The sequence below is a fragment of the Lytechinus pictus genome, chromosome 3, assembly GCF_037042905.1.
Source record: "Lytechinus pictus isolate F3 Inbred chromosome 3, Lp3.0, whole genome shotgun sequence".
In the NCBI taxonomy this organism is placed as follows: domain Eukaryota; kingdom Metazoa; phylum Echinodermata; class Echinoidea; order Temnopleuroida; family Toxopneustidae; genus Lytechinus; species Lytechinus pictus.
The window spans coordinates 50,747,736-50,819,824 of NC_087247.1; the positions used below are offsets into that span (position 1 = coordinate 50,747,736).

Genomic DNA, 72,089 nt, shown 5'->3' on the forward strand with positions numbered 1-72,089 from the left:
TGTTTCAGTGGGCAGTGCTCGCTCAAGCATGTATGATTTTCCAATTGTTTTGTGTCATTTGAAAGTTAACTTTATTGACTTCCATATATGTGTTTTTCCCCAAAGTGATATATTTTATTTATTTGGCAGCCATTTCAAAAGTGTATAGTTTTTTTGGGACGCATTGTATATTATATATATATATATATATTTGACTCAAAAGGAAAATATTTAAAGCTCTATTTGACATGTATCAAAACTGTGAAGAGGAAATGTATCAACTAAACAATCGAGAGCGTGAAACGAGAGATGAAATTATGTATATTCAATTCAATGTCGTTTAACTGTCCACATGAAAATTCGTTTTGCTCACATGAACATTATATTTCACATGCATAGATACAACTATACAAACTTTATTAAAAGCCACAAATACAAGGGAAATTCTTCAGAACAATGTGAATGCTTTTTTCCAATAAAGATTTAAAAGTAAAGAAGATCTTCCGGTAGAAAAGATAAGAAAAAAAATGATATTTGATATTTATTTCTGAAAATCGGGCATTGTAATTAAGCACTTTTTATAAGTCATGAACAGCATCCTTAGGCATATCTATAGCGCCCCCATGTCTCTCTGATATATAGCTAAATTAATCTAAAAATTGAATATTATTTTCAATTAACTTATATATAAAATATAGTAATAATGGTATCGCTTCAGTTGTTTTGAATACGCAGTCTACTATCAGGCATATTTTGGTGTTTTCAGTCCATTCCCAGTTTGCATGCAGCACTGCTGTAAGTTCTGCATTATTGTTATATCAAACAGCTTTGACCCGGGGGCGGGGGCACTTCCATTGACGAGTGGATACCATGCGCGACCATGGGATCTCGAAAAGCACCCTAAAAAAGTATTTTCCATATTCTGAAAACTCACCCATTAACAAGTATTGGCGTGTGAAACCCTACCCTTATACAAGTATTGGAACCAAAACGAAACCCTTGGCAAGTATTCCCTGAATTGGGCCCCTAAACAAGTACAGCGATATTTGATCATCCAGAATCTGACCATCCGGCCGGGGAAATATCCATGATTTAACCAAGCTCACCAAATCACAACATTGAGCATGTTCAGAAAGGCAAAAAGTAGTGTTGTCACACCCTAAACATATTGGGTAAAAATGCTCCATGAGGGTAATTATGTGTCCAACCAACATTGGGCATTTCTTTTGGGCATTTTTATTTATCCAGTTTGATGAAAATTCTAAAGTAATTGCGGCTTATTTTTTTAACATTACTGGACAATATGCTTCCCGCATTGGCTAAACTACTGCCCTAAATTGGTTGGACACATAATTACCCTTGTGCTACTTAAAATTTTACCCAATATTTTTACAGTGCAGTCCTTTCAAGTTTGATAACGCGAAATGTGCATTTTATATTGAAAAAAACAGGTCATGTTTGTATATAATTCCAACAATATTTTATTTTCATTACTGTTTTTATTATCAAGTTACTAATGTCAAAGAAGTGAATGATTTACCCTGATCACTCTTCAGCTTTAGTGTACTCCTCCATCATACACATTTTCTTTCAAGTTGGCGCACTGATTCCCCTATCAATCACTAGATATTTCTTGTCCTTCTGAACATGCATAATATTATTGGATAGATAAGGAAAATTTCCCTGTTTTCTGGATGTTAAAATGGGGATTAATATGCTAATGGGACAATGCAGAAATAAAGCATTGCTGCAAACTTTGAATTGCTGCAAACTTTCAAGTTGGCGCACTGATTCCCCTATCAATCACTAGATATTTCTTGTCCTTCTGAACATGCATAATATTATTGGATAGATAAGGAAAATTTCCCTGTTTTCTGGATGTTAAAATGGGGATTAATATGCTAATGGGACAATGCAGAAATAAAGCATTGCTGCAAACTTTGAATGGGCTGAAATGCAATAGAATGTGTATTCAAAACCGCTGAAGCGAGACCAATGACATTTTAATGGAAGTTAGTGCATGAAATGAGCACAGACATAGAGAGCTCCTATATCTGTTTATGAATTGAGATTACTATAATTTGGAATAAATTCAGCCCTATGTCAGAGGGACATTTTTTTTTGTGGGGGGACGCGCTGAATATAAGCAATTAATGCGAGCGCGAAGTGGTGGCTTATTTTTTTTTAATAGTTATGCTGACAATGTCATGTTTGTCATGGGGGTATAAGGATTCTTGAAAAGGGTAGGTATCTTTGATGAGGTGCAATTAAAGATGCGGAGTCTGAGATGAGACTCGTGTACCGTGTTCTTGCTCGGTCTTTGAGACTTAACCCGAACTTTTCGCATTCACTACGGGGTAACTCTCTACAACACACCCAATTCCTTTGAAAATGCAATTCAAATCACAATGGAGAGCTGAGAGGCCATTTTTTTCGAAAGTTGGTGGACCAGGACATCATCGGAATCTCTTGACTCTGGACAACGAAATAATTTGCAATCGGATGATCTGCTGTCCCAATCCACCAACTTTCGATAAAAGCCTCTTATCTCTCCATTGGGATTTTAATTGTATTTTAAAAGGAATCGATGCGTCGTAGTAAAAGCGAAAACTCCCTATTTTCACCATCTTTATCAGTAGTGCTTTTCAGGCACCAAGAAGAATGATCTATTGAATATTTCATTGGCAATAACGCCTTTGTACTTCCATTCTATCTCCCCTTTCTTTTCTTTTTGTTTTTAATCTTCCTACATGATGCTTTAAACGACCCAGCCGTGCTTTTTATTTCCTCTTCCTTTTTTTCTTTCGTTATATTATTTTCGTCTGCCCGCGGCCGTGTTTTAAGTTGTTCTCTTTTTCTTTTCCCTTTTATTCATTGTCAATTTTAGTATTTCCCTTGGCTGTTTTGCTCATCCATTCTAACGCCCTAACTGTTTCTTCCAACCTCTTTCATTCTGTAATCTACCCTCTTCTGGATGTTTTCTCCTTTCTCATATTTTTTTTTCCTATTTTCACTCCCTTTCCTTTTTCCTCCCGTTTTCTCCCCCGGCTGACTGCTTGCTTTCTCGGAGTTAATAAGTAGAACTCACAACGTTGGTGAGTTGCAGATTCTATTTTCGAGCTTTTTGAGATAGTATTGACGAGAATTTACGAGAATGAGTTCTCTCGCTCTCTCTCTTTTTTTTGGGGGGGTATCAAGCTATAGCTATATATAGCGATAGATCGATCGAATAAAATTATGACTGAATTTTGCTAGCTAAACTATAGCGCGCTGCACAGCAGTTTAATGCCCTGGGGCGGTATTCTGAAAATCGTGTTAACTTTGGTGTTAAATGTTCGTGTTATCTTTGAACAAAACTTTTGCTAACACAATTTTCAGAATACCAAATTTCGTGTTATCTTCCTCTCTTACACAGCGTATGGGGGTTGCGCGTTGCGCACTGCGTATTTCATGACCTGCGCGGTGTTACCACTTGGTCCACGTGTTTTTCATGCTAACACGATTTTCAGAATACCAATCGTGTTAGCTAACACCGTATTTGTGCTAACACGGTTTTCAGAATACCGCCCAGATACCGCCCCAGCTGTCGCGCCAAGACTAGCTGCCGTCCAGCAGTGACGCGCATTGTAATTTATGTCATGCGCATTTTTTTTTGCGCTTGGTTTTAATAACACTGACATAGCACAATAACTCGATGACAGCTGAATCTCAGCTTTAATATATCAGCGGATTGTAGCTAATTGTTAGATAATTTTGGAGTATCTTCACAAAATTTTGGTGACAGATGCTTGTCATCATGGATTCCAAATATCCTTTTATCAGTATCTTATTTTATCTAGTTAGTTAAATTTTCAAACGAGTAAAACCATCAAGATGATGAAAGTTGCAGGAACCGCGGCCAAGAAAACTGGCAAGAAGGCGGCAAAGAAAACTGGGAAAAAGGTGGCAAAGACCCAAGCCAAGAAAGCCGGAAAGAAAGCGGTGAAGAAGCAAGCCAAGAAACAAGTAAAAAAACAGACAAAGAAACAGGCAAAGAAGCACGCAAAAAAGCACGCAAAAAAGCAAGTCAAAAAGCAAGTGAAGAAGAAGGCGAAGAAAAAAGTGAAACAGAAAGCGAAGAAGAAGGTCAAGGACAAAGCAAAAAAGAAAGTCAAGGACAAAGCCAAAAAGAAAGTCAAGGACAAAGCCAAAAAGAAAGTCAAGGACAAGGCAAAAAAGAAGGTCAAGGACAAAGCGAAGAAGAAAGTAAAGAAAAAGGCAAAGAAAAAGGTGAAGGATAAGACCAAGAAGAGCGTCAAGAAAAAAGTGAAGAAGAAAATAAAAGAGAAGGCTAAGGAACAAGTGGAAGATATGATAGAGGATTTGAAGGACGATGCCTTGGATGAAATACAAAATGCTGCGGAAGATTTTATTCGATTTCAGTTGGAGACAAGGCTCGGTGGACAACATCAAGGCGAGGTTAGTAATCATGGTAATCGCGGACAACGGTAGATCTAGATTCTTTCCAAAAACATTATCGACTGTCTATTTCATTTTTCTTTTCAATTGATTTGGCCTAGGTGTATTTATTTAGACATAATTTCGAAGCGGGAAGAGTGTGAGAGAGAGGGAGAGAGAGAGAAAGAAAGAGGGGGAGGGGAGTGGGTAATGTAGACCCAATGTCCGGATGCGATTGCATCCTGATAAAGGTCTCATCAAACATTTCAAATAAAATGAAAAATGTGACGTGTTTGTGCCTGGTGACATCGTCAAATCAAATTCTCGATTCCATTTGTGAAACATTATTGTGTGTAAATATTCTCAGATTGTTTGTTCATCTGTCCTGACATTATAGGCCTACAACGTTTGGGTATTCTAGATCAATATAGTTTTCAATGTTTTGGGGCTGTGGTGTATCAATAATAATGATAATAATAATAATAATGGCGATAATGATAATTTGGTTTACTGTGACAATGATGATAATGATAATAATGATAAGTAAAAAAAAACGTTAATGAGTGTTATGATAATAATTATGAATAATACATCAAGGGCAACAACACCATCTATGGTTCTTGTATCTTTACAGAGAGATAGCTCGAGTGATTGGACTGATTATAGCGATGGGGAAGACCCGGACGGTCAAGGGAAGAAAAGAAAAGGCACGAATAGCAAGAATCAAAGACGAAGGAAATCCGTAAAGATCTTCGAACAGGACATACCAGATACAGGTCGGTTTAAAGAGGAGGGACCAGGGCTCATTAAGGGTATTCTCAAGATTGTCTTCTTCATCATCTGGAAGATATTAACTTGTTTCTGCTGGTGTCTCTGCAAATGCCTCAAAAGGGTCTTTCGAGATCGGACGCCTGCTGAAGCTAAGGTAAGATAGTGTTGTTCCTTGGCTTGATGCTTATAGGCTTATAGTGTTATAGCAATATACTTGTTTAAAGGAAAGTTCAACCTGACAAAAGTTTATTGTAAACAAGTGCGACCCCAAAAACCCAAAATATGAATTTGAGTTATTTCTTAAATTCAAAGTCATGAATGTTGATTGTGCACCAAAAAATGAGTCAAATCTACTGCAATGTAAAACCAGCCAACAGGTTATATTATGAATACCCCCCCCCGAAAACCGTGTTTGGACGGCCATTTATTGCCCCCCTTCCTTTGGAATATTATAGATTTACTTGGTCTAACTGCATCTTCATTTCATAATTTATCTTTCTTGAAGTGTTGCTGGAAGTGGTGCTGTGTTCCCGGTTCATATCCTAATACTCTGGGCAAGAACATTGGCGGATTTCTCTCTGGGTGCATACTTGCTTTCATCTTCTACTTCATCTTTATCTTCATCATTGGTTATGACTGGAAAAGAGCGCTCACAACCACTTCTATTCTTGGGTTCATATTTTGTTTTGGATTGGCCTTTTCTTCGAGGGTGCGGTGTATAGTTATGCTCATGCTGCCGCAGTTCTTTACAGGTGCGTATGACTGTCAGCATCAATACCTTTTTAAAGTCTCCTAGAGCATATGAAATTACCATAATGATAATGTTAATTGATGACGAAAATCCTTTACCAAAACATCATTAATGATAAAGGCACATACCTGGCTTATTCTTAATTACGCGTTTACAAAACCTTTTAGCAAATGCATGTTTCCCTTATCAAATAGGTTTTTTTTTTTTTGGGGGGGGGTGAATTTTTAATTGCTAAAATTCTTGGAGATGTCTCAGACCATCGTAAACGATCACTGTGTATTTTTCTACAATTTTAAATTGATCATGTTGCTAAAGGCAAAGGACGCGTGATTCTGATGGCGTATGGCTACATCCTTCTTCTCGGTGGACCTCTTGCAAACCTTACCTACAACCTAGATGCAGCCAGCAGGGCCCAAGCTTGTGGTAGAGCCCTAGCCATGAACCAATCATCAACCATCTTCCAGATTGTCACATCCCCTCTATCCGGTAAGCAATATGGAAAGACCTATACTGTGTGGTAAATTACTGAAGCGTGGAAATAGGACTCGTCATCATGGTCATAACAAAGAGAAACATGCAGTGAATTCTCAAGAAAACAATTAATGCATGAAATATTTTGAGCAAACATGCATTATAAATGTTGACGTTGCTGGCCGTCCATAGTTGTGATTGATCGGAGCAATCGAAGCTCTTTGAAAGATGGGGCTCATATGCACATTTAAAGCCGTTTGTCAAGTTTAAAGTGGATCATGATGATCCCTCCCCTTCATTTCTCACTCTTTATCTCTGTGACCTTGTCCATCAGTCTAAATATATATGTTTCTTTTTCTCTTTCTTTCATATCTGTCGCCCTCAGACACCATTACAAACACACAACTTACGCTGATACTTTCTGTATTTGTGTCTATCTCTGAATCTAACAGGTATCGTTGATGGTGTAAAGGACATGATAGAGACAGTGAAGACGCTGGTTAAAAAGGCCCATGATGCATTCATGGCGCTCGTTGACGCTGTTAAAGCTATTGGTTAGTCTAGATCAAAATATAGTGGCGGATCTGGGATTTTATATAGGGGGGGGGGGTGTGAAAGAAAAGTTTCTCACTGCAAAATTAGTAACAATCTCCTCACTTCGCGGGGGGGGGGGGGCTACTGATAGCAGGACACCATATTGTGAGCAAATTTGAGGCAAATGGGGAGGACATGACCTCCGCCTTTAATCACATACTACGGTATAAGTTTTCGAAAAGAGACAATTGCGTAATTACAATTACATGTAATTTTTGTCAAATGTAATTTGTTGTTATTATTATTTTTTGATATTCCAATTATCTTAAAAAATAATTCTTCTTAATCTACATGTAGGCCTATGCAGGAAGCTGACATTGTTGCCAGGACTGCAATACCAATACACTAATATAAAGCCACTTTCTTTCTTATATTTCCTACCAAACTCACGTCGGTTTGTTTCTTCGTTTATACCAATATCATCATGATCATTGTGTATCTGTATTACTGTCATTGTAAAATCAATTTTCGTTTGTCTAGGTGATGCGATCCAAGCGTTCTTTGATTGGTTAGATGGCATGGTGGATAGATGTAATGAGAAAATGGGTAGACCGAGGGATATATGCTACGATAAGTTTGAGGAAGGAGAAAAGAAATGCAGGGCCAAGGGACTATCATTTGTCTGCAATATAGTTGATCTGACAAGTAAAATTTGTGAGGTTGCTGCCAGTAAGTATTAAAAAAAACAGTGAATGTTCATTTCATTCATTTGTATTGCTAGATCCTGTGCAGAGGCCGTGGAATGGTTTTGAGGGGGGGGGGGGGGGGGTGGGGGCTTAGCCGAAAGTGGAACAAATCGCATTTTGCTCATTTTATTTTAAAATGTGAATAAAAGTTGTTTTTGTTTGAGGTTCAAAGTAACTGAAAGAATACTAATAAGTCAAGGCCAAATTAATTTTTAATTCGTAGCCAATCATACAATTGCTATGACGTCATTCTAATAAGAATGATAGCATAGTCACGGATTTGAACATAGGTATTCGTATGATGATTCAGAACATTACACAGTACATGCAGTAAGAAAATCCATGTATCAATAATTTTAGCATCAAATTCTGCTATGTTTTATTCCAAAATGAGATCGTGGACCAGTCGTATGGTGGTCTTAAGGTCATATCTTGAAATTTTCTGATGGGAATAAAAATACCGATTGCGAGTCTGATTTGGCGAAAAAGCTCATGTCAACAGTAAAGGAGTGGGTAACGTCGTGGTCGACATACTTTTAGAAGTTTAAAAGAATTTTCAATATTATAGGATGCATAAATAATCACAAGAACAAGAAAAAAAAAGTAATAGGAATAATTTTATGAAATACCACCCTGAAATATTTCTCTCGCCTTGCACTCATATTGCGTGATGAAAATATACACGATTGTTAACTCGAGTAAAGTTTTGTGACGCCCTGCTTTTCCGAAGAACTGTCATACAGAGCTACTTATTTGTCCAATGATAGCAAAATATATGTTTCTATTTTTGTTACCATGAACACCTCTTGATGCATCGCGAGGATAATATTCTTTTTGTTCTTTTCGTCTAGTGGGCCAGCTTCTCTGTTTTTTCCCGATGTTACTCCACTTAGTTGTTACCAAGGCAACAACAGGTAACTTTTCGAAATATCAGCAAATTCTTTTTGTGTTATGTTCTCACTATAAGATAAGTCAATGACGACCATAATGATCTGTTACACACAATTTTCCCCCTTTTTTTTGGGGGGGGGGGGGGTCAGTTATCGCCTACACACATTGGGCACTTCCAATGATCGCCAATTCATTGAAATAATGCAGATATATCAGATGGAGAACTAAAAAGACCCTCTTGTTTTCATCAAACATAACATTTGTTTTCTTAAATTTCAAAGACTGATAATGTGCAACTAATTTGGAACTATACTCGAAAATGCAGTAGTATAAATACTTTCACTAAACATGCTAAAAGGGTCACGAAAACCTTGGTGCAAAGCTTAGCACCTACAACTTATTTCGTGTACTGTCTCTTAGATTAGCTGTCATTTTCACAAGTTCTCGCTCATCAGAAAATATTGTTAAATGTACGTGGTCAACTAGAACATATAAAACCCATTGAAAAATTAGGAAAAAATAAGAAAATGAAAAAAAAAATCCAATAGTCCTACGGATTCGGATGGTAAAAAATGCAGGTACGTTCAACCATAATTATTTGTTTAAATCCAGCCTTCGACGTAGCCGTGGACAAGTTGGAGGAACAGTTTTACGTCGAGTTTGAGTTCACGCACGAGTTCTCTCTCAACCGAAACTTCTCGAAGTCTGCTGATGATATCAAAGAAGCTATAATGGAGGAGATTGGAGGAAGGACCTCGACCATCAGAACAGTCCTTTATTGGGTTAACTACTTTCTATCTTTTACTGTCGCATTCCTCTTTATAAAGTAAGTGTGATCTCATTTTGCAATCGTTCTAAGCAAATAAAAATAAACTCTAACATGAGTAGTGCTACAGGATATTTAGATTGGGGGTGCATGGGGGTCTAAGCAATAATAATGGTAATTTATTTGTTATAAAACATAAATTAGCATACTTATTACTTGTATAGCTCTTTCCTTATAATCTATCAGTTTTTCTTCACTTTCCGTTCTCTTTTTTAACCTATTTTTTTTTTGGAAAATCACATATTCATCAATCCCCTCTTCTTTCTTGTTGCGGAAAATCTCCTCTTCCTTGTAGCGCCAAATTAAAAGAAAAATAGCTGTCATTGTATAGCAAATTCATACTCTTCTTGAAAATTTACATTGACGAGAAGTTGATGAGGGCAATAGTAGTGATAATGAAAATCTTTTATTTCCTCTCTTTGCAGGGCAATGAAGTACAGAGCAAGTTACCTGGCAAAGGATAAATTCGACAACGTATACATCACGGATCAGTTTGTGAGGTTGGAAGAAAAACGTATGGCAAGGAAAAAATTTACTTTGTTCCCACTCACCGACCGAGAAACGCGATATTACGTCAGACCTTGTAAGAACACGTTTATGATTAACAGCAACAGTAAAATGGGCATATGGGCTTATCTAGACCAAACTGAAAAACTGGTTGCATCAATCATCATCATATCATTCATATAAAAAAAATAGAATACAGATGCAGAAGTCTATAACGACAGTGACATATTGACAGAGTACTTAAATAGAATTGAGCCAACACATCAATTGCTTAAAAATATCACACTAATTAATGTAATCAAGACAGTATTTCAGAAAAAATAAATAGTGTCCCTTTTTCTTTCCTTTTCTGTAGTCTCGCTCCGTCTGGCAAAGAGTGAACGTAAGAAGATGGTGAGAGGATTAGTGATGTGGTTCTACCAAGCAGGTTATGCTCTGATGCTCGTATCTGCAGATGTATCGGCATTCTCTTTCCTAACTGTCATTCGTGAGAAGGTCAAGATGAGCGTCAAGCAAGGATGTAAATAAACCTCTTCATTGTTGAATTTCTTCAACTCTTACTTTTTGATATCTTCAATTCCTCATACTTTTTTTGCTCTTTTCCCCTCTCAATATCTTTTTTTCTTTTCTTTAACTTTTTTTTCTCTTTCTATTTTCTCTTTTACTTGAGTTAATAAAAAGGTCCTTGTGACCGGAGAAAAACGGCGAACAAATATCCGGGAACATACGCGATATCTGTGTCCTAACCCTGAAACCACATTCATGTTTTTCACATGATAGAATCTGTTTGAATCGATGGTAAATGGGTGACAAGACTTTTGCTCCGGTCTGAATATTGTTTAGATGATAATAATTTAAACATAAGAATTAGGGATTCTTTAGTTTGGGAGATCAGGTTTTATGTTTAGCTTAAAGTGCAGAGGATTTTCCATAGGAGCAAATGTCATGGAATCGGTAAAAGATATAAAACAGGAAAAAAGTTGTCCGTGATCAGTGGCGGATCTACGGGGGGGGGGGGGGGAGTAGTGGGTTTAAATCTCCCTCCACCCCTTGGCCTGTCAAGTAAAAAAAAGTAATGATCTACATTTTGGAGCCAATCCCATATCACCTTCATTCATATATATATATATTTTCTTGTCTTTTTACTTGTCAAAAAATAATCTCGGTACCAACATTTTGTAGTGAAGCCCCCCTTTTTTGCTTGCTTGCTTGTCAAAATTTTCGGTCAAACCCCTCCTTAAGAAAAATGCTAGATCCGCCACTGCTGATAGAGATTCAGTGTCCAAAAAGTAGTATGCAATCCACTGAAACGCTTGCTTGTGTAGCATTATACCATGTGACATTTGATTTGATCTGATTGACAGTGCCGGGAACTGTGCATCTGATTGTACAAGGTGATGGATTACTCTCGGATGTCTACAGGGTCTTGGTCAAGGCTCTTGATCCTGCGTCTCATGCTAATATCACCATAGATACAACAAAATGTCTACCAGCAGCCAATCCTCCTGATCTATTCTCATACTATCAAATAGGTAATTCACTTATTTTTCAGGGCAGATTCCAGCATTAGTGGAATTGTTTGATAATTGTTTGACCCCAAAGAATACGGTTTAATACTCAGACCCTGATGCAATATGGAACATCATCAGTGATACTTTATTACTCAACGGCACATACAAATCAAGGTTTCCACTAAAGTCACCATCAAATGAAATGTGACTAAGCCTCAATAGTGAACAAAGGTGTCAACACCTGAGACATATTGCCCGTAAGCCTAGTCAAAAATAATTCGAAACTAATACATAGAAGTGATGGAACGTGTTCCAGTCGTTTGATCCTTTTGATCGATGTACTTTCAGTAATTCTTTAGAACTAACCACAAACATCTATTATTGTACTATTTCAGGGGGCATATTTCTTGTGTGCCTTCTGCTGGTACTGACAGAATCTTACGGCCGAAGACTTCGCCGGGTTGCCGCTGCATACTACTACCCTGAGAGGGAGAAACTGCGAGTAGTATGGCTGTACAACCATATCATGAGGAAACGTGGTGGTTTGGTGGAAGCTCTCAAAATGAAGTTTCAGAGACAGGGGCCAGACAAGACACAGGAAGATATTGGATTCAGGAGCAAGTTGGCATCCAGGTATACTCGCCTCAAATTTCATTAAAACATGCATTTTTTTTTCGGGGGGGGGGGGGGGAATATGTTGTATTCATTTTCCTTCGTAGATGCTAGTGATTTTAAAACCCAACTCATATCGAAGCGAAATTTCCATCGTCCGAATCTGAGCCTGGCACCCGACCGGCGATTGATGGTGGCACAACCAGTCGTAGTAAACCCTGTATCTTTTCTTTGAGAGAAAGAGGGGCTGCTGGCAGGACTACACAGTAAGAACGCTGTTTAAATTTGTTATACAACGCTGTATACTATATGACCCTTACGGTAATTGTTTAAACAGTTTAAACAAGTGTTTAAAATCTTAAACAACAAAGTTTAATTTTCAATATCTAATCTTCAATAAATTAAACATGATTGTTTAAACTGTTAAACAACTACTGTAGGGTTCATATAGTAAACAGCGTTGTATAAAATCTTAAACAGCGTTTTTACTGTGTAAAATTGCACATACCTCTCCTGACAGCCATATTAACTCTTACGGGTCCGTGCACATAAATATACGCCTTAAGTTCTTGCAGATGGCCGTGCATGGGGGGCAAATTCTGCTGATAAAGTACCACGGCTTTTAACGTCATATTGTCATCAACCTATCATTATATTACCAAGGAGCTTCAAGCCCCTGATATGATATCACCTCTAAAAAGGTCAAATACCTTCTTGACATTGTAAGTCGTGAGTAGGCGACGCCAAGATGTTTACTCCACTGACGCGTTGCATAATTGTTTTTAATGTGTAATTTTCAATGGCATAATTTGTTTGCCAGAGTTTTTGTTTATTTGTCAGTCTTTTTTGGCAAAAGTTTTATGCAACGGGTCACTGGACGGCAGCCGAGTGAAGCTCCCAAACCATGCAGCAGTATAGGCATATTCTTTATGCAACTACTTTGTGCCAAGGCAAATATGCATAATACACACAAAAAAATGAATAAATCGGGAGCCTGCCCTATTAATCTAACAATGTTAACCAATTATTGTTATTTACCATATACTTTGACAGTTCACGTATTTGTCGATTGTTTCTCGGCCTCTGTGGGTATGATCGAAAGTTTTGTATCGAGTGTGGACTTCCCGGAAAACCAGATGATCAAACAAACTTCAGGGATTGTGGCACTCCAGATTGCGATGGTAGGTATACACTCTAAATTACAGGGATTTAAAATTAGTCCACATGGACTGTAGTTAGGGACCAATCGAATTCCGGATTTAATTGAATCCTTCAGATTCCTTTTTTAAATCTCGAAAGATTTAAATTTAATTTGAATTTAAATCATTTGAGATTTAAATTTAAGTCTTTAGGATTAAAACAAAATCCAGAAATCGATTGGTCCCTAACTACAATCCATCTAGACTTATTTTAAATCCCTGTAATTTAGAGTGTAGGATTGACATTTCAGACACGCATCAGTACTTCGTCTTTTGGCAAGTCTATATTTGCAATTCTCTGTATGGTAAATTGCCAATACGTCCACTGCCAACTCGTCCACTCACCACATGGTAAACCTTTATTTAGTCTAATGCCATTCCGTCCATCAACATTTCGTCTAACAACCATTTAGTCCAATAACCATTTAGTCCAATCATTACATCATCTAATCTCCATTTCGTCTATTACCATTTCGTCTAATAACTAGTTGGTCTAATACCCATTTTCTTTTCATTCATTTTTCACAATTAACAATTTAGTTCAATTAGACCAAATGGTATATGGACTAAATGGCTATTGGACCAACTGGTTATTAGACGGAATGGCATTAGACTAAATGAAAGTAGACCATGTGGTAAGTAGACGAACTGATGATAGACCAAATAGTAGTAGACGAGTTGGCAATTGGATGAATGGACATTAGACGAATTGGAAATAAACCCTCTGTAGATGGTGCCCGGTCGGAAGAAATTAGAAAGGAATTATTTAAATTTATTTTCAATCATTAACATTGACATAATTGAGTTTTATGCTATGTATCCTCAATTTTCTTTCGCGTTGAGGCTGAAAATTCGAAAAGCACTTGTAATATGACTAATTTACATGAAATTTCCAATTCAAATTTCAGCTATCTACTGTTTAGAATGCATTGCTGAGATCAACAACATGTGCACGTTATGCATGGGACCAGTGGAGTATATTGACTATTCAGACTTGAGCGAAGAAAAGTAAGTGATTCCATAGATGCTAGCCATGTCAAAAATGTAATTTTCCAATCGTATCCCGTATTTTGTCCAGTATTCTTCTTAAATCTCATTATGGCTACTGTTGGCATACAGGCAGGCTTGTAATGCTTATTAAATTATGTATCAATATGAGCATATAATTTGCATTTTATGTTCACGATTTGCTATTTTCTATTATTTTATTTTTTACAGAGATTCAAGTGATGATGACTACGCATATAGGAGAAAGCATGTCTCTAATACCGATTACCAAGAAGACAGCCAATACCTTCTTGGAGATCAGTACGAACATGACGATGGCTTTGGTGTACCTGATTACGGAGACTACACGATACACATTGATGATGACGGAGACGAATTCATCGCTGATGGGGACAACGATGACGAATATGAAGATATTGATTACGACGGTGTATACGAAGACTTTAACGTGGAATACTACGACCATGACTATGTGTGAGAAAACTTCGAAAAGATATGAGTTAGGACTAGTTGGACTTGGACAGTAAGCTTAAGGCGACCACACACCTTACGGTTGGTCTGCGACCCGATTTCAGAATAAAATGTAGTAGAATTTGATGCTAATATTGAGACTTGGAATATCTTACTGTGTAATGTTCTAAATCATCGTACGAATACCTGTGTTCAAATCTGTGACTAAGCTATCATCCTTCTTAGAATAAAAGCGAATTTAATATCTAATCATAATGACGTCATATCAGTCGTACGATTGCCTACGATTTGAAACTAATTTGGCCTTTACTCTAAAATAAAGGCTTGCAATCTTTCAAAATGGTTATATTAGTATTCTTTCAATTAATTTTAACCTCAAATAAAATGATATGTTACATTCACTTTTTCAGAAAATGAGCAAAATGCGATTTGTTCCAAAATCGGATCGCGAACAGTCGTAAGGTGTGCGGTGGCCTTTAGAATTGAACCGTCCAAAATGAAATGCAGAGGATCATGTTAGTTTGTACTTGTCTAATTAGTGATGTGGGGAGCGTTTCATCAACATTTTCGTCCGACAAGTTGTCAAGTCTGACAACTTTCCTTGACTATGATTGGCTAAAAAGCACTGTTACCTCAGTAACTGTCCGTTAAAACAGTACTTGTCGGACAAAATTTCTGACAAGTCCTCTCATGAAGCGCTCCCCGGGTGAGCGGGTTTGTGAATTCTGACTAGATTATAATGAGGGTGTACTTATATTGATATAGCAGTGTACGATAAAGGACATATAGACGGACAGTGTTCTATCTTCACAACTCACTTGAGACCTCCAAAAGTATAGAATTCTTGGGAAAAAGAGAGGACCAGTATTGGTGACCTTATGAATGTTATTTTCTGAGTTATACCCCTAGTATAAGCTATTAAAACAAAACAATTATTTGAGTCAGTGCATCGACGGGGTGGTTTCACCGTCCTTATTCTTTTTGCAAGGATAATTGTTAAGTACCAAATAATAATTTGAATTTCATTTTTTTCCAATTATAAAAATTGTATGTTTTGGGATCTTTTCACTGTAGAATTTAACTGATCTGTAGGTGATGAATGACGTAACGTCTGAAAAAAAAATAATTTAAGATAGCCTGTTTGAATAGGGTTAATTTGATCATGGATCCTATGATGTGATGATACCAACCCGCCGACTCGCTGCCCTAGAGTGTTACAGGTACTGAGGAATGATATGCAAAAAAAGCTATCAGAATCCGCGCCAATAAGTAGTAGTAGCCTCAGTTGTGAAGATAGATACATGATGCAGTACTTGATCAAAAAAAGTTGAAAATGATTTCTTGGTAGTTAGAAATAAATGATATATATACCAGTCGGCCTAGACACATGAATAATGCCCGTTACTATGCACCATCATGGGAATGTATGGTAGGCAATGAAAGTCAATAAAGACTGCATGGGAAGCATCGTAACGCTAAGGGAATTTTATTGGATATTGAGATATGCATTTCTGTCCATCACTGTGAAATCATGATTAAATTTGAAAGGGGGTAGATCTGGCTTGCACACAGTAGTTATGTGATATAAATATCCGTAAGAAACATATATAATTAATTCAAACAAAACTTTCATATAATAATACACCATGCAAAAATGTCTTTAATAGTAAAGTGAAGCACGAATGAGCACAAAATACCGTACATGAATTTGATATGTCATCACAATTAAGGATTTTTAGAAAAAAAATAACTGCATTACACTAAACACATTATTTCATCACCGTTTAACATTTACTTAAATTAATTAATAACATACATATCAATACTTATTGTTACATAACAATTTTTTTAGATTTGCTCTCAAGTTTATCAGCGAGGTTTCGATCTATTGTTTATCCTGTTTGCTAAAAACATGTTCCTTTAGACAATGATTAGATATTAAAAACAAAGAGATTTCTAAAGCATTTATTACACAATTGTTATACCTTGTTCGCGATGATTTAGGATCAATATTACTGTGAACGGTAAAACAATTTAAAATATATACAGGAATAGACATAGAAGCAACTCAATTGGTGTGTGTTTTTATGCAATAATAAATCATTCCTTTCTTTAAATGTATTTTAAAATTGTGAAGTATTATTTAGCCCATAGTACTCAAGGTAACCTAAGACTTACGAATTTTAACTTTGGGACCACGTTTTATGTGATAATTTTGGATAAACAAACTTATGTTAAGCCATGTGTATGATTTGTGAAATATTGTATATGCATAAATACAATGCTAATTTTACCATACAATGATCTTATATGTCTTATCCTAGCGTGGAATTTAGATCATATTAACCACCAATAATAATGTAAAGGCCTATTCATTGGCATTTCTTTAAACTTATCAATCAATGTAAAGCATGTTTATTACATTAATTACAATACAAATCACAAGTTAACTTTATTTCATAAACATATTTTAATTTACGTTTTCATGTACACAACTATGAATATTAATATGTACAGTATTCTTTGAAATTCATATATTCCAATTGCACTTTAAATTTTTAATTATTTTTATATTTGCACCAAGATACAGATTGCACTTGTTCAATATTTGTGACATGCTCACCATGCAGCTACCGCAAATAAATAAATAATTTGGAATGTTTTCAAGAAATACTTTTGAACATAATTATGAAATATGTATTGAAAAGTTCTCCCCGTAACAACCTAGACAAGTTTTGCACATCTGAGAGAAAATGAGTTAGAAATACTTTTGAAACCATGTCCCCAAGACGGTAATCGAGGGCGATTTGGGATGTTTTCAAAATACTGTGTGTGCGTTGTTGTTATCAATGCTCAAAGAAATTGATGTGTTTCATTTGTTTTATTACATAATGATGCAGGGTTCTTACTTGTCACCATTATCTCATAACAATCACTAGTCAACAGTTTTAAAATAAATCCGCTGGTCATAAATAAACCAACGAGTATGCTCCAATATATATATATATTCATTTTTTTTTTCAGGATCCGATATAACACAAGATATACACGAGTTTGCATCTACTTCACCAGGGTACACAAATTAATATGAATTGCATTGGTTAGTGATAGCATGGACCTATAGGTCCATGGTGATAGTATATCAGAATGCAAATATAGTTCTGGTACTAGTATTTGTAATAGCAGTTGTTCTATTGGAACCCACATCATCGTGAGATAGAAGGTACACTGCAAAAACTCCGGTGTTGATGTAACACCAGCCCGGAAGCTATATATGTCCAAACCAGAGAAGTGTTAAACAACACCAGTTTCAATTGGTCAAACACCAGAAAGGTGTTTATACAACACCAATTAGTATTAAAACAGCATCGGTTTGATTCCAAACTGGTGTTGTTTCAATACTCTGGTGTGGACAGATATAGATTCCGGGCTGGTGTTAAATCAACACCGGAGTTTTTGCAGTGTAGGTCCTATAGTGCTAAAATAGAGATCGTCAGCATGAAACACGAGTTTCGTGTTGAACGTTCAAAGATTCAAACACATTTTTTTTTGCAAATTGAGTAGATTTTCTTAATGTTAGAAGTTTGATTTCTCCATTGAATTATGTGATATCAACCAGTATGTCGTCTGCGAGCCTTTGCCCTGTGGGATAAAGTGAAAGATACTGAAGTATTAAAGGGGTGCCGAACTGACCAATACTATGCGTTGTTTCTCGTTGCCTTGTGTTATAAATAAGAAGTCTTAAAATACTTGTGTATTTCTACTTGATTTAGTAGTGAATAATCTTGCTATTTTTCAAGTGGGCCTTTATTTCAAAGAGTACACTGCTCAGGATATTGCACTACTGGTTAGGAATCTGGCTAGAAATGGATGCTGATTCTTATTTGCTGTAAGAAGATGCATGTAAATTTCATCCATAAATAAATATGGCAAGTTCCCCAAAGTCTGCGCAGTCCCCCTTGTCTGCGCATACGCGTTTCTGCGCGATTCTAGTAAAAGAAGATACGCGACGAACACAAACTTTACACATGGAATATATAAACAGATATTCATTAAAAATATGACTCAAAATGGTTATAAAATAATGAATTTTGGGCATTTCATGTGACGGCCTCAAAATGCAGCCTTTCACTCCAAAATCCCAGAATCGCGTGCAAAGTGAATGGGTGCGCAGACATGGGGCACCATTTTTTGTTCAATCTGAAAATGACTGCCCGAGGTTTTTCCAAGAAAATCATATATGTATTTCTTTCAAATTGTTATGAGATGTTTGGCACACTTACTCATAATAATATAAGGACATTATCAACTCAAAGATTTTGTGAAAAAAATCTTAACTCAAATCGTTAGGTCGCAGACTTGGGGACCACCCAAAGACCTGGAACCACCATCATATATAATTTGTTACAATCAAATGTATCCAACTTATAAAATGTATAATGAAAAAAAAAACCCTCAAATCTCGACTTACCTTCATCTCTACTTGCCCTCTCAGCTCAACTTCAAAAGCATGAAATTTATCCAAGATTTTCTTGCAATTCAAACTCGTATGGATCTTCATGGCTGATGAGAAATAAATATCGTAGGATAGGATTTTTTAAATTTTATGCATATGAACAAATCAAAAGAAAATTTATAAAGATAAACAGATCTAATAATAATCAAATCCACCTACACTGATTAAAAGAACTGTGTAGGCCTAGGTATAATAAAAACTCAGTCGTGCTATCTTAAGCACCATCCAAACGATCCTGATTATTGAAATTCTTGGACTCAATTTTGTGAAGAAATACAATTCATTGAAATCAAGGGACAACAAGTATCCCCTAAAATGTCCTATTCCTAATGGCGCTTTTGAGATGACGCGCGTGCGTCCTCGAGTTAACAAATAGATATGATTATTTTTGTTGACAAGGGAACGGTGTTTACCCATTTCCTTATAATTGATTGAGCCAATTAATATCATGTATGGAGAGTCAGCTACACATAAATTTACCATATAATGTCATGTCATATATTACATGTATGGTAAATTTATTTGTAGCTGACTCTTCATACTTAATATTAATTGGCTCAATCAATTATCAATGATTATAATATCAATGATTTATAATCATTGGTTTGATAAGATTTGATACAATATTGTATATCAGTCTTTTAACTGGGTCTTTCAAAGATCGTGCTATCCCGATGCCTTACCTTCACCATTTGATTCCATTCGAGATGCGGTGTTAACCGTGTCACCAAAGAGACAATAACGAGGCATCTTCAAACCAATCACACCAGCAACGCATGGACCTGAAACCAAACTTAAACATACTTTACTTAGAAATTGAAAACCTTTTGTTCTCGAGATCCTTGATAGATTCCTCTCTTTTTTTTACAAAGTCATGCACCAAAACATATTTAGAACAAAGGACAAACTTGAGAACGACTCCGAACAACAAATTTGAGAACGACTTCGAAAAACATATTCTAGTTTCATAAAAATAATAAGATAGAATATAGGTTTCAGCTAACATTATGGCGGGGATTAGTATCCTCTTATCTAAGAAAATAGAGTCTCATTATTATGATTAATACCAAACTCATTTCATTATCATAATTTATTATGTCATAGATTTTATATCTTAGCACATGACGCGGAATCATCGAACAATTGCCTGATTCACACAAAGTAAACATTCGTATGTTATTTCTTCAAATATGAAGATTCAGCATCATAGATGAGAACGCTAAGGTTAGTTCATTTATATTCAATTTTGGAGAGGGGCCGATCTTTTTTTTTCTTACCAGAATGTATTCCTGCTCTTAACTTGAGCTGTTCACCAGGTCGATGTCGAATCTTAAAAGACTTGACAGCTTCCAAGAGAGATAAAGACATCACAGCAATCTCTCGAGCATGCGTAATACCATTCCTGATAGGCAATCCAGATACTACCATGTAAGCATCGCCAATAGTTTCAACCTGTAACAAAATTACAATGATACTGAGTTTAAATTATGAGTGGACTTCTTTGCAAATGGTCGTAAGCTCGCTTATTTGTAAATAACTTAGTTCTTCTAAATATATAATGATCACGAAAAAGGTGATATTACTTCACAGCGAGTCACTTACATAGCTACAACAGCTAGGTATTGCAAGATTTACCACCTAATCACGCAAATATATCTTGCTCCACTTTAAGTATCGCTTTACATTAGCAGATCAGTGGGCAGCGGGATGGGGGGGGGGGTCGGCATAGCTGGAAAGGTTAACCAATAGTATTCATGGAGGCTTAGATCGCATAAATACCCCTTGTGTGGATTAAAAGTAATATTTCAACGATCGTGTCATTCCAATCAATTTCGTAGTAAAACAATCTCCTGATTCTCCTAAAATTAAATGGCACTTAATTTGATATTTGTTTTTTTTAATAACTTTTTTTGCAATCATAATTATTATCACTACTTAGGCAACGCCTTACTGTATTCATACCTTGTAAACGTCGGAGTTGGCTATGATACCATCAAAACATGTATACAGATCATTCAAAAGAGCAACCACCTAAATATGAAACGATAGAAAATGACATATGCTGATGACTTTAATAGCAAGGGATGTAGCATGTTAAGGGCGACGAAATGTTTTAAGTTGTGACATCATGTAGATGAATGGTTTGGGGATATGAATATGAATGAATAGACCAATGAATAAATTAAAAATAAATATATTGATATGTTGGATGGGGTAATACTTTTAAGACTTACATTGACAAACTAAAAGTTTTACAAAAGAAAATCATAAGGCTCATCACCAATTCAACTTTCAGACACCCTAGTAAACCTTTATTCCTTCAGCTAAAATTGCTCCCTTTTGACGAGTTAGTTGCGTTTAATTGTCTGATTTTCATGTTTAATCTTAATTTTTGCCCCCAAATTTGCCAACTAAAAGACTTATTTCCCCTTAACTCTCAGATACACAATTACAATACACGTCAACATAACTTTATCCACCGACCTTATGTAAGAACTAATGTATTCTTAAATTATTTCATAACAACCTGTATCAAGGAGTGGAACAGGTTACCTTCTGATATTAGGAACTGTACAACTCTTTATCGGTTTAAAGTGCAATGTAAAAAATACCTCTTTGACAATCTATTATCTTAGTTAATTTAGAAAGTTTTTCTTCCATAGAGTCTATAATGTTTTACATGTATCTCGTAGTTGGCCACCCTAGTCATGTGTGTTAGGGTGTGTGTGTGTGTGAGTGTGTTTGTGCTGACACTTGTTTAATGTACATTTTGTACATATTTGTTGTCGATATATCTGTTTATTAAGTATTCTCCTTTGTCATTTTATACATTTAGATCTACATCTTATTTAGAGGTATATAGGGCCCCACTCACAAGCTGTGCTTCTTCGGGGTCCTAGAAAACCGTTCATATTGTATCATGTATTCTTTTGTACCATCTGATCATTGATTTGTACTCATAATATGTCTGGTTTTTTGAATAAATTGAACTTGAACTTGAACTAAGTAACTAAATGAGTAAGTCGATAAAGAAAGAATATTTAAGAGAGCTTTGTTATTTTTTAACGCATCATGCTGTCAGTAATCTATATTTTCGGAGACAATTCGAGACAATTGTTATGATCTAAAAAAGGGCCAAGTGGTACCGTAGTAAAATAAGTAGTTATGAAATCATGAATCGTTAATATTCTCTCTATTCTGCCGGATATACCTACACATCTGAAAGAAGGTAAGCAGCATGCTATGCTAGCGAGATTACCCTTCTAATCAAAGTAAAACAAACCATACTGGTATATTGGAATAACCATAGCTTTATTCTCTGTACCTGAAGGGGTGTACTCTCGGAGGAGATGGCGGTAAAGCCCACAATATCGCTGAAGAAAATGGTGACGCTCTCATAAGACTCGGGATCAAAAGACTTGCCAATCTTCAGCTGCTCTGCTACCGATCTGTTGAACAATTGAATTGAATTTATTATCAAATCCCACTCTCAAGTACATTTACATGAAAAAGTATCTCACATAAAAAAAGTTTGTAAATTGAGGCAGGGGCGACGGAGCGAAGTTGAAAGTGGGGTGGGGCACAGGGAAAAAAGGGCACCTTTTCTTTTGAAAAGGGCACTATCTTAAAACAAAGAAAAATGACTTATCTACAGTGGCGTAATGGGGACAAATTTGGAGGGGGCTCGACATGTCGTATCACGTAAATTTACAAGAAGCTGTGAGCGAGCAAAAAATTTGACATTATAGCTAAATCCAATTTTGTGATAGATTTTGACAACTAATATTCAGAAAATAATATCCTATTTCACCCTTCTCTCTTTCCTTTTCTTGGTCATGAAAAATGTGGGGAGGGGGCAAGAGCCCCCCCCTATCTGTACATCTCTGCTTATCTACCCCACACTCATGACTCGTGAAGGCACGTAGGATTATACTTACAAGTTTTGTAGTAACACAAAACGAATGAGATAATTGTTTTCTTGTTTCAAAGGGGCGCTCGTTAACTCGTAAAATGGGTCCTTCTCATGTGAAAGAGGTACAGAACATGTTCGTAGGGGGCACCTTTCTTGGGTAAAAAGGGGCACTAATTCGATAAAGGGCACTTACAAGAAGGCAAGGGGCACATGCTCACAAATAAAACGGGTCCTTCTCAGGTGAATGGGGGCACAGAGCACGTTCGAGAGGGGGCAATTTTGCTTTTTAAAAATGGCAATACGAGAAAGGGCACTTGGTAACACCTAAAACGGGTGAAAAGGTGAAAGGGGCATAGTACACGTTCATGAGGGACATTTTTCTTGCGTAAAAAGGGCACTTTTCAGTGCTTCAAAAAGTGGGGTAGGGCACTGTGTCCCCCGGCCCCCAAGGATCGCCGCCCCTGAATTGGGGCTGACATAATAGCAAAATACTAATCGAGGTTGACCCAAGCCCCCGGATTAATGACATCACAGTTTTTTAAAACAATAATTCGAACTAAATCACAAGACATCATACTGATTCAGATAATGCTGTCATCTTCAATAAACATTTTTAGATAGATGCTCATTATTCACATGAATACGAATCTCATAATATAATGGAGGAATACGGACAGACCTTCCAAAAAGTAATACACGTTTCAACGAATGAGAGGATAAGAGTTTGTTTTATGACAGAGATGTGGCAATGCAAAAGGGGGAAAATTGTTTTTTTGTATCTCGAAAATACCCGACCGTTTTCACAAGTAATTTCTAGTATGCTCACTTTGGTAAAACTTCTTTAAGCAGTACCAATGTTTCACCAACATCTTAGAAGTTTAAATAAATCCAAATCCAGCAGAAAATCTTAATAATTTTTAATCCTAAGGATCAACTCCAAGTTTCTCCTTGAAATTTAGAGCGTTCCGACATACCCAATGAAATTCTAGAAGAAATGTGTCTTAAAATTATTCTTGTAATATAAATTATGTTCCCAAATAATTTTTCTTAAAACAGTGTCTCTAACCTTTTCTTCAGGCAATAATTATATCAACTTGTGCAGGGGGTGGATCCAGGATTTTCCAAGGGGGGGGGGGGCATACATTCCCGATGAAAATTTGACAAGCAAAAAAAGTTTTCACCTAACATTTAAGGTCATTTCGTCCGCCAAAAGTCCTCGCTTTCAAATGGGGGGGGGGGGGGTGCGCGCTTGGGTAAAGATGGCATATTTACATTAAAGATTTTTATTATGGCTCTCAAAGGTTCTCACGGGTTCACTGGTGGATCAGGGGGGGGGCATATCCCGCTCGTGCTCCCCCCCCCCCCGGATCCACCAGTGAACCTGTGTAACTCTTTGTGTCTCTGATCATTTCTCTATGAAATCTCAAGTATTTACCTAGGTAGTACTTCATAAAGCAGTGTCTCTGATCGTTTCTTCTCCTCTAAGAAAGCAGCTGTCCTCTCTTCGACCAAAGCTTCCAGGTTTGTGGCGTATTGTTCCATACGATTCAATAGATTGTCCAAAATGTTACCACCGCTGGACATCCCCCTATTTTGCAAAAGTAAGTAATACCATATAGGGCTGAAAACTGAAACCGCCAATGCTATTGATTTTAAAGAAATCTTAACTTCTGCACCCATTACTTACTTGGTTAAACGAATCACCACATCAATATAATTCATACATTTTAACAATATCAAATAGATTATGTATAACTGCAACATAATATGCGAACGATGTATGGAGTCAAGCCTAGTAATTTTGTTAGGAAAAAAATCAGTTAAAGTGGATGAAAACCGCGAAGTGTAATTAATAGCTTATTCTTAAAACTATAAACGAAAGAGATCAGTCGTCTTGGGGTCTAATTTAGATGTTTAAATAATTTGCAAAATAATTATTTCTTATTTTAGTTATCTTTTTAAGCTACAACTGGAGAGAAGGAGGAAGTTTCACGCTTTGATCAAACAATGTTATCAATTTGTGTGTTGAGTTATATTGATGTCTGACGAGGAACGCAAGCAAAAATCCATTTATATATATATAACAGGGTATATTCATGATAACTATTTCAATAAATTTGAAAATGGGTCTTGAATGTATATGCCTCCTAGATTGTTATTATTCATGGGTAGGTGTAACTTACTTGTTAACTTTCTTGAGTGTAGAGTGAAGAGTACCAGCAGTAGGTCGATCGCTTGGGGTCTCTTCCCAACATCTCTTCATTAGATCCTTGATTTCAGGGCTCCACGACTCATCAGGAATCAAGGCACGAAACGGTGGTTGAGTGGTCGTTGACTTTAAGCAATCCAAGATCTCTTTGTAATTGAGATATCATTAATATCATTAACTGGAAAACGTTGCCGAAGACGATTGATAACTCAACTATTGCCCACGTTCAAGGTGGGGGGGGGGGGGGAAGGCCATTTTATATTCAAATTTTAAAACGAAATTGGATGGCATTAACAAAAATAATGAATACACTTCGATTTTCTTCAGGCCGGACGTTTCGTGCAGGGCTACTAATTGCCCCACTACTCTGAATGTCGTCGGTAAATCTGCGCTATCGTCGGGAAATGAAGAAAAGTGGAGAGAGGTCAAAAATAGAAGGAAGGGGAAAAAGGGAACAACGGAATAGAAGGAAAGAGAAAATAAAAAAAGGAAATAAAATAAAAATAAACTGTAGGAGAAAATAGAGAAAGAAGGAGACAGGGATGGCGAGGTTTTGAGATAACCTGAGAATGTGTCGGTGCAATTAAAGATGCAAAGTCTGAGTTGTACGTTGGGAAAAATTATATATATTATTTGTTTATACTCGAGCGCAGGGATGTTGGTCTGACGACTTCTGCGTTCACTTCAATATTGTTTAGTTATATAACCATGATCCTGTTCAAGGATACAAAATGGATGGTAAAATTATCAAAATTTTCAGCTCACGCTTCACACTCCCATTTCTTGATTGGTGAAATATATGTTCTATTCAATAGTTACTCAAACAGTCACTAACATGTCATTTCGCAGGTCAGCATATTAATACTATGAGCTCGCACTTCGTTTTTACAGAATTATTACAAAACTGCTCAGAATAATTAATTTTCAGGTCCAAATAACCGTATACAAAATATCAACAAAATTAAGCGCGCGCTTCGCGCTCGCTTTTTTCGTAAGAATGAAGCTAAGATGTGTGAGGGTGTGTGTGTGGGGTGGGGTGAAGGTAAGGGAGGAGGTGTTTGTGTGGATGGGGTACAAATGGCTGGGTCTCATAAGTATATTTGTGTTTATTTGCGCTAATTAATGTTCATCCCTTCCATTTTCTTGAAAAAAGGTTTTCCTTTTTTGTAAAGAAGCAACTGGGAGACGACACCAATTTAAACAAAGACGTTAAGACATTAAGATTATGAACAGCAGTTGGGCAGATTCAATACTTACGGTCAGTGTCCATGAACTTCCGTTCTTCGTCGAATGGTCCTGCCCTTGTACCTATCTCAAGCATGATGATACCAAGGCTATACATATCCCCTTCTTTAGTGGGAGGGTTAATAGGGTTCCTGAGGTGTTCTGGAGCTTTCCATAACAGTTCTTAGAAAATGGCAATACAATTGGAAGAAAATATAAAAGAGATATGTGAGAAGATTAAAATGAATGGGAATTGAAGTAGGTAGAGAAACAGTAGTTCTAGTAGTAGTCAAAGAGACGATGACGACGACGGAAATGATGACGAAAAGTAGAAGGGAAGGTGAAAGAAAAAAAATGAATGGTACACCCGAACATGACGATAATGAAACAACTGTATAACCCATGAAAAGGATGTGAGAAATATTTAAGAGATATTCGAATGCCAAATGTCTCGGATTTACCTAACACGTTTCATTTTATGCGCCTTGAAAATCAGTAGTGGAACGAAACCAAATATGAAGATCATTAAATACAGAAATTAGATTGAACTTGTGTACTTTTCGGGTGTTTCTACTCAGCATGGAGTTGAGGAAATGCTGACCCTTTATCTTTCAAGTGACAAAAGATTTTGATCTTTCAAGTGACAAAAGGTTTTGATCTTTCAAGTGACAAAAGGTTTTGATCTTTCAAGTGACAAAAGGTATTGATCTTTCAAGTGACAAAAGGTATTGATCTTTCAAGTGACAAAAGGTTTTGATCTTTCAAGTGACAAAAGGTTTTGATCTTTCAAGTGACAAAAGGTTTTGATCTTTCAAGTGACAAAAGGTTTTGATCTTTCAAGTGACAAAAGGTTTTGATCTTTCAAGTGACAAAAGGTTTTGATCTTTCAAGTGACAAAAGGTTTTGATCTTTCAAGTGACAAAAGGTTTTGATCTTTCAAGTGACAAAAGGTTTTGATCTTTCAAGTGACAAAAGGTTTTGATCTTTCAAGTGACAAAAGGTTTTGATCTTTCAAGTGACAAAAGGTTTTGATCTTTCAAGTGACAAAAGGTTTTGATCTTTCAAGTGACAAAAGGTTTTGATCTTTCAAGTGACAAAAGGTTTTGATCTTTCAAGTGACAAAAGGTTTTGATCTTTCAAGTGACAAAAGGTTTTGATCTTTCAAGTGACAAAAGGTTTTGATCTTTCAAGTGACAAAAGGTTTTGATCTTTCAAGTGACAAAAGGTTTTGATCTTTCAAGTGACAAAAGGTTTTGATCTTTCAAGTGACAAAAGGTTTTGATCTTTCAAGTGACAAAAGGTTTTGATCTTTCAAGTGACAAAAGGTTTTGATCTTTCAAGTGACAAAAGGTTTTGATCTTTCAGTTTCCTTGTTAGATTCAATAAAATTACCTGGGTTGGCAACCTTTGCTTGTCAAATTCTATACAATGTACATACAAATTTTCTTACTGTATTTGTTTTCGCTGTCAATACTGGACTTCCTCAGTGATGGGATCCCAAAGTCAGTTAGTTTGAGAACGAATCTGCCATCGACTACACAGTTTGATGACGTCAGTCGTCCATGAACACCTATTACACTGTCATGGAGGTAGTATATCCCCTAAAAAGGTATAAATTTGTAATATACATAAAATAATAAACATTTTTTTCCCCATTAGAAGACGGAAAACAATTTGATCACAATAATGATTAGGTAGTAATTTAGGTTGTTTCGAGAAAACATGGAGAAATCTGGCAAAGTTGTTGATGTCATCACACCGGGATTTCCTTTGTGCATGGTTAGCAATCATAAATGTCATCTCAACGGAACTTCCATTTTCAATCATACATCAATTTTATCTGATGTGTTATCGACCTTTGCGCCAAGGGAAACGTCATTTTTGTCTCATTTACTCCATGCAAAGAAAACTTAAATCAGTTGTTAATATCAATAAAACATCCGCTTCACAATAACAGACTTTGCATTCAAATTCAATTTTAATCCAAAGAGATCATGGGAATACATATTTATTCAGATTTATTCGCATATAATACGTTTCATCCAGTCACACGTAGAATCAGGTGTAATTTAGGGAAAGCTAATACAGTTTTATTAAACACCATCCTAAGGATAAATAAATTATATCAATTGCGTTTGGACGTTTCTCAGATAAATCACGGGATAAAGATATCAGTGATGAAATAGCTTACCCTGACTGCGTCCATCAGCAAAGACTGTCGAAACATCCAGTCTAGTTTCAGATGATCGTTCTCCAAAATATCCTGAAATCAAGAAAATTAAATTCATTAAAGAAGCCACTTTCAGCACATGTACATTGAGTAATAATGATGAATTATCAACATTACAAGGCCAAATGTTTTCTTTTTCATTTGCCATTATTTTTTACCCTAAAGCAACATTAAAATAGAATCATACGTACAAAGCTATATGAATAACTAACCCAATTATTGCTTTTTGGAATTTTGTGAAAGTGTAACTATAAATGATTTATAATTCGATAAAGTAATTTAAGTTAAAAAACATTTTTATGAATATAATAAAGATTTAATTTGTGTGTTTATAACAGCTTGCTGATTCTTAAAGTATTCTAAAAATAAATTTAATTCAATGCAATTGAAAATTCAAAGGTCAATATTGTACCAAAATCTATAAACTGATATTTTCATTTAGTAGTACCTGTAAGCTCCCTCGTGGAAGGTAGTCAGTCATTATGGTCTGATTGGGAGGGTCCACGCATGCGCCAACAAAACGAACAATGTTTGTGTGTTCCAAATTTCTCATCTATACAAATGTATACAAATGAAATAAACAACAATAATCAGTGATTAAGAAAAGCACACAATGCCCATCATTTACCCCACCCCTCCCTTGAATAACCAATCATCGGGAAATATAAATATCATATTCATGATACTTCATATTTCATGATATATTTCATGATATATCATATTCATGATATTTAAACAGAATTAACATTTTCACATAATAACTTTAGAGTTATAACTTTGCAGACATCTGTAAAATACTGAAGATCATCATGGAATTAACTAGAAATATCGTTACCTAATATTATATATTATATTTATTTCTGTACCTATATCCTCTGATTCTTCTTTGCAAGGCAGAACAAAATTAAGTTTGACCTTACATTTCTAAGTTCCATTAGAACGTCTCGTGTTAGTTCAATCTTGGCTTTGTTTATCCTCTTCACCATCACCAAACGTCCCTGTATGAGAGAAGAAAAAATAGCGTTTTAAACATCGTCTTTATTGTCTACGTCTCAGGGAACTGTAGAAAAGACCTGCAATGAATAAACCCCATATTTGGACTGTTATGAAATGAAAAATTATTATGACAATGAAATGCAACTCGGTGAAAAAAAATGATATTTAAAACTGATATGGGAAAAATGGAAGAGGGTCGATGGAAGTATGTAATCATTTTCCATTTGTGACGTTGATGCGGGGGCGGCATGGGTGTGAGTGTCCTAATGTTTTCCAAGTGAGGGAAATAAGAGAAAGAAATAAAGAAAAAAAGAGAGAGAGGGGGAGGGAAAGAAAGAGAGAGAGAGAGAAAGAAAGACAGAAAGAAAGAGAGAGGAGGAGAGAGAAAAAAAGAAACGGTGTAAAAGGAGAGGTCTGGTACGTCACCCCAGTTATTCAATTGAAAAAGAACAAAAAATATAGGTTGTCTTGCCCCTATAGAAAATACCATGGTACCCCTCCCCCATGCGTTGCTGTAATGTAAACGCTATAACTGGAAAAGTTTAAGAAAGGAACGGATAAGAAAGGAGTATACAATGAAGGACGGAGCAGGCATGATAAAAAGGGGAGTCAACGAGAGAGGGGGGGGGGGAGAGAAAAGAGACAGGCAAAGCTACAATGAGGGGTGGAGGAAGAAGTTAAATTACATAAGCTAAATATATACACACAAAAAACGAGAACTATTTTCCATGAGTAAAATTGTTTTTTACATAAAGAATTAAGTGCAAAAATTCGTAACGTATGTGTTTTTACTCGAGAATCTGGGTTTCTGTTACACCTGATCTTTTTTTCAAGGACATTACTTATTAACTACTTTTCTTGAGTATCCCTGTCAGTGAAAGTATGTAAAACAATCCGTACAAATGAGTTTTTCTTCAAGTTTGTAAGGTATGATAGCAGAACGGGTGAAAAAACTCACAGCCAGGTAAAGCGATAATCTGACGATTAACTGCGCTGAGAAAATGAGTAGTATATGACTCTTGTATGTGAGTTTTGGGGTGTTGAGATCATGCATCCAAGTAATTTTACTCGGATCTCGCGTTAATTGCTTGCGCGCACACGTGATACCGGCCAAATGTGCAGAGCATGAAGACTTTTCTGGGAAGTTCTACATGTCTTTTTATTTATACATCGTCCATGAAATCATGGACGATGTCACTTATTTGCCCTCCTCATAAATGACTCCAGCAATCGTAGCGGCACACTGGCCTTCACTCCCTTCTGGCCCCGGGGTAGCGGCGCAACAACAGGCTGGTGTGTGGTTACCCAAACCGAGAGGCGTGAGCCTCGGATGGATGAGAATGTAGATCAATGCACCCTGTTGTCACCATAAATAGCATTTATGTTTGCCCCATACATGTAGGTCTAAGCTATTATTGTCAAGAAAAGTAATTATAGAAGAAAAGGGGGAAAATAAATAAAAAGACATGTAGAACTTCCCAGAAAAGTCTTCATGCTCTGCACATTTGGCCGGTATCACGTGTGCGCGCAAGCAATTAACGCGAGATCCGAGTAAAATTACTTGGATGCATGATCTCAACACCCCAAAACTCACATACAAGAGTCATATACTACTCATTTTCTCAGCGCAGTTAATCGTCAAATTATCGCTAAAACTAATCAAGTGTGTAATATGCTCACATACTCAAAAAGTCAGTAAATATACTTTAAACATACTCATTACACTGGGTTAAGTTACTCATTAGATTGAGTTATTCAAATTTACTCACTTGATGTGTCACTATAGTGTCAAATGAAATATACTCGACAAGATGAGTTTTCAAAGTACCTTCATTGAGTGAAAGTACTCATCAAAGTATGTCGCTATAGTGTCAAAATTATTTTGACATTTGAGTACGATTACTAACACATGCAAGTTTCTGTTTTTTGTGTGTAGGAAACTGTCTTACCTTATAGCGTGCAACTGTAGCAAATATCTGGCCTCCATCTTGGCCATCTGAATTGATAAGTGTGCCCTGTATTGCATTTAAGAAACAAGATACCAATTAAATAACATTATTGATTAATTGTCGCATGGTGTCGTCAAAGATTCTATGGAGCCCATCAATAAGTGACGGAAGTACGATATTATAGCACACGAACAAGAAAGAGGGTATCTGACAAACGGGGACAAGATCTTAAGAAAAAATATACATGTACTGACGATGAAAAGAAGATAAAGATAGTGCATTGGGTTATTCTTGAACACTATTAATGATTACAGCGAATGATATTCTATATCTTATGGAAAGTGATCACACTTAACGGGTATGCGAACAGATACAGTGCTGCATGTGAGGTTGGGATAAGAGAGAGGAGGTGCCGATACTGGGGCAAGAGATGGCGGAAGAGGAAGCAACATTATAAAGGAACATAAGGGATATAGAGGAACAGTGAGCCACTGCAGTTTTTTCGCCCTTTTTTCGCCGTTTTGTGTGTTATAACCTATGGGAAATTCAAAGTTGCAGTTTTTTCGCCGTTTTGAAAACGGCTAGAAAAGGGCGAAGAAAGGGAGAATTTTTGGAGAAAAAACGGCCAAAAAACGGCTACATTAGGTTTCCTATGTAAACATTGAATTATTATGGAGTGCCATCATTGTTCAATATAAGCGGAGCTATTGATTTCCCCAAGAAAACGGCGAGAAAACGGCGAATGTTAAGGACAAGGATTCTGTTAGAGGAGTGAAGATACTGAGAGAAAACGGCTAATAAACGGAGAGAAAAGGGCTAGAAAACGGAGACAAAAGGGCGAATGGGTAGTAAGGCGTGTGTTGCATAAAACGGAGAGAAAAGGGCGAGAAAACGGCGAATGTTAGGGACAAGGATCCTGTTAGAGGAGTGAAGATACGGAGCGAAAATGGCTAATAAACGGAGACAAAAGGGCGAGAAAATGGACAGGGCGAATGGGTAGTAAGGCGTGTGTTGCATAAAACGGAGAGAAAAGGGCGAGAAAACGGAGAGAAAAATGGCGAATGGGTAGTGCAGTGCATAAACGGAGAGAAAAGGGTGAATGGGTCCCAAGGAGTGCATTGCAAGAAACGGAGATAAAATGGCGGGAAAACAGAGAGAAAAGGAAAAAAAAACAGAGAGAAAGGGCAGATGAGCAGTAAGAGGTGAGAGCATGAAACAGAGAGAAAAAAAAGGTTAGAAAAAAAAGAAAAGGGCGAATGGGTACTACGAAGTGCATTGCATAAATCAGAGAAAAGGGGCGAGAAAACTGAGACGAACTGGCGAATTAATAAGAAGTGCATTGCATAAAATGGCTTAAAAATGTGAAAAATGTGTGATAAACATTGAGAAAAAGCGACTAGAAAACGTAAAGTATATATTTGCAATATTTCTATAAACTTAAGATTTTCTTATGAACTCCTTTTGGAAATAAGCTCTAGTTTTCATGGGTAATATTTAATAATAATTCTCATTTTCATTCATGTAAAAAAAATTGTTATTTTACTTTCGGGGGGGGGGGGGGGGTTACGCCTTCTTTCATAAATCTTATTTACATATTGTATAGGCCTACTACATTCATTGTTTTATTTCAACATTTTTTATATTTCATGTGGACTTTGATAAAATGTCAATCAGATGAAAATAAAATTTAATTGAATTGGATTGAAACTTCTTTTAATACTTCATTCTTTACTCTTATTTTCTCTTCTTTGGAAAGGGGGGGGGGCATAATATCAAATCCCCCTCTTTGTGATCATTTATGATGGAGAACAATAAATCATTCAAAGTCGAATGTAGTTAAAGAGCTTAAATTTGCCCTATTTACTAAAAAATGCAAAATTTCTAGCGCCGAATATTGGCACGCATGTCGTCTGGGACATAATCTACAAAATTGTATCGTAATTTATTTCATGCAACTCCCTTCAAAGCTCAGAATGCTCTATTTTTTGGTATAAGAACTCTTTGTGTACATGAACAATTGCGATATCAGATCAAATTCTTGTGTCGTATATCGTTTTTTGCAATTTCTTATGTATTTCTTTGTTTTTTACATTTTGTGTTTCATTATTTTTTCAATTAAATTTGTTTGGGACTCTTCTGATATCATAAACAGCATTACATCTAGACCAGCAAAATAATCATACATTTATGTTTTTGTTGAAAACACAATTTGCATTGACTTTGTACACGAAATCACATTTTTGAGCAATTTTTGGTCTGACATGCACTTACATAATGTTGCGTTATTTCGGAACCGCATACACGGGTGACGCAAAACTGGTCTAAAAAGTTGCGCAAGACTTAAAAGTAAAAATTTAGCGAGCGGCAAAAATATTGCACGAATCGTTGAGGGGGGCGGCCTAGATAGGGTTAATGGATTATTCTCTGATACCAATGACCAGTGGCGGACCGTGACCCGGAGGAGACAAAGCATTGGAGGGGCACGGCATTGTTCACAAACAATACAGTGCCCCTCCAATGCTTTGTCTCCTCGATCCGGGTCACGGTCCGCCACTGCCAATGACTTTTAAATGTATTACAAATTTAATCATGAACCAATAAAATCCTTTGAATAAACTGGCGTGAAGGGATGGGGCACATCCAAGAATCTGTATGGAAGTGGGCAGGGGCGGATCCAGGATTTTCCAAAAGGGAGGAGGGGGGGGAATCTTTCGGGGGAAAATTTTGACAAGCCAAAAAAAAAAGTCTTCAATCTTGCTATCAAATGGCATTTTTACTTTACAAATTTTAATTGTCCTTATCAAGGGGGGGGGGGGTACGTGTCCCCTGTGCCCCCCATGGATTCGCGCATGTAAATGGGGGTATTTTGTACAAATATATATAGCCATACCCTCGCAAGTTAAGTGTACGATGAGTTACTGATGACATTGACCAAATCAATGTCGTTAATGAAACAAAGAGGCAAATAAGGGCAGCAATATTAATTCCCAATAATTTATTTCATCTGCTTATTATAATCCTATAATAAATATTACATTTATGAATTTGGCTCAGAATTTTGAATGTTGCATCTTTCTCCAGTGGTTCTCTATTGCGCTTTCTGTCCTTTCATCTACGAACACACTGACCCCCTCTTAAAAACTTCACCCCCGGTATGCACTTGCCTCCCACTTGGTATTTTGCCATTTTATGTTAATTCAAATACTCGCATGATAATATGCAGAAAGGCACTTTTCATGTTTCTGATGCTGCAGTCACATTTCCCCTACCGCGGCGTACGGCGAGTAAAAAAACAGCCGTTTTATTAATGTGTAGGTGGTACAAAAAAGTCTTAACGGATGTTTTCGACCCGCCGTAAGGGGAATGTGACTGGGCCATTGGTCATTTAAGTAGTATCCAACAAACCACTTCGATATACTTTAAATTCTTGGGGAGGCATACATCAGCCTCCATGATGACATGAGCTGGTTCGATCTCGTTGGTGTATTGGTCAAAAAGGTGTTTTATAGTGTTAAAGAATGCACTTAATTGAGCTCCTTCGTTTTATTTAGGAAAGATAACTTAAAATGTATAACAGAAGCCTTGGAGTGAATGCCCTAGTAGCTGTCGCGACTTGAATGGGGTCAATTAATTACACCGTCTCGCACGTTTTGTGAACAATGGAAGGTGTGAATGAAGGTGTGAAAATTGCAGTTAACACCTAACAATAGGAAGAATCTGTTTCAACTTAAAGTTACGAAATGATCTCTTGTGATCTGTCGTTGTGTTTCTTCAACCCGGATGAATCCCCAAACCACATTGTCCAATCACGGACCTACTACAGTAGTCAGCGTTTGTGAAAATGGAATGATAATCGAGGATGATAGTGTATTTGCGATGTAAATAATGATGTTGGTGATAATGAAGGGGGATGAAGAGGAAGAAGAGGAAGAGAATGATGGTGGTGGTAATGATTTTGATGCGGTGATGATGATGGCGATAACATAATTTTTTTTTCTTAATAAACATATTATGTGTGTAAATTTATTTTTTAAAAAAAATGAAATTTTCTTTGTAAGAATGTGGATAAGATGCATATTATATTATCTTTGTTTTTTTTTCTGATATTTGTGTTTGATTTGTCTCTATTGTTCTGATTACAATATGCATGTATATATATTGTGATTTCGTTAATACCTTTGTTAATTCAATAAAACACATAAATAAATTATATATGATACAGTGATTATACAATGAGCGTTATGGTTAACGACTTTGCACAAGCTGGTTATATTTGGGACCTTTCGCAATCCTCACGGACGCTAATATTAGGGTCCCCTAACACAAAAGTTAACGCTTAATCATACACTTGATTTTTAAGATTGAATGTGCATTATAGTCAATAGAATCAAACGTAGAAAACTGCTCTACAATCAATGCTAAACTTTGTGTTACAGGGGGGTTACAGGCCCTACAGATCTGCTTTTCGTGTGCAAAATCCTTTTCTGCGACACTCGCACCATACATAGCATGTATATTACGACTGATGGCTTGAGATATTCGAAATGCAGACCTAAAATAGATTATGACATGGATAAGAAAGTGGTTTTTCAAACAAATCGAGTACATATTGAGTGAGGAAAAACTTACTGAATGAAGGCTTAGATATAGATCATTACAGTCCATCGAATCGATATTACATTTATTGTGGATTATTGGTGTATTACTGGCAATTGATTTCATGGGTCAGATCAACCTCTCCAGCCGAACATTTCGCGTGAGTTGATATGTGCACACCATTATGTAATACGTTTGAACTCGTTTCTTTTTGTTTCTTTTGTTTATTTTGTTTATTCCTTCTACACAAACGATATGCCTCTCGCACACGATGTAATGGCATTATGTTTTACTTCCCCCAGAAATGGGGGATTAGATTCAAATTCCGGGGGGACCACTTCCATTAATGAGTGGATACCAGGCACGACCATGGGGTTTCGAAAAGTACCCTAAACAAGCTGGGAAGTAATTCTTTTCCAGATTATGAAAATGCATCTCTTAACAAGAATTTAGCTTGTGAAACCCTACAAGTAATGGATATCCCTTTTTTGTCAGCATTTTAAACATCGTTTTGACACCCTTATAACGTTACATAGGCCTATACGTAACGTACCTGCCCACTCTGTCCCCTTTTACGCGTGGTCGCTCCTGGTATCCACTAATCAATGGAAGTGGGCCCCCCGGGCGGCCTCTCGAGCTCTAGGAGGAGTCAAATGTGGCTTTGGAACGTCGTCCTCAATGAGATATATCGCTGTTACCATAGTAGCAACCAAAATTTTGCACACGAAACGCATATTGAATGTTTCCGTCGCAGATGCGAAACGAAAAAAAAATCTCATGTCACACAATTTGCATTGCAGGACGACCATGATGACGGGCCCAAAAAGTCTCTTCCAAAATCAACTAACGTCGTAAATAAGCGTGCGCGTCCTCAAACGAAAGGTCCGGATTATCAAAATGACGCTAGACGATGTTGGTAATAAGACCCACCTGGACTTAGACGAATTGGCATAACATGTACAATGAATCAATTGTAGCTAACTCAATAAAGTATCCAAGCACATAGGGCTTAATGGGACAAATGGAAAGTACTCAATAGATCTTTCATTAGAAAAACAAAATCGAGAAAAGATCCCAGTCGTGAGGTTAGAGCTTTACTCAAGTGACTGTCATGTAGACCTCTATATACATGTATAACTATAATGTATTTTATTGTTTTGAATTATCTCTAATCATTGCTTTGGTTTTTAATCAATTATTTTTAATGTTTACAAGCTGTATACTTTTTAATATGTTACTGAATAGCATATTCAATGAGTATTACGTCGTTATAATCATCATAATATAGTGAACAAAACTGTGAGCTTTATAACAATGCCAGTCACTTATTTGTTTTGTTGACGAAGGAATGTTTTGAAAGAAAAGTTGACCATGAGGCCGTTGTAAGTTCTTTTGCTTTCTTGGTCAAGCTTTTGATCTGTAAGAAGATCTTTGTCAGGACTGTATGAATTAAAGCAATAAAGTATAATATTATCCTTCTATAATAATACAATAATATATGAATTAGAATGGCACGAGTAAAACAACAATTTCTCAAGTAAAACTTATATTATTAATGATAATGACGATAAGAACAACGATTACAACAAAATCATTAACTTTTATATGTACTGATAAGTAATTGAAAGCCAGTATATATATATATATATAGGTTCCTCTCTAGCCATCTTTATGTATTGTGCTTTTAATTGCAGACGCTAATTGCCCCGGTAGTTGCGTGCATGTCTTCTCCAAGAGAGCTTGTACATATAGCTTACAGGTGACATGCACGCAACTGAACACTTAAACAAAGTAAAAGCAATTAAACAATACATGTATACCTGTTCCATTACTGAATTTTTAAATTAACATAATTTTTGAGGAGACAATTTCCGCAGCATCTAAGTTCCCTTACATTAGTTACCATGTATTTGATTCCTTGATCATGGTCATATGATAAAACACAAGCATCGCTTAATCTTCAAGGCTTCTGACAAAAAAAAACCATACTTGACGAATCAATGACAATTTACTTGTTACAAACATGTATCAATCGGCGCCTTATTGGCTTCATGAAGAGTGCCGATGTAGCTGATGTGATATTAATTGATAAATAGATTATCTAACGAAAATATCATTACAGCATCTAAGTTTTCAAATGGTATGAAGTGCTACGGGTGTCTTCTCGTTTACATCAAACGTTAAGATAAAAAAGTCTTAATGTTTGCTCGCTCACAACTTTAAAAAAAAAATTTGCCCGATATGCCATATTTAGCCCCTTCAAAATCTTTGGCTCATTACGCCACTGATATGTTTCGTCACACTTCTATGCAAATGCTAATATACTAAACGTTGTGAGCGAGGAAGCCTTAAAAAAAAATTTGACATTTTCATTTTAAAAAGATCAAATTTTGTAAAGTAGATTTTGATATAAAAGTATTTAGAAAATGATAAATTTCACCTTTCTCTCTTTTCTTTTCTTTCCTTTTTTAGTCGTCATTTTAAGGGGAAGCGCCCCAAGTCCCCCTCCCCCATATGTGCACTTCTACCAATAGCATTATGTTGTTGTTATTATTTGATGAATAATTCTCGTAGAAACGACTGGCTCAGAAAACTGTTAAACACAGCCTTTCGTGAAAAGCTCCCCCGGTTGTCCCGAGAAGGTGTGTTTATTTGATTCCCCTCTCTCAACCCACCCCTTCGAGAAAAGCTATCCTGGTTTTCTCGAAAGGGTGCGGCCATCCCCGCTCCGAAAAAGCAAACGATTGTAACAAGCCCAAGAAGATATAGAAAAAAATACAGTACAGTATAGTACATGTATACTGCAACATCTTTCCAAAAGAAAAATGATGAAAAAATCATATTTATGAAGTATCTATTTTCTAAAAATAACAAACAAATGGTGAAAATTAGTTAATTACAGATTTTTGTTAATTCTCTTATGACAGCAGAAACACATGTTTGGTATCAAACCACAAGTGACAAATAATTTCACATGCGAAGAGGGGCGCAAGCGGAAGCTGAGAATTTTTTTTTTCAGATATAGGCCGATTGATTTCAGCCATTTTAAAATCTTAATATTAAGTATTGTCATTACTTTATGGTGGAAGTTTGATGAATTTTAAGAAAGGTTTCATATGATTTAAAAAAATGGAAATTGTTCGGTATATTCACCACCATACATTGCCGTACATGTTATTCCAAGTTGTCACAATTGTACACTCACCCGCTTGTGTGGTACAACATTATTTGCTGGGGGGTTCTTATTTTTATTTGGCAACCAGTCAAATATGACTATTTTCGCCATCATAAATATTTTATTATTAACGTTTGTTTTCTTTGAAAAACAAAAATTAAATGAATAAAGTAAAATTCAAATATTTATTTCTTTTTCCTTTCTTTTTTTTTTCTTTTTCTTTTCTATGTCTTTTAAAAAATAATCTACCAGGATTTAAAGTCGAGTAGGTGTGTCTCACAATTTAAAACTAGGGCTTTTACAGAAAATATATATAGGCCGACTAGTATGCAAGTAAAAACCTAGGATGGATATGACAGAGAAAGAAATGGGGAAAATCACAGCTCCAATCCTACACCCGTACCGGAGTATGGGGATACGTCTGTCCAGTTGATGTGAACATCAACGTCAGTGAAGTCTCGATCTTTCCGGGGGACAAGACGCCTTTAAGGACGTTCCACAGTTATGTTTGTGCGCATCATGATCTGCGCATATTTTACACTCTGCGCGCTGACGTCACAATGGATGAACTGGTGATTTAACCCGCTAGCTGAAGGTAATGTGAGCTGAGTTTTCTCCTTATCTGCTCTAACTTCAGATCTGATGTGCTATTTTATGAAGCTAATAAACTAGAATTATTCCATGGACCATTTTTTTATTCCTCTACAATTTCAAAATAGTTTCTCTGTAGTGCTGCAAAGTATGATGAATATGACCCCGAGTTTGAATAAATGGAAAAGTGGTTCGGAATTTTTCCTCACATAGATACAAAGCTTTTGGCGCGTTTTCGGGTGTTTTAAGAAGCAAATTTCCTCTAATAAGAGTGCTGATAGTTTGAAAACAAGCACATGAACCCATATTTTTTATGTTTGCACCTCTTTGGTATCCCTTCCTCTACAACTTTGCAAAGTTTGGTGAAAATGACATGGGTTTTGACTAAAGTGCAGCATTTCTTTTACTTCTCAAGTTTGTTATTGAAATTTGAAATGTTTGACGTTGAGTATCATTCCCGCAATTTCTGAGAACTAAGAGTGTTGTTAGACTTTAATGAGCAAACAATTGACAGCAATATAAATAAACTATCCATCTTACGGATACAATTGTTAATCATATTACAAAATTTGATGAAATCTTCATGGATTTTGACTGAGTAATATAGCTTTAAACTCATTGTTGTGATCTCGTGAGGTCTAAATATGCCAAATACTTTTGGATGCACAATTCTTAAGAACATCCATTTTGGGTTAACTTTGAAGCTCTATAGCAAAAAATCAAGCACATGGACCCATGTTAATTTTTGTATATTTGGAATATTCAGGTGCTAAAGTATCTTTGTGCAAAGTATGATGAAAATGACATGGATTTTCAATGTTTGGGAGCAAGACTGCCGAACTACTCGCATTTTAGACGGTATATCAAAAGACTTTTGCTTGTTTTCAACGCATTTTGGGCTGTTTCAAGCCATTTCGCAATATTTTGGACACTGATAATTTGAAAACGAGCACATGGACCCCATAATTTAAATGTCTTAACTTCTTCAGAATATATTCTTCTACAAATCTAGAGAGTATGATGAAAATGACATGGATTTTGAATGTTTGGGAGCAGAACTACGGAACCATTCGTATTTTAGACATTTTGGACGGTATCATCAGACTTTTACTTGTTTTCGGCGCATTTTGGGCTGTTTCAAGCCGACTCGCAACATTTTGGACACTGATAACTAAAAAACGAGCACATGGACCTCACATTTTTAATATTTCAACGTCTTCAGAATATATTCCTCTACAAATCTAGAGAGTATGATGAAAATGACATGGATTTTGAAAACTACGGAACCATTCGTATTTTAGACATTTTGGACGGTATTATCAGACTTTTACTTGTTTTCGGCGCATTTTGGGCTGTTTCAAGCATGCAACTCGCAACAGTTTAGACACTAATAGCTTAAAAACGAGCACATGGACCCCATGTTTTTAATATTTTAACGTCATCAGAATATATTCTTCTGTAAATCTAGAGAGTATATGATGAAAATGACATGGATTTTGAATGTTTAATTGGGAGCAAAACTACGGAACTATTCGCATTTTAGACGGTATACTATTACTAGACTTTTGCACGTTTTCGGCCCATTTTAGGTGGATTTCAATATTTTCAAGCCAACTCGCAACAGTTTGGACACTGATAGTTTAAAAATGAGCACATGGACCCTATATTTTTTATATTTTAACGGCTTTAGAATATATTCCTCTACAAATTCAGAGAGTATGATGAAAATGACATGGATTTTGAATGTTTGGGTGCAAAATACGGGAACCATTCGCATTTTAGACGGTATTATTAGACTTTTGCACGTTTCCGACGCATTTAGGCGATTTTCAAGCCAACTCGCAACAGTTTGGACACTGATAACTAAAAAACGAGCACATGGACCCTATATTTTCAATATTTTAATGGCTTTAGAATATATTCCTCTACAAATTTAGAGAGTATGATGAAAATGACATGGATTTTGAATGTTTGGGAGCGAAATACGGGACCATTTGCATTTTAGACGGTAATACTAGACTTTTGCACGTTTTCGGCGCTTTTTAGGCGATTATCAAGCCAACTCGCAACAGTTTGGACCCTGATAATTAAAAAACGAGCACATGGACTCTATATTTTAAATATTTCAACGGCTTTAAAATATATTCCTCTACAAATCTAGAGAGTATGATGAAAATGACATGGATTTTGAATGTTTGGGAGCGAACTACGGAACCATTCGCATTTTAGACGGTATTATTAGACTTTTGCACGTTTTCGGCGCATTTTAGGCGATTTTCAAGCCAACTCGCATCACTTTGGACACTCATAGTTAAAAAACGAGCACATGGACCCCATATTTTTAACTTCCCTACACCTTCGATATGCATTCCTCTACAATTTAGCAGAATTTGATGAAAATGACATGGATTTTGAAAAAAGTGCAGCTTACAAAATACTTTTTTTAATTTTTGAATAGATTTACGTTTTTGAAGATTTGTTTTTTCCGAGTTTTTGCACAATTTTTGCCAAATGAGGGCGCTGCTGACTCCAAATAGATATAGTTTTACCAATTAAAAGACTTTCTCTTACTTTGGTATCTACTAAGTTACATATTCTGAAAGTTTGATGAAGTTTGATGCGTTATCCACTGAGTAAAGATGACTTAAACTCATTTGGTGAATTCGTGAGGTCTAAGAAAGGCATAATTCTCTTGATTGCGCAACACTTCATATCATTCAAATACGGCGACTTTGAAGACCCGTAGAAAAAAAATAAGCACATGAAACTATATTATTTTTTGCATTTTCATAATGTATAGATACCAAAGTAACTCTCTGCAAAATTTGGTGAAAATGACATGGACTTCACTTTAACTGTGGAACGTCCTTAAATCCTACCTACTTTGGGAGACAAGCCCTTGTAGGATGGAATGTGATTTTGGGTGAGTTTGGGAGAAGAAAAAAAACAAAAAAAAAACAATGTGCATACGTATTCATCATTTAAATGTAAGTAAACCGTAAGGCAATTTGCTGATTTGTACTTGTTTAGTCTTATTTATTATTACTGTGGCTTTCGCCATTTATTAGCAGTTTTGAAGGCTTTTTCCCCCGAGGGAGGTATTCACCCTTATAATAGCCGTTTTGTAGCCGTTTCCGCAAGGGAGATATTCGCCCTTTATTAGCCTGTTTGTAGCCGTTTTCCACAAGAGAGGTATTCGCCCTTTATTAGCCGTTTTCCACAAGGAAGGTATTCGCCATTTATTAGCCGTTTTCTACGAGGGAAGTACTCGCCCTTTATTCGCCGTTTTGTAGCCGTTTTCCCGAATGGAGGTATTCGCTATTTTATTCTGATGAAAATCATTGTTGCATACAGTAAGCTTTCCATAGTCGGTACACTTTTTTTGTCGCCGTTTTTTAGCCGTTTTCTAGCCCTTTTCTAGCCGTTTCCTGTGGGGAAAAAGGGAGAAAAAGGGAGAAAAAACGGCGAAAAAACGGCGAATCGCCCAAACCAGTCTGGCTCACTGTGTCGAGCTAGGGGAAGAGAGAGAGGGAGACAGGTAGAAAGAGAGAGAGGGAGAGAGGGAGGGAGGGAGAGAGGGAGAGAGGGGGGTATAGATGCCGAGCTCCACGCATTCTATAAAACAAAAATCCAGGGAAGGGGTGGGGAGGGGAAGGGAATGGACTTCGATTTACTTCTCAATTGCGCAATTAAAACTGCAAAAAGCTTGTACGAACAAACCAACGAACTGAACTAAATTGAAATTAAAGATGAATAAGAATAAAATATCTCCATCTGCTTTTATTTGTTTTTTTCTTGGTTGATTCTCAATGAAGACGAGAGAGGAACGAGCGGTTATTTACCGATGCATCCGTGCTTGTTGGTAAAGCTCTTACCCTTGATGCAACAAGTCTGGAACCTGATGTTGCCGTGGCAACCGATTTGCCGATTTCTTCGAAGACCAACTCCTCCCATTTGATCCGCCATGACATCTTCATTAGTTCGGCATCCAGTCGAAGTTTTCTTCGAGAAAATTAATTTGAACGTTTACTGGGATAAATTCCAGTTATATAAAGAAGAGGAAAGTGATTAAACAAACTCGATTATCCAGGGAGATAAGTGTTTAAGAAATGTTTAGTTTGATCTGGATTCTGCTCTATAGAAACTTACCATTACGGTTACTACCAGGGATTGTTCAAATTAGATAGGTTTCTGCGCACCGTTTCTATAATTATGGTAATTACCATAATAGCAAAATACCATAGGAATGATATTTCTGCAAGTGATTTGATTGACGAATTTTTCACTTCAAGAAAACAAGATGAAAACAAACCAGATTTTTATTCAATAAAATATTGTTATGCCCAAAGAAATCATCAATAATCCATGAGAATGGTTTTCATATCCATATGTGAACTACATAAATTGATCAAATTACGGAAAATAGAAATGATCTAGAATTTTTAAAATAATTTGGTACAATTCATTTGCAATTGGCAAATTGAATTGAATTAATGGGGATAGACTTAACAATCAATGTTTATCTGAATATGAAGTACTGAATAAGAATCACGTAGAAATATTATATAGATATATTGGAAAATTCCTATTTTACATGATTCGTGAACAAGTTGCAGATAACTCTTTTACACAGTAATCACGCATGTCCCTATTTTGCCCAATACTGGGTCAACATTATGTTCATCTTATTGTAGGAAAGGCATCGTATCTTGCACTCTATTTCATTGTATTTCATTTGATTCGGTTTATTCTTATTCAAAATCTAATAAAATGAGCTAAACTGAAATAGAGTGCAACTTGCATATATACAACTAACGCCTTTTCACCGAAACGTACAATTAATAAAAGCAAATGAGAGGATGTTTTAGATTTTTACATCACATCAACGTCGCTCTAGCTTACAATTTCGATATATATATATATATATATATATATATATATATATATATATATATATATATATATATATTTAGATATATATATATTTTTTAATAATAGGTGTTCTCATGGTCACATACCTGTAGATAAGAAAGAGAGCACAGATGGCAGCTATAACAATTACACTTGCCGTAATACCAACAACACCAAGTACTGTCAAGCCGCCTGAAAAAAAAAAAATCATGAACTTCATTTTCGATCAAAGTCCAGCATGCGATAACCTGACTAGATTAAGATACTGTGTACATTATAAACCTATGACATAGACATGTGCTATGATGCTAAAATTTTCAATCATTTGTCATAAGGTGAAGAACACAGCATTTCGTTCCAGAAATGGAAATGTGAATGTAAATTGAACTCGAATATTTGATGAAACATTACAATGCCAGTCTTGATTTTGTGACAATTAAAGGGGAAGTTCACCCTGACAAAAAGTTTATTGTAAAAACATCAGAAGACAAAAATAATTGAAATTATTGGCGGAGGTTTGAGGAAAATCCATCAAAGAATAAAAAAAGTTCTTGGAATTCTAATTACTTGATTTGTGACGTCATGCGAGCAGCTTTCCTACATATCATATGGTAAAAAAAATAAAAGAAATTTAATTTTCTCTGAAAAAAAAACGAAAATTGTTTTAATTGTACCAGTGTATCAATACGCAAATTATATCACACACGCTCCAAATAAGAAATTAAAAAATAAGTCAATACAAACCATTAAAAATGAAATTTATGCATTTATATTACTTAACATAATGTGAAGCTGCTCGTTTATGACGTCACAAATCTAACTTGAAATTCTAATAACTTTCTTAATATTTAATGGATTTTCCTCAAACCGTCACCAATGTTTTTTATTACCTTTTCTGCTATTTTTACAACAAACTTTTCGTCAGGGTGAAGTTCCCCTTTTTAAAAATGACAAAAATTACAACTTCATGGAGTGGGGAATTAGACTTCAAGTTGAATCACTTTGAAAATTTGAACAAGCCCGTTTGGCAGCCGTCGCCGTTACCACCGAAGGTGAGGGGCAAAGCAAGACATAATGATTCGTGTCATGTAAAAGCTAAAGGTTGCAGTATTCATATGCTTAGTCTGATTGCACATATCCCAATAATTATACCTGCATATGCCTGGAACCAATCTATTTAAAAATCACCGAAAGATACCATGGAATGAGAATATAATTAAAATTTGATGAAATTATGAAAATGTCCATACTCGGCTTTGGTGGACACTTTTCACCGTTGAACCCGCAATCTGGTTCATCCTTAGGCGGTCCTGTAGCTCCATTAGGCCAAACCGGTTTCACGTCAGTTTCATGAAATTCTCCAGTCGCCCCATAATAGTTTGCTATAACCTGTAGATAAATAAAGAGACCTTGCCTTATTATAGTCTTCGGAATGCTCTTATCTCGACGAAAAGGTAAGGTAGGCGTACATGTATGTCATTGATTCTGCTCTTGTACGTCAGGAGAGATACAACATGAACGTTATAATAATGACAGACCCTAAACCACTGGATTGTACAACTGACTCCCTTTTTATCAGGCTTTGATGGTTTAGCCCCATTACTTATTATTTAGCATTTTCTTGACATTTTTCTTCTAAATGTAATCAAAATTATACGTCCAGGTATGATGCATCACTGGGTATGAAGGCTCAGTGGTAGAGCGCATGCCTCATGAGCGGATGGTCATGGGTTCAATCCCCCGCCGAGTTATACCAAAGACTTAAAAACCCAACTTTTTGCCTTCCTGTCAGGACGTATGGGAATGGAGAAGGGTAATGATAAAAATGTTATGTTAAACGGGAATTGCTGGAAGAATAGCTTATATAGCTGACGTGCATATTCTAGGTAAATAAGAGTTATTATTATTATCATTAATATTATTACTATGAATGTTCCAATTTTTATTAATATTATTATTATCATTATTATCTGAACCTGGCCGATGCTTACCTCAAATGTACCTGCTTCTGTATCAGTCATATCCCACAGTGAATAGTCTGCATCACGATCACCGTTACTATTAATTGTCACCTTACCAGATATACCTAGAAGACAAATAAAATAACCCAAAAAACAAGTTGGCCTATATAATATGCACGCTTGTGTGGACATGATTGTGTAATAATAATATATACTACTAATAATAACGCAGTTCTTGTATACCGCATATCACATTATGTCATAACGTCCCTATGCGCTTCCAAAGGACTTGGATATTATTACCCTGGATTTAGCCCCGCAGCCTTTTACAGCGTGGTGGCATTTCAAGGAATAAATTCCTGCCAGGTACCCATTCACCTCACCTGGGTTGAGTGCAGCACAATGTGGATGAATTTCTTGCTGAAGGAAATTACGCCATGGCTGGGATGTGTGCCAAGTATGGGAGGGAGGCGGTGAGGGTATGCGTGAGAAAGACAGAGAGAACGTGTGTTGAAAAAAAGTGTGTAGAGGGGGTGTGCGGGTGTGAGGGTGTGTGTGTGTGGGGTGATGTGTATGTATGAAAGTGTGTGGATATGTGTCCGAAAGTGAGATATGTTTGATTTTTTGATAGCATAATCGATACTGTGCGCCTTTTGTACGGATTATTGGTATCAGTGGCCTCTGAAGAATGTATTCTAAATCGTTTGCTAGTCCTTATAGACATGTAGCTAATCTCCAAAGATACTGCACGATGTCACACTCTAGGATTTGAACAAACGCATGGGCAAATACACATTAAAAAATATATCCTCACCGTCAAACGTTCTATTCCACATCTTTCTGGTGATCCTATGTCCATCTCTGATGTCTCCTCCTTCTGCCAATGTTTCGTTGACGGCAAGTGAATACAAGATGACAGCATCGTGGAAAGCACTCGCGAAGTAATTGTTCTGATGATTAAAATTCAACTCGTGAAGTCATAAACATAACAATAAAATAGATTATGAGAATGTACGTATATAAATAAAATCCCATAAAGATAAATATGAGCTCGGTCTATTATACGGCACGAATAAAATTATTGACTACTATGGGTATAATGCTTTAGGATGAAGAACGATGGTCTTTCTTTGATAACATAATTACCACCGCCGTATTTTGGGCATGTTTGTTATGTAATCACGAATTATTACATGAAAAACGAATTTCGCGCGTCTTCAGATTTTTTTCAGAGGGTGTCATTGGAGGAATCAGATCATAATTTCCTTACCAAGATATAGGAGCAGCAAAAGGCAATGTTTGCGATTTGAAATTAATTATCATATAATTTAATGTGGACATATGTTGCGACGCATACTATTCAAAATGTACTTCTTCAATTAATCTTCTATAATCTTTTTCGTCTTACTCAAAGAGTATTCTTAGTTATAGAATACTTCTAATTTCATATTTAAAAAAATACATATTACGACAAATTCCGGGAGATGGGGGATATTCCCCACCCTCCGAAATTCGTCATAATGTGCAATTACACTGGAGTGAAAAGGCGAAAATATGCCCCGAGCTGTACACCTAGTATCAGGGGCAGCGGAACGGGGACCCCAAGACGTGTAGAAAAACGTAATAATTACCATTATATCTGATCATGATTATTTTACACGGTCAGCCCCCAAAACTTTCGTCTCACTCAACCCCCCCCCAAAAAAAAAAAAAAAAAAAAAAAAACCTGTCCGTAGCCCCCGGTGTATTACAGCTATTATCATTACTGGTTAAACTTACATGGTCAGGATCAGGTCTGGTCCAATTATAATCCCTCTTTTCTCTGCGTTCCAGTTCATTCTGGAAATCTTTGTACTCCTGAGTGTCTGGTTCGTAGAGACGGATTGTTAGTAAAGCTTCATAGGCCTTCTTCGCATCTTCATCACGACCGTCGTTCTGATAAGAATACAGCAATGGTGGCAACGGAACACATCATCTAAGGCTATTGCTAACTCTGCTATGACTATTTTTCTAATTTTCCTTCTTCCTCTCCTCCTCCTTCGAGTGTTTCACTATCATCCTTCTTCTTCTTCTTCTTTCTTCTTCTTCTTCTTCTTCTTCTTCTACTTCTTCTTCTTCTTCTCCTTCTTCTTCCCTTTTCCCACCTTCTTTGAAGACCTCGAATAGTGCTGCAACTGCTTCCCATATGACTGTAATATTGCTCTACTTCTCCCACTTTTACCTCTTGTATCATGGTTCTCAACCGAATTTGTTTGGCGCATTCTGCATTATCCAGAAGAGAAGAGAGGACGGATGGTTCTGCCTTTAAGCAGTAAGTTGTTGAAGATGATTTACAAATTAAAAATGTATCGAACCGAACTGATAATTCTAAATGTATTGCATGAGACAGGAACCTTGGCATTCTTGTTCTTTTAGGACTGATAGAAATTATAAAAACGACGTTTTCATTGCACAGGAATGATAATTAATCGTACTGCTCTAAAGTTATGCTTTTATCACATAAAACATAGACCATAAAATTAGGGTGGTGTTACACATACGCCGAAAGTGGACTGAAGCAGTTGTCGGAGGAGGCCCAACTTATGTGCATCACCTCTTTTTTTTTTATTGCCGGACTGACGCCGCCTCGGACTAGACTGACCTTTAAAAGTGGTTTGAAGGCGCCTTCAGTACTGCAATTGGTATGTGTATCACCTCCAAATGGATTCTAGCCTGCTTTGTCCACTGAACTAGAACAATAGGCGCGAAGGAGCCTTCATAGCCGCGTTCGGAGGTGGTCTCAAACAGTGCCGTAATACGCAAAAAAAAAAAAAAAAAAAAAATAGGGAGCGAAATATGGCGTATCGGGCAAAATCCATAAAAAAAATAGCGACGAGCGAAGCGAGCAAACAAAATTTCGATTTTTTTTTTTTTTTTTTTTTTTTTTTTTTTTTTAATTATAAAAATCACATATTTTGACAAATTTTGACCTTTCACTTTTTCCTTTTCTCATTGTTTTTCTTGGTCGTAAAAAAAAACCGGAGGGGGGGGGGGTCAAGCGCCCAAGCCCCCATCTGTACGCCACGTGGTCTCAAACCCGATGCATGCATGTCAGGAGCGTGATAGGGGCATATGTTGACAATACGAATTCATATTCGGTATTTTAAACTTTCATGAGAGCTGCCGACTTGTCTCTTCTCGGATGTTAGAGCACAAATTAATGTTCTGTGATCTTGCTGAATCCGAAAACGGGACAAATGAAGGTCGGAAAGTAACTAGTCATATCTACTTTATAGCATTTAAAGTACGACAGTGAATATTGGCGAACCGATACATCTTTTATTTTCATTTATTTTTACTTTTCACTTAAGGCAGTTTTTATCAACAGTCATATTCAGTAGATGTGTTTCATCAGATTTCCTTGCCAAAATAGGTCGTAAAAGGCATAAAATGATTGCAACATGACTCTAAATTGTTTTATATCGCAATAAACATGTTTATTGGTATACATTAATAAGGCGAACAAGATAAGAAAGGTGAAACTAATATTGGATAGCTTGTTATGAATTGCTATACTGTCATGGAAACGGACTGGAAGAATAATGACGTGCGGCGACTATTCGAGTGCTCTCTCAAGGCAATGGATGACACGACTATGTGAAACCTGATAATCTCAGAAGATGACAAGAATATGACAAGGATAACAGGCGTCAACAAAATATATTTTGCACGTTTCTCATTAGCTTGATAACAACCACTTCAGTCCCCCATGATGGAATGACACATAGATGACCCTGTGCTTACTAGTAGTCGGAAGATATTTTATTTTCTTATTTTTGACTTTATTTTTCTTGGTTTTAAATAAATATTAGTTTCTTACAAACCTTATTGACATTATTAAACAGGTATACGTAATAACGATATTTTCTGTCTCATACCAAAGTTATTATAATTTGGGTATTCTGAACTCCAAAAGTTTTGTATACCTGCTTAACTGGGTGAATCAGCCATTATGTTGTACAAGTTTGAGTATGTACGTGCGTTTGATTTGTAATTTAAAACCGTTTGACATGGAAAATTATTTCTAGTACCAGTTTCGAATCAATTTCAATAAAAATACATCATATCGCATTAAAATTATCTTCAATTGCACATGAAACGACAAAATGTTATCTGTTTTTGTATTCACAATGTGATAGCTACACCGGACTCTATATTTCTGTCTACCACTGAACAAACACTTGAATAAGAGGTACTGTTTCAGAATAAGTTTCATGTATTTCCAGATGTATTTCAATAGACCTAATGTCTCTTATGTCTTATAAGTTCAACATTTGGTACATAAATAGTCTATTTTGATTAAAGAATAATGTCTTAACATGAGAAATAGAAGAAAAAAAATGGTCACCTGTTTCCAGTTGTCATCGCCAAAGACCAAGGTGTTACTGAAAGGTTCGATACTGATGAAAGCATATGACCCGTTGATAAGTCCCATATCATAGGCTAATAACATAGTCTCTCTTACTAGTTCTCCTCGAGCTGCGATGATTATGACTGTACAGGAAAGAAAAACAAATTAAGATATTAGTCAAATATGTCTTAGAACGATGAAGCAAATATATAATTATTTTTATCATAGGTTCACTGTTTGTCATAGTGGCGTGTACATTCAAGCGATCATTTTTCTACAGAAGGCAACTCCGATAGTGTCAAACTTTCGATTGCAAAATTGTCAATATGGTGCAAACATAGGATCTGAGTCACAAATATTTGTGTTGTTCGAAACTCCAAAGATAGATATCATACTAGAAAAAAAATTATTACAAAACTCGACCGATCGTAAAATAATTAATATCAGGAAGGTGGTATTTTGCATATATATATATGTATATATATTTTACTTGGATTCAAAGTCCTGGGAAGCGGGAGTGCTGCGAGTGTAATTCTCCATAGGCAGCACCCCTGGAATTCTGGCAGGTTTGTCAAAATAGAGAAAAATGTAGCTAAAACGACCTTCATCTTGTAGTGAACTCATTTTTTTTCTTGTCAAATTTTTTTGGACAAAGATGACCTTCATTTGATTTTGATTTTTCTTTATTTGATAGCATTTATTTCATTCATCTAAAAAAAAAAACAGAACAAAACATAAAAAGTTTACAACACCCGCACAGCCCCCCCCCCCCACACACACAAACCCTCGGAAGTACACAGCACCCTGTGCTATCATATCAATCCATGATATCCGTGCCTGCCTCGGCACCTCTAATGGTGAAAATTTCCCATTTTCTGAGATGGTGCACTAAAGTGCCCCTCTCTTCAGCTTTTTTACCCTCATGTTCATTTTCTATATTTTTTTGGTTATTTCTTGAGGTGAGTGGGTTTATTTTTATTCCTAGTATAAACAAATATCATGAATTTGATTAACAGTATTGTGTGATTGACCAACTGTTCCTTCCCTACATTAGGCTTCAGTCACAACTCAGAGCGGCGACCGACCGATTAGTAGCCTGCTCGGGCGACGCTGGAATTTAGGCATCGCCGAATGATTTTGGTAGAAATCGAGCGGGCTGTAAAAGTCTTAGCGGTGGCCGAGCAGTGCCGGTGGATTACCCATTACTAAAGGCCAAATCTGGGTCAAATCGGGAAACTTATCTGTTTGGCGTCCGAGCAATGTTCGGCTGATGACCCTCCGATTCCCGGGCGGTCCCCCATCGCCACCGGCCTAAGTTTAAGTAATCGCCCGTCAGATCTTGAATTCGCCGCGAGATCATCGACCGATCTCTGACCGGCCAGCGGCCGGCGACCGGCCGATGACCGCTCGACAGCTGTTGATCCAACGGCTTCAATCTTTTACCTAAATTGTTCGACGGCGACCGCTCAATTATGTCGGCGACCAACCAGGCGCCGCGCGTATTTAGGGCGGCGAGTGAAAAGTGAGCTAAATCTTGAGCGGCGACCGAGCGATGCATGGACCTGGGAAGCGGGGGTGCTGATTTTCCCAGGGGGAGCTGCGTGTATTATTGTCCATAGGCAGCACCCCTGGAATTCTGGTCGGTGTGTTTAGGAGAAATGTATGGAAAATGACCAACATCTTGTGTTGAAACCCCTTTTTTTGGCACAAAAACGACCTTCATTTTGTGGTGAAACCTTTTTTTTTGGTCAAATGTACATGGGCGGATTCAGGGAGCCAAAGGGGCCCGGACTTTCTGTTGGCGGAGCAAAAAAAAAAGGGGGGGGGGGCATTTAAAAAAAGAAAAAGAAGGAAAAGAGAGGAGAAAATAACAAGATGAAGAGTGAATAAAATAAGGTGAGGGGAAGACTTTGGAAAATAAAATAAAAAAACCTTTCATGTCACTGTATAATTTTTTAGCTCGCGCTTCGCGTTCGCATTGCATGTTTGATGAGATAGGCCTACATGATATTCTTCCTCAATAGGCTGACATGGAGCTTAAAATATCAAGTTTTAAAGTCAATATACAAAACATATTTCAGCTCCGACATCGAGCATTCATTATTTTGTTTGATTTATAAATTGATTTTCAAAAATTGCCCTTTAAAATGTCCGTTTTATTGTCTCAGTATCAACATTTTCAGCTCGCGCTGCGCGCTCGCGTTATTTCATTTGTCACGTACCTATTCTCTTCGTGTATTCCATAAAGTTCTCAAAATATCCCTTTTCAGGTTTGATCGTCAAAACCTATCAGCCAGCGCTGCGCGTTAGCATTTTGATTGTTCACGCATGTGTAATGAGATACAGCTTTTTCTTTATTTAAAACATGCTTAAATTATCCAGTTTCAGACTAACATTTTCTGCTCGCTTCGCGCTTACATTATTGATTTAAGATATCCAATTACCCATTCTTTTCATGATTTACAAATCGTGAATAGAGTGACCCGTTTTTAGGTCTTAATCTCTTTTTTTCCGCTCACGCGTCGCGCTCACATTGTTTAGTTATATGCCTATCCTGCCCATGATTATAAATATGCTTAAGATTTCAATTTTTTAGGTTGGAATGTCAAAACTTTTCAGCTCGGGCTTCGCGCTCGCTTTATTAGATTATAAAATATGTATCGCTTTATGGCTAACTACAAACAGTCCTCAACAAGTCCCTTTTCGATCAGTTATATACGCATTTTGTTGAAGGATCACAAACATTGCCAAGAGTGTTCAATTTTTCACGCTCGCACTATTTAAATATGGCTTATGAGATTACATTTTTTAATAAGAATAAGGCAAAGAAGTGACTGTTACGAAGAAACAAACAGAAATCATCTTTGAGTGGCCGATCGGGGAAAATATGGGTGACATTTTTTCCGCCCCCCCCCCCTTATTGGCGAAAGCTGGATTGCCAAAAAAAATCGTTCCCAGGGCCCTGGAGGAATATTAGGAAGAAAATTTGATGATAAATTATAAATAATCAAACGTAATATTGCCTCTATCTGAAAATATGTATCTTACATATTTTCCAAATAAAACACATGGAACTAAGATTGTTAAAGGTAAACAGGAACTGCACATTACAGTTAGCATACAGTTAGTGCAATATCGATGTCTAATCACGAACTGCTTCTTTCAACTCATGACCTAATTGACGCGGAACACGGTAGGATGAAAGTAGAAAAATATGAAGAGAATGTTATTCAGAGCACAATGACGGTAACATGTTAGTGAGTTCATTAATAACTCGATAATAATAATATATGTATATTTACCCAGGGAAGTCACTTCAGTTCTGAAAACTGTTCTCCCAGCGGGACCTGCTATTATTATTACCCCGGCTTTAGCTGGGCTGCCTAGGCGCTCAAGCATTCAAGGAATTTCTCCCTAGTATACCGGGTACCCATTCACCTCACCTGGGTTGAGTGCAGCACAATGTGGATACATTTCTTGCTGAAGGAAATTACGCCATGGCTGGGATTCGAACCCACGACCCTCTGTTTCAAAGTCAGAAGACTAATCCACTGGGCCACAATGCTCCACAATGATTTTCGATTGATTCGAATGATTTTGATGATTGTCAATCTCTAATAGGTCCATGGTCTATCCTAATGTGCTCTCGGGGCATTACTTTTTTTAACTGATCACTTTTGGGTTTTTGTTCTACATTTCTGTGTTTTACGAAACGAATTACTTATGTACTATGTTATTTGAGGGACTCTGTGCTTTTTGTTTAGGCTTAGTTCGTACTACGTATCATCTGCAAATGAAAATATCGTTCTGCTTTGAGAAAAATAAAACAAACAAAATACTTGTGCTTTATCGTGATGTATTGATGGTCAGATTAGAATCACGCACGTTTGAATGGACTGTTTTGATTTAATCGATTATCCTTACAATAAACTTACTTCTCGATTTCGTTAGAGCTTCAGACAAAGCATCAAGCTTATTCGTGTTTTTAGTGAGAGGAATATCAAATATGGTTAAGTTGTAAGACACGGAAAGCACTTCGATGGATTGATACACTAGGGAATAGAATCCTGGAGTTGATCGTATCATGGATAACCGGCGCCATCCAAAGCTTGCGGATACCGACAACACAGCTTCGGTCATAGCACTTGTCTTGAAAGATGTGCGTGTTAGAGTAAGGTAGCGAAGCTTGTTATCGAGCGATGTTGATGTCGATACACCTGAGACAACAGGTAGGTTCCAATAGGCAGCAAGGTCAGCAATACCCTCCGTCTCGTAACTACAAGGAGAACCCAGGAATCCATCAACATCGTATTCGATGTACAGATCGGTTACGATTCCCGGTGCGTCCATCACTGGAACTCCACAATCTGCACCAGTCTCCCGATATATGTAGGATAAGGAGAAGTTTATGTAGAGGCCTTCAGCAACGGCATTGTTCACCGATTCAAACGCGAAATCAATAGCAGGTCGGAGAAAAACTGGTGATAAGCTGCTAGGAGGTTGTAACAGTATCAAGGCTAATACGACATGCATCATGATGGCAAGTACCTCACAATACAAAACATATGGGCATTATCCGTTGGGCGGTTGGCAACATGAGCTTTAGTTATATCCCAACTAGAGCCTTCCATTATAAAATGAGTTTAGTGATGACCATTCTTTGCCTATCCTCAAATCAAGAAAAAAGTGGTCCGTCCTACTATCTAAAACCAAATCAACCCAATATACTTTTTATTTATCTCGGTACATTATCCTCATTCGTAGGTTGAACGCATAATTTCGCGAAAAAGCAGAATGATGTGTTCATTTTACAAGATATCATGTTCAAGAAATATTCATATCAATGATTTGCCCTAAAATCCCACTGGATGTCAATCACTAGCCGTATATAGATGCCTGGAAGACGAATTCAAGTAATGTTTTAAATTAGAATTGTAACTGATATGCCCATCTCTGTAAACTCGTTACCGACTTCGATACATCATTAACTGTTGAAAATTTAGATGGCGTTTTACGAATTGCTCAGCCGAATTGAATAGAATCAATATTGGTACACATTTCCATGGGGGGGGGGGGGACTGTTGTATATTAAAAGGAAACAAACACGTTTGGTTCAAAAGCATTTAAGTGAACTTGATCTAAAAGCACCAAGATTATTCGCTCTTTTCAGAGTATTGGGTTTCATTAAGATCTACTCTCAGCTTACTCTTAATACATCCTTGACTATTAATGAGTGAATAAGGTGAAATTAAATAAGTGGAAAAAACACAATAGACATCTCGGCATACAAAACTTATTTTTTTTAATGTTATATTTTTCGATCTTCGCCCATTTCCGCTTTGCCGCTATTGAAAGGGGTTGACTACGTGCGCAGTATAACCTTTGAAGTGAGTACAAGGGTAGTATTACATTACAGACGCAGTCAACCTGTAGTTATAGTTCATTGAAATAAACGAGGCTAAGTTTAACGAAGCAAGAATGAATCAAAGAAAAGAAGAAAGAAAACTAGAAAGAAAGAAATAAAGAGAGAAAAAGAAAGAAATAAATAAACAAAAGCAATCATTAAATTTTGAGATTTAATCGTATATATCTTTGGAATAGATGAAGTAAAATCAAATAAGCGAAACGGTGAAATTAAAAACAAAATTCACCCGAAGAAAGAAGTAAAGAAATAAAGGAATAAGGAAGGAAAGAAATAATAAAAAAAGGGACAGTGAAAAGACATTTTCAGATTAATTCGATATATACATAATGCCACCTTGATACAAAGTTCTTCGAGACAGTGAAAAGCCTATTCAGATATGACCTTTCTTGCTGGATCGGCTTATAAAGATCTCTAGGCCAAAGTGGATTTATCATAAACAATGGTTGGCGAGAGATGAAAGTACAGTAGTAGTTTAGCAGTATAAGATAAAACTGTATGGAAATTCTTTCTAGTTTACTTCTGTATAGATCAATATTTCGTTATATTGTAAGGCTGAAAAAAAAATTCCAACGCTTTTCACTTCAACTCCATTTCTCTCTCTAACCTTACCCCTCTCTCCTTACATAGTATGCGAAACTTTACAACGCCGCAATCTGTTTATGTTTTTTGGTAAAATTTATAATGAAAATACCCTTGCTTTGGGGTTGAACTCGAAAGTGTAGGTGTTTCACGGAACTGTTCGTAAAAATGGTATAGCTTACGAACAACTGGAATTTGGTCTTGTTAACAAATATTTCAGGCCAATCAAATTTTGACAAATAATGACAGTAAAATTACTGATAAAACAATCACTTTTAAAATACAAAGATAATAATCAATATAAGCTAATTGGGAATGATAAAACGAATTTACCAACTGAGGACATGTTCAAGTCGTTTAAAGGTAACTTTAATGAGCAGCTTTATGACTACCCCTTTCCGTCTTCATATCAGTACACTAAAACAAGCGTAATAAAAAGCGATCATCGGTGAAGTCATGATACAGTGTAGAAAATTCCGTGCGCGACCAAATTCATGTATATAAAATAGTGGCGAGTAAGCAAAATTCAACCTGTTTGAAATTAAAATCTTAATTTTGATTGGTTTTTACACAATAACATTATTCAGAAAACAATATATTTCACCCTCGGACCATTTCCTTTCTTTCTCTTTCTCCTTCATTTGGTCGTGGGACTATAAGGGCCAAGTGTCCCAAGCCCCTATCTATATACGCCATTGGGCCGCCGATCATGACCCGGTACCACACACCTTGATATCATGGAGCCATGGGTGTCGATCACGGGGGGGATGGGGGGGATATATCCCCCCCAATATTTCAAGTGGGGGGGGATGGCCTGTATTATCATCCCCCCCAATAATTTAGGGTAGAAAAATTATAATAATGATGATGAAAAAATGAAAAGTTTGATCATGATGATTATAGTGATGAATATAGTATGCCATCAATCAGTTTGTTTCCCTCGCAATTTGTGTATATTGTTATTAAATGAAAACATTCTTTTTCAGGACTATTAAACAGATGGGTGGAAGATGAAAAAGAATGAAATGTTTATGTATATGATATTTTTTAACACATGACATAAAAGGACCCCAACGAAAAACAACTTTTGTTGATAGGGTGTTCCATCCCACCAGTGGTGAATGAATTAATTTTAATAAATCAATTAATTCAAAAGGGTTGAAAAACAAACGGGAGTAAAAGGGTGGCAAGATAAATCGTCTAAGGAATTACCATATAGCTATTAGAGTAATAGCCCCACCAATGAAAATATTTGGGAAGAACATATCGTTTTGCCCCCCTCCCAATAATTCCGCATGTGCAACTAAAAATAAAATAAGATTGTAATGCTACACTGAAACCAGCAAGCGAGATTAAGATACCAACTCGATTTTGATCTAAAATCGTGCTCAAAATGTCTGCTTTTCAGATCGGAATATAAAAATTTTCAGCTCGCGCTTCGCGCTTGCATCATTTCTGTACCAAAACCCCATACTTTTCATGATTAAATAGGTGAATAGAATGTCCCGTTTTCAGTTCTATACCTCAAAAGAACTCCCGCTTCGATTTGCAATAATCTTTTGTTGGATATATATCTTGTTCTTTATTAAAAGCGTCCATTAAATTGTCTTTTTGTCCAGATCGAAATATTAAAATTTTCAGCTGACGCTTTGCGCTCGCATCTATTGTTCTTCTAGATACCCATCTTAATCATTGGTACCAAAAGTGCTTAGAATATCAAGCTTTCACGTCAGAATATAAAGAAATTTTAGCTCGCTCTCTAGTGAGATACATGTATCTATGCTCCTCATGAGTTACTACAAGCAAACCTAAACAGGTACATTTTTCCTGTTTTCATGTCATACTAAAAAATTTCAGCTCGCGCTGCGCGCTCGCATTGTTGGTGAGGTTGAGATATGTGTCTCTTTCTCATGATTCATATATACATATATACATTCATATATATATAATATAGGTCTATGTGTGGGGGTGTAGGGGTGTGTGGGTGAGTTTGTTCGTTTTATATGATCGAGCGTCTTTGGAACGTTGATTCATGATTTTGCCCCCCCCCCCAATCTGAAAAATGGATCGATTCGATGCCCCTGTGTATACATCATGCTCAATCAACATATCACTATGTACATGTTCCATATAATTTTTGTCATTTTTTCTTTCGTATGAGTTTAGAATAGGCTTACTTGTAACACAAATTGAATTATAAAAAAATATATTTAAGTACAGTATACTACAACAATGAAGGAATTTTCAAGAACACCATGCATATCAATCACTCCCAAATGTCCTAACTTGTGATTTTAGTGGGGGTAATGTTGAAAGATCCCCATCCACAAGAACTTTTGTGTCATCATCCCCCCAACCAAGAATACTGATCGACACCCATGCATGGAGCTAAGTGTTTATAGCTCCATGCTGATATTATGCAGGAAAGGATGGCGTATAGATTTGGGTATAATGATTTTATTGGCGATAAAATTATGATGCGAGATCTTCATTAAAAAAACGAAGAAAAATAAAACCTCTGCTTCGCTCTAAATTCAGAAAGATATATACGTGGATATTAAATATAAACCTTTAAAAAGAACATCTATGCTTAAATGACATTATACGCTTAATACTACAATACTACTACTTCTATATTGAGAACTTAAACTACACCATTGTCAGTATAGCCCATATACTAGTAATACTAGCTTGTCCGTAATAAGTTACCACCAGTATAACCAACAACATTACCTATACCATTGCTTCTACTTCTACCAGGCGCAGATCCAAGGGTGCACAAGTAACACGCCCCCCTGCCACTATTCCCCCATTTTTCTATTGCGCTTCCAGATTTCTTAACCCCTCCCCTCCTGTCTGTATACCAATCAGCGAACTACTACTACTACTACTACTTTTTTTCTTCTTCTTCTGATACTACTACTACTACCACTACTACCACCACCACCACTACTACTACCACTACTACTACTACTACTACTACTACTTTATACTACTATTACTACTGCTACTACTATTACTACTACTACTACTACTACTAAAAAAATATAAGGATTTCATATATAGCACTGATTTTATATGGAGATGTACCATTATTTTAGTCAAATATACAGGTCCAAATGATGGCGGAAGTAAAATTAACAGGACGTATTAAACCTACCTCTGTTCTTTTCTATTGCACTAAGCAAAACAGCATCAAGTGAGTCGGGTTCTTCAATTGAGATGTACCTAACGGCAAACTCGTTTTCGGTAAACTCTGGAAAAGGAATGACGAAGTCTAATAACACAACAGAAGCATTACCTGTAGGAAACTGGTATATAAAAGCAAAATTACTCCACTGGAAATGACGAAGTGTTGATAATATGACCTTGATGATTGTTTTCATTTCGTATGATGTTCGAGTCATCGTTGGGAAGCGAGAATGCTTGTTGATGAACTCTATAGATGGGAGAGTTGCCGTTACGATGGGGATGTTGAGGTATGTTGCTAAATCCGCAGCAGCGGTACTTTCTCCACTACATGGTGGACCGATGTAGCAATAGACACGAGAGTTGATGAACATCATAGCAGCTATAGAAAGCACCCTTATTTGATTAGTTCCACAGCCTGATCCCGTGTCGTTCACAATTATCGAAAGGCTAAGGTTGGGGTACTGCCCTGCTCGGACTCGCCTAGCGACAGCTTCTAGCGCCATATCAACCGCCGGCTTGATTTGAACGGTATTGATGAAAGCTGGTTCGGACGGGGACAAAAGTCCAATAACTATGTCCTGAGATTCGATGAATCCCGCCACCATTGTATTGACTAATACAAAGAATATCAATGCCTTTCCAATGCACTCTATCCAATACCCCATTCCTGGAAACCTTTCGAACGAATCAATAAACAATCATAAACTTTCCCATACGAGAGACAAAAACCTCAGCTATTTACGACGATAATGACGATTATTATGGGACTATAAGGTATATTATCCATCACAAATGGCTGATTTAAACTATTTATCAGATCTTAATTATCCTTGTCACCTAGGTGTTGTTCATGTCAATTTGACTCTAAATTGAGCCTTTCTATAATTATGTTGCCAAGCTACAACGAAATGGCCCTGTTAATTATTTACATACAGCTTGGATCAAAGATATCTCATTATAAAACCCCCTGGATAAATGAAATACCGAATCCTTCAAATCAATGAACGCATGAAAAGATAAATTGACGCTGTAAATGATTTAAAAATTGAATTTCAAGACATCAGTGTTTCATGGCAAATACTGAGAACATGCCGTTCCAGAAAGACTCTCGAAACAGAAGTAAACAAAACATAATGTAATGTTTGAATTCCTTGTTCACGACACTACTCCCCTTGTTGTAAGTTGAATTTACATAAATAGGAGGCCTGGTCATTATTATTGTACATGTTTATATTGTAGACTTATTTCTGTAATATATAGAACAAATTTATACAGTATACTAACTATTTTGAGTCAACATCTGAAATATCAAAAAGCTGTGTTAAAAAATATATTATCTTTATATTATTACTATTTATTTTTTTATTTATCGTGTTATTATTTATTTTCTTGAAGGGATATGCTATCTTCCAAACAAAAGTATAATGTTAAGGGACACCGGCGATCGCCACAGCGGTCTCGATTTTCAGTGTGATGAGGGGTTGCCGTATAACGTCAAATAAATGTGATTAATGATACTCCGAACAAGTATTCAGTAATTAGTCAAGTAGCAATGGGGCAATATTTCAGAAATTTTTGACCATAATTATTTTATTGAAGGAGACAAAGACACTTAATAACTAACTACTTGAAGTGGTCTCTGAATGGATTAGAGTTGTTGAATGATCAATGGCATGTGTGCTGAACTGAAATCCTTTCTCCTTTGATGCCATGTATATCAAATAATGATCATTATCATTTTTTAAAAGCAAGTATGCATAAATACGTAGTTTGGTAGAGGTATATAAGATTTTCCACTTGATTTATCATCATTGCTAATTGTTAATCAAGTTAATGAACAATATGTCACAATACAAATACTAAATATAAACCAGAGGCGGCACCGCAGGAGGAAGTGGGGAAGGTTGTACGGCAGGGGCGGATCCAGCTTTTTATAAAGGGGGGGGGTTGGGGTGGTATGCGAGGGAGCGTAGCGACCGAGTCCAAGCGAGCGGAGCGAGCGAGGGGGGAGGGTGTGGGAGGGGGGTGTCCCCCCTCCCACAGTAGGGAAAATTTTTGAAAATCTGTGTGTGAAAATGGCGTTTTCTTGCTTTAAAAAAAAAAGATAAAAAAAGATTTAAAACCCCCCCTCTAGATCCGCTTCTGTACGGTCGTCCCCTGTGATTCTGTAAGTAGTGAAGAAAGAGAAAATAATAATAACAAAAGACTGAGGAAAGGACAGACACACTGGTGGATCCAGGGGGGGGGGGCACAGCTGGCCCGTGCCCCCCCCCCTTTTTGAGAGGCACAATGAAAATTTGTAATGTAAAAATGCCGTTAGAACAGAAATGTACCCCCCCCCCCCTTTCGAAAGTGAAGGCCCTTTTTGTCAATTTTTTTTCACGGACGAAATCCACTTAATATTTTATTCAAACTTTGAAACCCTTATTTTCCTTGTTCTTTTCATGGACGAAATCCACATAATTTTGGGTTGAAACCCTTTTTTTTGGGGGGGGGGGGTGTCAACGTTTTCCTCGGGAAAATGTGCCCCCCCCCTCCTTTCGAAAAATCCTGGATCCTTGTTTTCTTTTTGCTTGTCAAATTTTTTCCTCGGGAAAATGTGCCCCCCCCCTTTCGAAAAATCCTGGATCCGCCCCTGGATAGACAGAATAGTATTTTGAAAACAGGAGAGATATTAGCCATGTAAATCCATTGTAGTCCTATAATTCAATTGAATTTATCCATGTATGATTATGTTTACCATCGGGATTCTGATGGCTATACCACTGTCTCTATCTCTCATTTCATTTTTTAAATATTTATTTTGGACAAGGGAACAAACATCTTTCGCAGCATTTCAGTTATACCATTTTGTTGCTAATGAATAGCTATATACAAGAAACTTTCAAAAAGAATAAGTTTGGACTATGTTGGCTACTCCAATATTAACATGGTTTGTTAAACACCGCATCCACTGGCGTAAATCCGGTCCGAGCAGAGGGTGAGATGATAGCAATATATTGACCTGAAAAAATCCACAATTTTGGGGACACCCCCACACCATGGGCCATGTAAACGATGGTATATAACCGTGTTCATAATATTACCATCTTTTTAAAGGCCTATATCTTGGCTATATTGGAATGAATTTGTTGTGATATAAAGTAATGAATTACAATTAATAACAATATGCGAGCGAACAAATTTTCAGAAGTTGACAGACAAAAAAGTGTCCAAAAACCTCTTATAAGTTGTGTGTAAAAAAGTCATCACGCGCAATGTATACTTATGGGTATATACTGCAATTGTGTACATTGTACTACCATATTGCAGTTAAAGGTATATAATTTCTTCGATGACTATAATCGTGATGGATTTGTTGGGATATAAAGTAATGGATTACAGTTCATGCCAGTATGCAAGAAGGCGAAGCGAGCGAGCAAATTTTCAATAGTTAGAAGACATAAATGATGACCAAAATCGTCTTTCAAGGGGTGTGTGATTATCGGAAAAATGCAGCGAGTGAGCGAGCCTTAAAAAAGTTGTTTCAGTCGTTTAGAATGATGTTCATAATACAGAGGATGATAAAGGTAAATTATCAATATACAGTTCAATGAAAACACATTTGCTCACTGGTTAAAGGTGAGATAAGAATGAATAAAGGGATCATGATTATCGGGATTAAGGTTGTTTAATGAAAATATTATAGGCCATTACAGGCCACAATATACACTTAAAAAACCGTGGATATATCACAATAATGTAAATTAAAAGGAAAATAATGTAGAAAGGAAATGTTTTGAATAATCTTTAACATTATATCGAGAGATGATGCAACATATAAAATTTTGAAAAAAAAATCATATTTGAAATATTTATTAGATTGCTATGGAATTAATGTGATTAAAAGTTTGCTATAAACGGATGAAATTGTAAAATGTGTGGGAAATATTGTTGTTCTTACCTGTCTCTGTGTTTCATTAACGACAGTGATTTGAGCAATGTCTACATAAAGTCATCGTACACTTAACTTAAAGTATAGGATGCCTATATTTTTTGTTCAAATTATCCCCCGCTTTCACAAAGATTCTAGGAAAATATGCACCCCCCCGCATTAACGTCAGTGTATTCAAATGATGTTTTGATTCGTTTATGATCAAAGTTATAATCATATTCAAAAGTCATTGGTAACATATAATTCACAAATGGACGTATTTTAACCATACTCCCGTGATGCAGGGGGTATAACATTTGCAAAAAACCAAACCTAGGGATCTGGCATGGCCAAAATCTTGTAGGATTAGATCTGTAGATTGAACGCGGGAGCGGAGCGACCGCGCGAGGAAAATATTGCATTTTTAGAATGCAAAATTTGGCACATTTAAGCAATTTGACCGCATATTAAAGATGCATCCACGCATTAACATTTCTATTAATCGTTTAATTATTAAAACGAATTCGTTTCTGTCTTGAAAAGATGGGGGGGGGGTGATTGTACATAACATCTCCCCTCTCCGGAAAGTGTGGGGGGATATATCCCCCCACCCCGGGATTTACGCCCGTGACCACATCTCACCTCTTGAATTAGAAATCGCCGAAATAAGATGATCAATTGTTATTTCGGTTCCAGGTAGAACAACATTAGTGATTTTCATATCCATTGCTTCTACAGTTCTTTTAAAGTATTTTGCTATGCTATGGTAAAGGCCGTTTCGAATGAACAGAATGCTAAAATTCTTCCAATTATTCCAGTCAGATAACCGGACGAGAGATGCTATGATTCCTGAAATTGTGAAAGATGTGATTGTTAGGAATGGATAACGCTCTTTATCAAACTCCATTGGGAGTGTTCCGGTGGCAGTTGGGATGTTCCAGAACGCAGCTAGATCATACACACTAAGGATAGACATATAACAAGACGGTACGAAAAAGGCGCTGACATTGTGCCTATAGAAGAAATCCGCAGCTATGGCAGGTGCATATACACCAGCGTCAGAATCGCAAGTATCGAGTGTTTCTCCTAGAACGTAGGAAAAGGACAGGTCATTGACAAAAGATCCATTCTTGGTTTGGTTATCCAGCTCCTCAATGGCTAAGTCAAGAGATGGTTTCATGTGAATCTGACTGTAAGGGTGGAAACCACCAGACAGAACGATCCCAATCGTTACTCTCTCACTCGCCACCAGACTACTTAAAGCAAGAACTGTACACAGCAGGTATACAATTTCCTTCATTTGGTTAGGGTACATAGCTATCTTATCTTGAAACATAAGTACTCAAATGCAGTGAAAATCCATTAATCCATATATCAGTTGTACAGTGTATATCACATTCTTGAAATAATAGGCAATGTTTCCACAAGTAATTGCTAAAATCCTTCCATCTCTTTAAGGAAAACGCGGTTAAAGATTGGAAGTTATCCTCTCTCGACTAATAAAAAATGAGAGTGAAATAAAAGCGGTCTTTGTATCAATGGATACGACATTAAATGGTACTCTTGATATTATGATAGATGGGAGAGTGAATAATCATTGCTAAAAGACGGGTCTCACAGGGTTTGAGTGAATAGATAAACCTATCGTATGGGAGAGTAATCTACTGAAATGGAAAAGGCCTTGACAAGATATTTGACAAAGCATGTAAATATCTCAAAAGATTTAACTACAGCATCGTTTCAAAACATCTCTACTCCTACACAATCAGCAGATAAACTCTCTCAATATTCAATATACTTATATTAGTTAAAAGCTTCGACATTTTGTGAAATACTGTAATATCTTGACATTTTAAAAATGAAATAGAGAGTGCGCATGTGTGACTTCTAATAGTTAAGCCCTATATCTTTTATGGATTTTCCCTAATTGTGGATGATGATCTATTGGATTTTTTATATTCACACTGTCGTGTATAATTTTATTTCTTCTACACATGTCACAAAATAAAGGGGGGGGGGGAGAAGAGCACTGGCAGTTGTCCGATATAATAGCTTGTCGGATACAATGTTATTAAAATACTACCTAGATATTCACAATCTTAACATTGAATCAGAAATTGCCCATCACCAATGGAGTGTTAAAACCTTGTATCTCAAAATATAACCATTTTTAAGACAGATCAGAAAATGGTAAGAAGCAACCTTCTTTTGCCTAATGAGAGTTATCCACAGGAATTAGGAGACTGATTTCAGGCAATATGACGTTGTCACATTTCTAAAATACAGCTTTCTCTGATTTGTCCTCAAAAAGTACAAATTTATCACACCATCAGCCCCAATACGATATGCCTATTAGTGTTTGCATATATTCTTTGTAAGAACTATTGATTCACTGAGATCTCACTGTTTGTCACCTGTAGTGTATATACACACGTTTGGTATTGTTGTGTATTTTTTTTTCTACATTTTGTTAAGCGAAGTTTGAATGTTGTAATATAAAGTTATGTAGTGTCATATGCAGGTAAAAGTCAACTCTTTTGGGACCACAGAAATCTATATTCGATTTATGAAAAGAGGTACATAACACATAGTTTTTTAATAATCGGGTGAAAATGCTCTGACAGTGCGAATTTTCTACTTTCACGACTATGGAATGTCGTCTGTTCAAAGATATTCACTACACTCCCCCCTTTCCCTCGAAATCGTTTTTATTCATTTTTTTCCTTCTCCCATTTTCTCTAAAATCTTATTCCGCCCTTTCACACAGTAATCGTAGTTTGAATGATGATTCCAGTGAAATATAAGGCTAAAGTCGAATATTTAGCACGTATGAAGCCAAACTAGAACATGATTAGAATCACGAACGCTAATCACAGTCACGATTACAATAGCAATCAGCATTACAATGATGATTCAAGATTCACTTGTGAAAGGCCTCTTCTCATGCAGTCTCTGTTGTTTTCATGCTTCTACTGCATTTCTAGATTGAATGTGAATGTCTGATTGTAAAGCCCAATGCACACTATGTAATTCGTTGCGATCCGAATTTCAAAGAAATTGTTATAACATTTGATATGAACGTTCCAACCAATAATAATCTTAGCGATCAGAGTGGTAGGACTAATTGAAATTGAAAGTCAGTCAAGTTCGAGCCTTCTTGTAGGAACTATAACAGCAAATTCAATTCTAAATTGTGATGACGTCATCATCGGCTGCGACTTGAAGCCGATTTAAACACTCCTCCAATCACAGAATCACAGGGCTTGCCGCAATGTAAACTAATGATATTATTATTCCTAACATTATGCGGAAATTCAAATAAGATAATTTGACTTTTTGGAACTTTCATATTTAGTGCAAAATGCGATTTATTTAAAAAATCGCATCCTATCTGATCTTATAATGTGCGCTGCATGGACTTAACACACCTCTCATGCCTATATATAGCAGGGCGTGCAATCTTTAAACCAATTTGCTTCAAAAGTAAACCAATTTCTCTACAGGTATAAGGTACAACTGTGTGTATGGATTGTATATATTTTGTGTATTTTTACACCTCACAGTGCTAAATAAAAGTTTACAGCTGTGCTTTGTAAATGAAACCGAAAACTGAAAAAAAAAATGAAAGGGCAACCTCCAGTAAAAAAGGGAAAAAATGTGGCAAACTTTGTTCTTTTACTTTGTAAATTTATAAACAGCAATACGAAGAAATGAAACAGTATGTCACTGCATCATGTGTTTATTGTCCCTTATATCTGTTTTTGTACTGGATTTTTTAATTTGTATTTCCTTCCAACTATTTTTTTTTTTTTTGGGGGGTACAATTATGCAATATGTGGTACCAATAATGTATACAGCCAAACATCTCTATACGACTTCACCATAACTATTCGTTTGTAAATAGACTCATCAGATTTTGCACAGCCCAATTGATCTGAATAAATACAGCCTGAATAAATTTGTGATCTGATGGCCTATTTTCCTTCTGACTCAATATAGTTGCCCATTATCATGATTATGTGATTAGCTTTCACTGAAGTCTCGATTGAAACTTTTCAAAGTGTGGATTACATAAAAGGAACAAAAAATTAGTTGACTAAAATAGTTTTATGGAGTGAATTCAAACACTTAATTCTCCATTATTATATTACCAGTATCGTGTCCAAACCATAAGATCTGAGCTCAATTTCAATACCAACATAATTCGATTCGAGGTCAAGATAGAGATCAAAATGATTATGTAACTCAAGATGAAGATCAGGTTCATGAGCATGGGGCCAAGCTTAGCTAAGGATGATATGAAAAGAAAATATAATGCATTACCATTGGCGTATAAATGTGGGCCTTTAGCATGTCCAATAAAAATAAGAAGAAAAGAAGGAGGAGAGAAGGGAATGAAATTGAAAGAAAAGAGGGTTCAATATGATATATTCTAAATATGTTTGATAAAAAATCTTTCAAAAATAAGATTTTCAATTAAAAAAGCTTCGCGTACTGGCGACTTTAAAGATATATATATTGCTTCGCGCCTCTCATATTTTTCTCTTTCTATTTTTTCGCTCGTTACGCTACTGTGCTCCACAACAATGCTACAACGATTATTGCATAAATAGGATGTATATAATCAACTATTTATGACCGGCAAGGTCAATGATAACCTATATTTTAGTGAAAATTCCTATAGAATAGAAGAAGTTATATCAAGATCAAGCCCGTGCAAAGCCATACTTTTGAGATCAAGAACGAGATCTAGATCACAGATTGCGACCTCGGGATTGGTCAGATAATATACAAATAATGATATCAACGAGGACTTTGGTAAGAATCACACATACGAGGGTTTAATACCTCAGAGGCAGGACACTATTATACAAGTGTTATCTTCATAAGATATGAAACTACTACAGTCAACAACTCTTATAAAGCCTTCATTTTGTTGAACAGTATGGTGTTCTTTTTGCTTTTAAACAATTTAAATTTTATTCATCAGTCTCATAAAGATATCAACAGTCTAACAAGCCAAATTTTTACTTTCTATATCTGAAGTATGAAACAAATCTGTATGATACATGTTAATTTTCAGAACTGACAATTGCGATTTGCAAAAGTTTCGCAATACAAACTCAGATTCTTTTAAATGATCTAAATTTTATCAAAAATGCACAAAGTAACATGAAAGAGAGAAGAAGCAAGTTGAATGCAACACTATGACTCATAGAGATGCAACAATGATAGCTGTATTTCATAATTCAAGATTTCCATGGGAACCATAAAAGGGCATGACGGAGAGGAGGGATGCATCTGTCTAGTTAATCAATTACGTGATGTACTTTAATTGTGATTGCACACTTTCTCAGCTGCCCATTTTAATAGTTTTTTAATCAACTATATCTAAATCACATAATACTCGCTCTACAACAATGGTGAATAAATGAATGATTAGAGGCCGATACTTTATCACACAGAGGAAATAATGATAAAAAGATTGATAGACAATGATTAATATACGTCTTTCAATAAACAGATGAATAAGTAATAAGATCCAACACTCCTCGAGTCTTCAACGACATTACAATCCTAGAATACTATGTTAGTGTATCATGACATAGCCCATATGAATCATGAACATTATTGAATTCAGAAGTTATATTTTGCTCAATGCAGACTGAAGGAAATCAAGAGTTTCAACTGAGAAAAATAACGTTTTGCAACCTTTATTCCAGTAATTAAAATCTCAATGTCGTTTACGATGCGAAAATACGTATACGGCTTATAACTTGAAACAATTTGGTATTCAAGATTTTTTTCCGTATTACCAGTGGCTCGAAAAAAATAAATTTCTTTGCATTTTACCAATCTTTTTTTAAAGGTAAATAACACCACGGCACAAATACTAAATATAGCTAACATGTAAACTATATATTACAAATGCTTGTTGTTTACTGTTTTACATGAATGACTTTTTCGACTGATGTGTGTTCACTACGGTTATTGTAACAATAGAAATATAAAAAAATTATCTTTAATATAAGAAACATAAGAAAAGAATACAAAATTATGTAAGATATTTGAAAAATGCACCTCATCAAAGTTACATATGCACAGTGAGAGGCTAAAGCCTTCTGGGGATTTCATGCCACATTTATTAAGACGGATCACAAATGAGTTTCTTCTAGAAAAACAACATCTCGTTACAGCGTCTGGACTGTTTCAAATGTAAACGAGGTAAATGATGAGTATTGTATGTTTTATAAGATAGTGGTGCGGATTCTTGTTATTGCATTACCACTCTCATCTCAAACAGAACAATGATAACTGAAAATAGAACTAGTCATTGGTAGCAGTGATTAGCAAATTTCCTGTTACCTAAGATAAATGATTGGTCACCTCGTATGATTCAGCTAATCAATTGATTAGGATCCATATGACGTTGGATATGTCATATTGAATATCCATTTTATGACACCTAATAAACACCTCTTAAATAAGACCAATCCACGGACGGATAGATATTTTTCAACAACGAGCATTGCTGAATTTGAATCATCACCATAAAGCCATCTCGATTTTACTGAAAAATAACGTAGATGTACTTACTCCTTGATTTCTGTACGACATCTTCGAAATCGATTCTGCTAGAAAAAGGCTCGTCATCAAATGACCGATAAGTTAAACTGACATATTTTCTCTGTTTTATCTCTTCTTTCATTGCGTCCAGTATAAGCCGATAAAGACAACATTGCTGGTGTAAAAAATAGCCTTCATCCCAGCCATAGAACTTGAATAAATTCAATAACAACGAGGCGATTTCAGAGGAAGTATAAGACAACCTTGTGAGGGTCCGATATCGAAGTTTATTATTTAGAGCAGCAGTTGCGGAGATTGGGGCTATGTTGGTAAGATTCCAGTAGGCTGCTAGGTCAGCCACACCCACTGTCTCCTCTGAGCATGATGGCCCAAAAATTGCCGTTACCGAATTGGTAAGAAAGAGATCAGCTGCTACGGCAGGACCTATCATAGACGTGTATTCGTCGCAAGACTTTAAGGTCTCTCGCATAATGTACGATATTGTAATGTTGGCTACGAACCTCTCCCCTTGCGACATTTCATGGACTTTATCAAGGGCTAGAGCAATGGCGGGTTCTGTAAAGGATCTACTATGCTGATGGTCCTTATCGCTTGTTACAATAACACCCAGAGTAACATTATAATGTTCATTTATTAAACATTCATGAAGATGAAAGAAACATATCACGAATAAAACTTTTAGCAGTTCCATGGTAGTTCTATATTAACAGAGAGTGATGAGCTCGTTTGTAGGAATATTATAACATTACACATGTACTATGAATGTGGAACCTCTCATTGCAAATTTTGTGAAAGCTGAACCAACCCCCAAAGCATCGATTTATAAAAAGAGTTAGGACGTGCCGGTGAATGAGTTTGCTTTATCAATCACCTTTAAGTGGTGTATATTTGATCATCCTTGTTTGATAACAGGAAGAAATTGACAGAATGTAATGGCGTGATTGATTTGGATACAAACTCTTTTTTGAAAGCCTTTGACCAAAAACTTAGCATGCTCAGGAATTTATATGACGTGTT

The 72,089-nt window shown here is 36.4% G+C and overlaps 3 protein-coding genes across 5 annotated transcripts; 1 reads left to right on the forward strand and 2 right to left on the reverse strand.

Moving 5' to 3' along the window:
- Nucleotides 1-3,833: 3,833 nt before the first annotated feature.
- LOC129255517 (DC-STAMP domain-containing protein 2-like) lies at nt 3,834-18,408 on the forward strand. The gene is made up of 15 exons (XM_064097323.1): nt 3,834-4,437; nt 5,051-5,341; nt 5,693-5,939; nt 6,254-6,424; nt 6,862-6,963; nt 7,484-7,672; nt 8,541-8,603; nt 9,193-9,406; nt 9,832-9,989; nt 10,269-10,433; nt 11,278-11,445; nt 11,820-12,057; nt 13,090-13,217; nt 14,144-14,243; nt 14,454-18,408. Exons 1-15 carry the CDS (start codon nt 3,853-3,855, stop codon nt 14,719-14,721), a joined length of 3,087 nt encoding a protein of 1,028 aa, XP_063953393.1. The 5' UTR covers nt 3,834-3,852; the 3' UTR covers nt 14,722-18,408.
- On the reverse strand, nt 16,185-36,537 carry LOC129257069 (atrial natriuretic peptide receptor 1-like). Of its 2 annotated transcripts, XM_064097324.1 has the most exons (15): nt 36,381-36,537; nt 31,752-31,817; nt 29,727-29,804; nt 29,255-29,359; nt 28,768-28,839; nt 28,027-28,177; nt 26,610-26,759; nt 25,327-25,498; nt 24,579-24,731; nt 22,556-22,679; nt 21,193-21,261; nt 20,508-20,682; nt 19,914-20,012; nt 19,186-19,277; nt 16,185-18,356 (listed from the first exon to the last, which is right to left on the reverse strand). In XM_064097324.1, the coding sequence occupies exons 1-15, from the start codon at nt 36,471-36,473 to the stop codon at nt 18,291-18,293; spliced, it is 1,665 nt and encodes a 554-aa protein (XP_063953394.1). In that variant the 5' UTR covers nt 36,474-36,537; the 3' UTR covers nt 16,185-18,290. The 2 variants fall into 2 exon arrangements, with proteins under 2 accessions (XP_063953394.1, XP_063953395.1); XM_064097325.1 differs by lacking the exons at nt 31,752-31,817; nt 36,381-36,537 and having other exon boundaries at nt 18,203-18,356; nt 29,673-29,750.
- Nucleotides 36,538-43,893: 7,356 nt separating this feature from the next.
- On the reverse strand, nt 43,894-61,081 carry LOC135153087 (atrial natriuretic peptide receptor 1-like). Of its 2 annotated transcripts, XM_064097893.1 has the most exons (8): nt 60,540-61,081; nt 51,373-51,518; nt 48,765-48,920; nt 47,800-47,935; nt 47,016-47,110; nt 46,275-46,413; nt 45,132-45,216; nt 43,894-44,115 (listed from the first exon to the last, which is right to left on the reverse strand). In XM_064097893.1, the coding sequence occupies exons 1-8, from the start codon at nt 61,072-61,074 to the stop codon at nt 43,920-43,922; spliced, it is 1,488 nt and encodes a 495-aa protein (XP_063953963.1). In that variant the 5' UTR covers nt 61,075-61,081; the 3' UTR covers nt 43,894-43,919. The 2 variants fall into 2 exon arrangements, with proteins under 2 accessions (XP_063953963.1, XP_063953964.1); XM_064097894.1 differs by lacking the exon at nt 48,765-48,920.
- Nucleotides 61,082-72,089: the final 11,008 nt, after the last annotated feature.

Bases quoted from the DNA above. Each gene is read 5' to 3' on its own strand.
- LOC135153087 (XM_064097893.1), bottom strand. From the start codon at position 61,074: ATGGCGCTAGAAGCTGTCGCTAGGCGAGTCCGAGCAGGGCAGTACCCC. The intron at 47,936-48,764 runs GTAAGTTTAACC...TTTAATCATCAG, and splicing joins CCAGACCTGATCCTGACCAT to AACAATTACTTCGCGAGTGC. The intron at 44,116-45,131 runs GTATGTGACCAT...ATTTTCTCGAAG, and splicing joins GCTCTCTTTCTTATCTACAG to AAAACTTCGACTGGATGCCG.
- LOC129257069 (XM_064097324.1), bottom strand. From the start codon at position 36,473: ATGAAATCAATTGCCAGTAATACACCAATAATCCACAATAAATGTAAT. The intron at 28,840-29,254 runs GTACTACTAAAT...TCTTGATTTCAG, and splicing joins TTCCACGAGGGAGCTTACAG to GATATTTTGGAGAACGATCA. The intron at 22,680-24,578 runs GTAAATACTTGA...ATTGTTCAACAG, and splicing joins CTTTATGAAGTACTACCTAG to ATCGGTAGCAGAGCAGCTGA.
- LOC129255517 (XM_064097323.1), top strand. From the start codon at position 3,853: ATGATGAAAGTTGCAGGAACCGCGGCCAAGAAAACTGGCAAGAAGGCG. The intron at 5,342-5,692 runs GTAAGATAGTGT...TCTTTCTTGAAG, and splicing joins GGACGCCTGCTGAAGCTAAG to TGTTGCTGGAAGTGGTGCTG. The intron at 9,407-9,831 runs GTAAGTGTGATC...CTCTCTTTGCAG, and splicing joins GTCGCATTCCTCTTTATAAA to GGCAATGAAGTACAGAGCAA.